The sequence below is a fragment of the Miscanthus floridulus genome, chromosome 6 (assembly GCF_019320115.1).
Source record: "Miscanthus floridulus cultivar M001 chromosome 6, ASM1932011v1, whole genome shotgun sequence".
NCBI lineage: Eukaryota > Viridiplantae > Streptophyta > Magnoliopsida > Poales > Poaceae > Miscanthus > Miscanthus floridulus.
The window spans coordinates 78631795-78703490 of NC_089585.1; the positions used below are offsets into that span (position 1 = coordinate 78631795).

At 47.1% G+C, this 71696-nt stretch overlaps 3 protein-coding genes across 3 annotated transcripts; all 3 read right to left on the reverse strand.

Annotated features, from left to right (window-relative positions):
- Nucleotides 1-5942: 5942 nt before the first annotated feature.
- LOC136456187 (uncharacterized) lies at nt 5943-7150 on the reverse strand. Its single transcript, XM_066455970.1, has 2 exons — nt 6523-7150; nt 5943-6431 (listed from the first exon to the last, which is right to left on the reverse strand). The coding sequence occupies exons 1-2, from the start codon at nt 7067-7069 to the stop codon at nt 5962-5964; spliced, it is 1017 nt and encodes a 338-aa protein (XP_066312067.1). The 5' UTR covers nt 7070-7150; the 3' UTR covers nt 5943-5961.
- Nucleotides 7151-7659: 509 nt separating this feature from the next.
- LOC136460732 (uncharacterized) lies at nt 7660-8299 on the reverse strand. The gene is made up of 2 exons (XM_066460318.1): nt 8195-8299; nt 7660-8079 (listed from the first exon to the last, which is right to left on the reverse strand). The coding sequence occupies exons 1-2, from the start codon at nt 8297-8299 to the stop codon at nt 7660-7662; spliced, it is 525 nt and encodes a 174-aa protein (XP_066316415.1).
- A 2899-nt stretch (nt 8300-11198) lies between these two features.
- Nucleotides 11199-15885, reverse strand: LOC136456186 (probable V-type proton ATPase subunit d). Its single transcript, XM_066455969.1, has 10 exons — nt 15465-15885; nt 13456-13576; nt 13209-13316; nt 13006-13108; nt 12800-12880; nt 12608-12693; nt 12448-12507; nt 12301-12349; nt 11757-11891; nt 11199-11618 (listed from the first exon to the last, which is right to left on the reverse strand). The coding sequence occupies exons 1-10, from the start codon at nt 15643-15645 to the stop codon at nt 11487-11489; spliced, it is 1056 nt and encodes a 351-aa protein (XP_066312066.1). The 5' UTR covers nt 15646-15885; the 3' UTR covers nt 11199-11486.
- Nucleotides 15886-71696: the final 55811 nt, after the last annotated feature.

Sequence of the window (71696 nt, forward strand, 5' to 3'; positions counted from 1 at the left end):
ATGTGCTTGTTGATATCAGGAGCTATAAAATCATTTGAGAATGCTTAATAAGTTAATAGTATTAGGTTAAATATTGTAGGAATTTTTGTGGCAAACTGGTGATAGCTTTAGCTTTGAAAATTTTACAGTAGCTTCATGGTATTATTATGTACTCCCTGTAATTTTTGTAGCTTTAGCATAGACTTAACATAAGGGTAGTTAAATGCTCTTTGTTTAAAATATACATCAAATCATTAGTAGAAATAAAGATATATCCTTCATTTGTTTAAAATATACATCAAATCTTTAGTAGAAATCATCAGAGCTAGCTTAGTAGTTTACCATGTGTATTCTTATTTTAAGTATTGTTGTTGCCAAAATGCTAAGTGTTGCATCATCATCGCATGCATGTAGAGAATGAGTTGGCGGAGATCATGACCATCAGAGATCACGAGTTTGAGAAGGTGATCGAGGAGTATGAGGAGGAGGTTCTCGTGCAGGAGGAGGTCCCGAAGCCACCACTAACTGACTGAGCTAACACCCCGCCTACCCAAGGCAAGCCCCGGTGCATAACCTTTATTTTGAATTATCACTGAATATATATATGTGATGCACATTTATGTTACATGCTTATTGTGAAAACTACATGCATAGATATACCTACCTATGAGTCCTACTAGCTTAGGTCAAGTAGTTGCTATGCTTAGGTTTTTCGGTAGCATGAGTAACCTGATGTTACTCATAATAGGTGATTATTATTATCACTCTCATGATAAAATGGTAACAAGAAATGGAGACTAGGCAGTGATATGGTACGAGTATTGGTGGGTGTAAGAGGTTGTGTCCTGCGGCCAATGGGGCATAGCTTGGTTACACTATTTTTCCTAACCGTGTCGGTTAAGGACCGACCATTGCATTGGATTCTAGTCAGGTCACAGACTTATTATCCTAAGCACATACTTGTTTATGGGAGCAAGGAAGGCTCGTTGCTCTCTTGTCGTGGGTTCCGACTCTTTCTGGACTGATCGATTGGAGGCGGGGATGGTGGAGGTGTAAGCACCACACTGAGTCCGGGACTCAGGTGTGGGGGCTTGGAGTCCAAGTTTGGACGGGAACCTAGACCCCTTGACAGGAGAGTGGTGGGTTGGTCCTGCTTGTGCCTAGGGTATAAGCGGGGTGTGTGTTTTAGGGTACCCAGCTAGGCTACATTAATTCGTGAATCGTCGTGTAATACGGTACGACTTGTCTATGATCTAGCATCATAGTAAGAACTGTAAGATGAAAGGGAATGAATGGATCTGATTGCTCAACTCTTGCTTGAAAGTAGAACAGATGCTTACATAGAATGGTTAGCTAATAAACTAATCATGACTGCTCATAAAATACATACATAAGGATTCACTACTAGTATTGCTTTTCGCAAAAAGGAAACCTAGCAAACCATAAAGCCTATCACATCCTTTAGAGTCAGGAAATTATTCCCACTAGTCGGGTAAGTCTTGCGAGTACACTGTGTACTCAGGGTTTGTTTACCCCTATTGCAGGTGCAGCTTGACAAGTAGCTATTATGTAGAGGATTCTTCTGGTGGGCATAGATGGATCATTGTATCTTATCGTTAGACGTTTATTGTAATTCCACTGTTTAAATTCTGCACTCTGAACTTGGTATTGTAATAATGTATTTCTAAGAACTCTTGTTGTATGAAATGGACTAAGTATTATAAACTCGTTCTCATTATTGGATCCTGGAGGAAAAACATGGATTATTTGAGTTCTCCCTTGGGGTGTGCTCGACGGAACCGTCCGATGTAGCCAGCTTTTGGGGTGCTTAGTGTCTGGTGGAAGACGAGCGCCTCTGGAAGCGTGCTATTTCGGGCGGCTCTGCCATAGTAGGCTCTACTCGCTGTTGCAGCTACTTCTACTGCTCTAGCTTCATAACTGTGGAGTCATGTAGCATATGTTGTGCAGAGAGATGGAAATGGGTACCAAAACTCAAAATCTGATGGGCTTTTACCCTATTAGGGTAAGGATATGGATCATTTTCTCTACCCATGGGTTTGTTAATGGGCAAAAAGCTAGATCTAGTGGGTTGGCGGGTATGGGTTTGGGGGTGTAATACCCAAACATGTATACCCATGAGATTTTTAAACCCAGTCCATCCTAGTACAACATCTCATATATGCTTACGGTGCCCTAAATTTCTCAACTAGATTGATCCATCTAGTGGTATATATGCATATCCCATATCAGCAAAGAAAATAACACATAAATAAAAAGAGAAAGAAAGAAGTGCCGCTCTCGCTATGCATGACCCTTCTTTGCCCCTCCTGGCCCACAGAGCTTGCATGGGCTGAAAACCGCCCTGCTTACTATACAAACAAACATAGTAAGTAGGTACACTGTAAAGGAGACCGGTGGATGCATGCATAGAAGCAACACACCAATTCGAGTATGTGCTGAAGCATGAGCCTTAGCTGCTTAACCTTTATTGAGAATGAGAATTAAAATAGAGAATTGATAAATATAAATATTTTTAAATTTAAATAAACTAAATATTTTTATTCGGATGTTGTTTCAGAATTTATTTGAATTTGTATTTTATATTGGATAGAAATTTTGCTTGGATATCTGAGGGAAGTATTAATTACTATCCTATCCTCTTTGGTTGGATGGAAAATATATTTAATGGGCGCTGCTAGAGTGTGGGCGTGCAGGATCTAGAAATTCCGCTCGCTCACCTCCTCCATAGTAGATCTTTAGTTGCAAAAACACACACACAATAGCTCTTCTTCCTTGACTCTGGTGCCCTCGCACCCGCCGCCGTCGGAGCTCCGCGGTTGCGGTTCTTCCCCTCCTCACCCCCCCGCCGCCGCTACCATGGCCGGAGCTCCCCCACCCCAACCTAGCCCGGCCGCCGCTACCGTTGCCAGCTCCCCTAAACTGCCCGTCGGCCATCCCCACCGCCTGGCCGCCTTCCTCCCCCTGACCGGCCCCTTCTATACCCGCCGGAGTTGGGGGGAGATGATAGGGAGAGCTCACCGAAACCCTAGCTTAGAGATCCAGGTGGAGGAGGAGGAGAAAAGAGAGGGGAGGAGGAGGCCTACCTGGCGTGGATCCTCCACCACCGCTGCTAGATCTGCCGGATCCACCGCCGCCGCTGCCAGATCCAACGATCCGCCGTCGCTGCTGCTAGATCCGCTGGATCCGTCGCCGCCGCTGCTAGATCCACCATGGCCGGCATAGGGAGGCGGTGGGGCGCGGGTGTAGGGAGGCGATGGGGGGAGGAGGTGGCCGATGAGGTGCTCGCCGTGAGGTTATCGGAGAGAGAGAGAGAGAGAGAGAGAGAGAGAGAGAGAGAGAGAGAGAGAGAGAGAGAGAGAGAGAGAGAGAGAGAGAGAGAGAGAGGTGGAAGACGAGGCTAGGGGCGTGCGGGCGTGAGTGGGGAGGGAGGCATGCGTCTCCCTAAAATATGGACGATGGGTGCAAGAACAGGATCAGACAGTGGGTGCGATATCAGATGACAGCGAAGGTGCGTAGCCGTGACGCTAACGCCTACATGACCGAAAACTAGCACTTGCGGTATTTAATAAAAGTGTTTAGATGGTTAGCTGGGTTGCGGGTACAAGTGATCCATTGGCTACCCGTGACCCGAGTGGGCATCAGTCCGGGTACAAAATTGGACCCATGATGGTTCATGGGTTCTTTAGCAGGTAAATTTCATATTCATGCGCACAGGTTTAGGTTGGCAAAACCCAGTGTGTTTGTGTCGTTCATCTTCTATGTGCAACTACAGCAGAAGCACAGCCCAACAGGCTCATAATACAGACTATATAGCCTGTCGACGCAGAAATATGGCGATCGCGTCCAACACGCAGTAAGCCAAGAGAAAGTACGCAGAGCAGGTCCCGAGATCTCCAGTCAATTTGACCCTGCAATTGACAATGAGAAGAAAGTGGTCGGTAATTGATGGTGGAACATGCCGGTGTTGCTCCAGACAGTTCCATATTTGTGGCCAAATAGCGATGACATAAGGCTATCGACTAAAGAGTCGATATCTAGCACGTTCATGATATAAAGTAATCAAAATGAACACTATCGGCTATTATCAGGTGTTAATTGTAAAAAATCATGAAAGCATGCAAAACATAATAAATGATTTTCATGAAAAGCATTCGCATTGACTGAATGAATGATGTACTAGCTCATTAACCAAGTACAATATATTAAAGAGCCAGTATATATATGCAATGCGCAGGCTATCGGCTAAATAGCCGATTCCAATGGATTTTGTCTTATAACGTGCAAACACTCGTCCATTGGACATAAATAGATCTACAAGCTTATCAAATCTAATCCATCACCATCAACAGTGAGGTTCGACTGGATCGATAACCGCTATGATAATGATAACAAATCTATTCATATTTCAACGGAATCGTGAAAACAAATTATACGTGTGAGAGCTCGAACTATCGGCTAAGTAGCCGAAGCGTATGAAGGTAGACTCATAACACATAGACAATTAACTGTTTAATATAAGCAAATCTATGAACTCATCAAATCTAGTCTATCATCATTAATAGTGGGGTTCGACCGGATCAATGGCAGCCGTGATAATGATAGCAGATTAAACTCTTAAAGCAAAAAAATCTACTCATATTTCAATAGCGTCATGTATACGTATTATGAATGTGAAAGCGCAGGTAATCGGCTAAATAGCCGATGCAAGCATAGCAAGTAGTCAAAGGTCATATTTGACTGCAACCAAACCTATTAATTAACGATTTTCCAATCTACAGTGCTAACAATGGGGATTGATTGGATCGAGGTAGCCATAATAGCGAACTATAGACCATATTTCGTTAACTAATAGACCTACTTGAGCTCAAACATACTTCGACCCATGCTATGCACGATCAAGATTGAGACAAAACAGTTGATTTAACCGAAACCATCGTCAAAACTAGAATTGAATGTGATATATCAATAGACGATGGATTAATATGATGTAAAACTAATCTATCTCAATCTTAACAGTATAAATGGTGATTTTGCTACAAATATTAAGAATATCGATTATAGCAAAATCGATAACTAACCTGTACCAAGATTTGTAAGAGGTCGGCCAGACCGATGCAGCCTTACAAATATTGATAAAAGTCGATAACTAACTTATACTAATATTGGTAAGAGGTCAGCCGGACCATGCAGCCTTACAAGTAGTAATATAAGTCGTGACGGTACTTATGAGCAAACCAGAGGTCGGCCGGATTGATACAGCCCTGCTTGCTGAAGAACTCGTCGAGATCTACTCTACTCATACTCTTAGGGTTGGCGTGAAGCCGAAAAGTAAATGTACGGTATTGTGTTTGATTGATTGATGTTCATTACAATAGTCGGGATTCAATATTTATACCCAAGGCTTTAATACGAGTCCTAGTCGAATAAGACTAGTTACAAGCTTAGAATAAAAGAAAACATTTTAATTTAAGATAACTTAGACTCCAATCTTTCACTTCTATAAAGTCCGACATGCTTTATTGCTCTAATTACCGCTATCTTCCGTCGGCAGAGTCCATCTTCGAGACGATGACGAGGTCACCATTATTTAGCCGATTCCGATTAGTCGATTCCAATAGTACTTTAGGGCCTGTTTGGTAGGGCTCTGGCTCCTCTGAAAATGGCTCCGGCTCTGGCTCCTCTGAAGGAGCAGCTCCTCTGGAGGAGCTGAAGCTGTTCTGGAAAACGTTTGGCAAAACGGCTCCTTCTGTTTTTATAGAATGGATGGAAGAGGGTGAATGTCCATATTGCCCTTGCTTTAACTTGGCTGTACATATGATCCTTGATGTCACTTTCTCAAACGACTGACCAAAATTAACAAGGATAACATGTAAAATAACGTTACCTACTAATAGTGTTCGTTAGACTACAATAACGTTTACAAAAGTAGGAATGATATTGGAATATCATCAAACTACATGATCATGATGATCTAGAAAGGAAAATTGCTCTTGCAATGTCATCCCGGAATCTATCCATGTTTCGATCATTGGATGCAGTAGATGATGTATCTGATGGATTTGAATGTCTTGCGTATCTAGAAGGTATGGTTGGTATGTAGTCTGGATTTCGATCACATTTATGGAAATCTCTATCTACCACATTGGTCTCACGAATGTAGTTGTGTAGACACATGGTTGCCGCAACAATCATCTTTTGCTTTTCCATTGGGTAACTCGGCATCTTGATAAGGATTCTCCACTTCATTTTCCATACAGCGAATGTACGTTCTACCGCATTGCGAATGCTTGAATGCAAATGGTTGAAGAGCTCTTGCTGGCCACTTGGAGCAGGACCCCTCCTCCAATCCGGAATATGGTACCTTTCCCCCTTGTATGGTGACAAGTAACCAAGGCGATTTGGGTATCCAGCATCAACATGATAATATTTGCCTAAGCACACAAGTGAAAAATAAGACATATTAATATATTACCATACAACAGATTGTGTCAAATTTGTCAATAGCATCCTAGGCATTCATACCTTGAGGGGGGTGTGGAAATTTGTCTTGATCCTTGGTTAAAGCATGAAAGAGCACACTTGTATCATGCATGGACCCAGGTTGTCCAATAGAGGCATAGGTGAACCGTAGGTCAAAATCAACCACAGCAAGAACATTTTGTGTTGCTTTGCCACTTCTACCAAAGTATCTAATAGCATCATGTGAAGGTGGTGTTGCGGAAATATGGGTACCATCTAGTGCACCAATGCAATCTTTAAAAAATGGCATCATTCTTCTATCATTAGAAATCCTAGGGTGTGTTGTAGAGAAGTTAGGATCTATTGGCCTTATGCAGTCCTCACACATTGCCACCATACAGTGCAATACGTCTTCAAATTTTCTACTAATTGTCTCTCCAGAATGGTTGAAGACATACTGTGTAGCACTATTGGACCATCCATGGCCACATGCCATAAGAAACATAGCAAGTGCTTCAATAGAGTTCATATGAATGGTTGATTTCAGACCATAAGTACTCACCAACAATTCATGCAAGCTGTAAAATACTGGAGTTTGCATTCTGAACATCTTATGGCTCCCATTTGGAGTTTGCAAAATTTCCAGTACCTTAGCATATCCAGTCTGTCCAGCTATTCTTGGCTCATTCTTATGAAGGTATGTCAAATAATACTTGCTGAGAAGAAGTGCAGTACAGAAAATATTGTTTTGAGCATACTGCAACACTCTCAAAGCCTTTATTTTGCAGTCATCATCATCCTCATCACTCCCACTGTCATCCATATCATTATCTGCAGTTTCAGATCTGTTTACCACACAAACACACTTCAATAAGTACCAATAAATAGAGAGAGGACCACAATTTTTATTATAATAACAGCAGCAAATAAATGGTCTCATACACACAGCCAAATAAATAGTCTCATACAACACAGCCAAATAAAATGTCTCAAACAAGAATAATAACTTAAAGTCTCACACAAAGGATACAAGGCTAAACAAGATCTACTTATTAGACACAGTCATTTCTAGTCATCCACTCATGCTTTTTCTGCAACCAATCAAATCTTTCCTCTGGAGTGTCTAATGTCATAAACATCTCCCGTTCAACCTTCTTGGTGAAGACTACAGTGGCAATAAAATGCTCATTTGAACCTGGCTTAGCACCGCAAGCCCTTCACTAATGCCATGACCTCCTGGATGGTTGAACCAGATTTGTCCTCTCCCCTAGCAATAGACTCACAAGATGCGGTTGTTCTTTCATTCATCTCAACAAGTTTGCCCATTTGTTCCTGAAACCACTGGCCACCACTAGTCTTTGTTTTCTTCCCCTTTGCATTACCTTGAGATTTACCTCTTTTGGGTCTGGCACTTGGTGTTACTTCATCAGGGTCACTGTCATCTTCATTCTTGCCCTCATTTTCATCATCATCATCCAAAGGTATAGCCTGTGATGGTGCTACACCGCTAGAGGGACCCCAATGGTCGTCACCCGTGTTACGAAGGTCTTCAAACATTATGCTTAGGTTGTCCTCATTTTGAAGGCCTTTATATCGAAAACGTCCTGATCCCTTGACAGCCTGCAATGGAAACACCACAAATATACTGGTTTCAATTACAATGGAAACGCAAAATATAGAGGTTTCAAAATATACAGCCTGCAATGGAAGTACATGCAAATTTATTTGAACTTACATTTGCCATCTTCTTCCACCATTCCTCAGGCATGTCAATATTCTTGCCACTTTCATCCCATCCAATACCGGTCTGCCTATCAACCAATTGCTTTCCAAATACCATACTCAACTTTCAATTTGTCCCATTTATTTTTAAACTGCTTTCTTGTGTACAGAATTCCTGTCCTCTGTTTGAACTTTTGGATCACATTTGTGAAACCAGCTTTGTTCAAATGAGTACTTGAACGATTTCCAATCTCCACTTGTTCGGCAAAAAGCTCACAAACTATCCTAACATTTTCATCCGTCCAGTCAGCCATGCTGAGCAAAGAACTTACAAGGTTAGCAAAGAACTATCCAATCAAAATAGGACAGTACATACACTGGAATGCATGACAATAATATATAGGTTGTCCATCATAGACCTATAAGATGGGAGCAGAACAGTCCTACAGTTGTCAAATCCAATCCAGAGTTCAGAGTTCCCTTAAGATGGGAGCATGATTGAAAGACCTATAAGAATGTCAAGAGGTACTGATTCCACATGCTCAACCATTCAACGCAACAATGCAGAAACCATCACATATATGATAGAAAATAATCAAACACCCATGCATTGCATAGCTCAAGAACTATGGATGAAATGTATGAGAAAATGACAATCATTTGGTCAAACGTCTAAAGGGAAAACACAAACGGAAACCAAGCTAACACTAGCCCGATGACCAGATTTGTAATATTGGAGATACTGAACAAGTGCACAGCCCTGTTACAAATAACAGTATTTCCTTCCAGTTAAATCACTTCACTCTTAGCATTTGAACATTATGTTTATCCTTCCCCACGCTCTATGCACGCTATGTTTAAGGCCCATGCTTGTCATCAAAACCATTCACCTTTTTAAAAGGCTATTGGACTGCTTAATTGATCAAATTATTTTTGTGGAAAATAAAGAGGAGAAAAAGATCACCAAAAGAACCTATAAGCCACTAAAATGAAAATCTTAGGTATGGTAAATTCATCATCTGGCCTTCTGGCTATATGCCTAAGGCACACCTCAACATCTCATCTTGGTAATCCAATGCAACTAGCTAGGGCTCTTCTGCTAGGAGTTGTGCACAACAATATTAGCAGTAATTCAAGGGGGGGATTTCTCAAGTGTGACTTTTCACAAGTTTCCTCTTGTCAACCTTTGATGTATAATTAGAAATTCGTACTAAAAAAATCGCTATTCATCAAGCAGTTTGCGGTCCAATTACCTATACAGCCTCGCACATTCCGCAGGCCATGCTGTTTTCCCCGTGACCCCATCCATTCATTGCTTAACATTAGGTGCTGGCGGACAAGGAATTGAGCAACGCAAAGGGAGTGGGAGTTTCAAATCAGTGGGCACCTATGGCAGCTTCCATGCCTGGCCATATTGGTGGATCCACCCCTGTTTTTAGTTCGATAATAATGCTCTGTGCAGATAAACTTAAGTATATTTGTGCATATTCAGCCATCTCAGGGTAATCAAAGAATAACAATTGGATGCTTTTAGCTTTTCAACACCGGATTAGTTTCTAATTAAATTATATGACCAGCAATAGGCAGTCTATCAAGTATCAATAGCTACATCATTAGGTCAATGAACAAGAGCACACAAACAAAATTGTGCTTCACAAGACATGTCTAGTTTCCTACAGCTGTATATGAAAGATCTAAGTAGGGGAACAACCATAGAACCCTGCATGATAATCCAGCATCACAAATCCTAACAGATCATTTTTAAGCGAGCTACTAACTGCTCAGTCAACAGCTGCAACACAGATGATAAACAACCGAAATGATCCACCGATCGAAGATAAAACAACCATACACATCTGTAGAGCTAGAAACTAGAGTCTTGTTAATCTGCGACGAAACACCAATGCAACATCGGAGGTGTAAACTAGAAGCATATCTCACAGGACAATTCATTGCATGAACAAAATCACAGTTATGCAACTGAAGCATATCTCACCTAGCCTCAGTGTCGACAGCAGGAGTGCTTGTTTGAACCGGCGGCCTTGTTCTCCTCCCAGTGCGCCCACCTCCCCTGCGGCGTGTTGACGGCAGTGGTCTGCATCGGGGCCGGAGCACTTTCCTCTTCGGCATGGGTGGCACCAATCTCAGACGACAGCCAATCCGAGCCTAGTGCGGCGGACGCCGCGCCATCGAACCAGTCCGGGAACCCATCGCCCAGGCCGCCCGACATGGAGGCGTTCCCGGCAGCGGCTAGGCTGGTGGCGGCGCCTACTGGTCCGCCAGGCCACGACGCGGCCGTCGCGCCAGCTGGAGGAGCGCCGGTGGCGGCGCTTTCCGATCCGCCGGTCCGGGCCGCAGGCCATCCTCGCGTCGCCTGCTGGAGCACTAGGGCCGCCAGATCCACTCGTGTGCGTGCTCCGCCCGCTGGCCGCCGGACGCCGCAGCTGGTTCATCGGAACCCTAGCGGCACCGCTGCCATGCGCTCGGTTTTGGGGCTCCATGTCTTTTCACCCGCGGATGGACGAGGAGCTGGGAGAAGCTCGGTTTTGAGGCTCCGTCCGCGCAGTACAAGAAATGCTCCGGCTCCCTTGCGGCTTCGACAGCGGAGCTGGTTTTCTCATCCATGTTTGGCAGGGCTTCGGCAGGAGCCGGAGCCGGAGCAGCTCGGAGAGCCCTGCCAAACTGGTTCTTAGTTAGCTGATGTCTCAAATATTTCAGCTTTCTTCAATAAATCCCGAAAACCAGGGCCCTCGTGTGTCACCCAAAATTTGGTGTTAACATAGCCAGAACTGAAACATGAACACAGACTACAGCCAGAACTGAAACATGAACGAAAAAGGTACAGAAACCTGCTTCTCACATCCACTGCAGAGACAACCAAAGCGTCAATCTATCACCCATTATTAGTTAAGAGAAATCCGACGAGAACTAGATAAACAATACTACTAGCTTCAAAAACATCCTGCCGCATTGCAACACTAAGAATACCATCCGGAGCATATATCAAAGCAGAGAGGTAACGACACAAGATTGACAACATACTGCACATTGACAATGAATGTCTGTCCCAAAATACACAAGATTTCACTTATTCTAAAGAATAGACAAGATTTTATTCTGTGTACCAGACAATCACACCTTTATTTGACTACAAAACAAATAATACGTCGACTCCAGGTCTGGCCTTTTTTTCCGGCGTCTGACAAGAGGGAATGGGCATAATAATAAGTCCCAGGTTTATAATAGGCAAGCGATTGTGCCATCATCAAAGCAGGCATTTTGTACATATATAGTGGTGGGGGTTCTCAGAAGATGAACACGACACTGTCATGGACCCGGGACTTCTGGTTCTGAGCGACACATTCAGAGATCCACATCAGGTTCCTGATCTCTTGCTCACAGAGCCTGATGTAAGCGAAGAAAACAGCGTAGTGGAACTACAAGGCCCGTACAAGACTTGTCAGAAGATAGCACCATGAATAGAGAATAGTTTTGAACTTCCAGGAGTACAACTGTGATAGCATGAAGTGATTCCTATAAGGCTATAACATAGCAAAGCAAAAATATATATATACCTGCTGCTCAAAGGACAAGCATAGCCTCTTGACTTCCTCCTCATAAAATGCCTTATCCAACATCTGGCTTTCTCCATATGAAATCCTGGAAAATATAGACTGGTATGGTGGGTACTTCTCCATTGCACCACGGACCTACATGACAAACAAGCAAAATGAAAGATATAATTACAATTTACACAGGCATTCACTGCAAATGCAGTCCATCTTGAAAGACTAGAGGCCTCCACTACAGGCATGACATCGAGAGGAATGCGCAAAGCAGAAATTTGTCATAAAGCAATGTATATATGTTACTAGCACACTGTGCCAAAGAAATACTCTTATCCAAACAGCACATAGAAAGACATTAACTTTCAAGTGAGGAAGTCTACAATGTAACATCTTAAACAAAACTACGACACGTAGTAAAGAAAAATCCATAATATGGCATCAAAAAGGAAAAGGTGACCCTAACAAGCATGAAAGATCAAAAGGCGTGAATTAAATATTATTGCAGGGTGTGTTATAATGAATAATGCATCAAACATAATTAGAGACATACCTGGTCAACATCTTCACAAACGGCCAGTTCTTCGTGACCATATGGGTACCTGAAGGACATCAAAACAAAATTGAACTCACATGAAAAAACTGGACATCTTAATTAACGAAAAAAATACCAATAGTGTTTCTTTAAAAGAAAACCCACAATAAACCAAAGTTGGAGTACAGCTTCCTGCGGTCATCTCTTGTCAGCTCAGTACCAATACTGCAAAACATAACATAGAAATTAGGACAGCATTAGGCAATTTTGCATGCAAAAAACTGGAAGATGTGAAGTTGGAAACGCAAAATCCAACAGTCTTTACCTATTTATAGTAATGTTAACAGCCCTTCTGTCAGCTTCAAATGAAAGGAGATCACACATGATCTCAGCTGTTGCACCACCTAGTTTCTGTAACAAAATAGTCATGAAATTAGAGAATAGACAAATTATCAACAGAACAATTAAGATTATTGAGAAAAAAATCATCAAAGCCACCATCTCGAGTACTACATACCTGGCAAAATTTGTAAAAGTCCTCAAGATATGCTTTGTAGAGAGTGTTCCTCATAATCTCAATATTCATGTCATCCAAATCCTACAAAAGACCAACAGTTCTCATTACGAAGGCGATGTTAGCTGTCAAGAAAAGTAAGAACAAAGATGAGTTGATATTTGTTAGAGCACAGATGTAATGCACAAATGATCAGCTGCAGTGTTTACCTCAGATGTAATGCACTCTGAGAAGTAAGGGGCCAGTGGTGTATCGACTAGAACCAGTCTATAAAGCTCACGCATGTTTTGAGCAACAGCAAGTGATGCAATGCTGTTGATCAGCAAGACATAATGATTAGTATTCAGTGTTTTTGGCACATCTCAATTGACAACAAAAAAAAAGTAAAAAAAGATTGACACAACAATAATACCTGTCAAACATGCCCAATGGGTGGCATTTCTCCAAAAGTTCATTAACATCTCTCTCATGTAGTGTCCCAGTTACAATAAGGACAACATTGTCAATCATGTGGCCATAACTGTGAAAAACAACATCCTGTTAGAATCAAACTACTGCACTAGAGCTGGAAATGCTAGTATGTGTCGATGAAATATATGAAGAACGGGTCCAGTTTTCAATAAAAAAAGAAAGGATCAAAATAACACTCCGTCACTTACGTTATATACTGCAAGAACGTAGATAGTGGTTCAGTGGCCTGGCACAGCATGTGCTTGTACTCATCGACCAGTTTAAGAGTGCACTTCTCCACAATTGTCGTTGTGTGCAAGGGTGAAGGTTCTGCGATTCATCCGAAATAAGTTTGCAGTACAGTTGTCTCACAAAAATGCATTGAGCAAGCATACAGTGCAAATACTTTCATGAAAACCTTGGTGTATGCTTTTCGCGGACAATGTAGTGCTAGTTGATGAAAGCTGAACAGGAGTGAATCAGAAACTAGAGTTATGGCGGGAGACTTTGGAGGCCAAAGGTTTTAGACTCAGTAGAACTAAAACTGAGTATATGAGATGTGACTTCGGCACTACTATTCGGGAGAAGGAAAATATTAGTTTGGAAGGTCAAGTAATGCCTAGGAAGGATACCTTTCGATATTTAGGATCTATGCTACAGAGAGACGGGGATATTGATGAAGATGTTAGCCATAGAATCAAAGCAGGGTGGATGAAGTGGCGGCAAGCATCTGGTGTCCTATGTGACAAAAGGGTACCACAGAAGCTAAAAGGCAAGTTTTATAGGACGGCGATTAGACCTGCTATGTTGTATGGTGCAGAATGTTGGCCTACGAAAAGACGACATGTTCAACAGATAAGTGTCGCGGAAATGCGTATGTTGCGTTGGATTTGCGGTCATACAAGAAGGGATCGAGTTCGGAACGATGATATACGTGATAGATTAGGGGTAGCACCAATTGAAGAAAAGCTTGTCCAACACCGGTTGAGATGGTTTGGACATGTCCAACGGAGACCTCCAGAGGCACCGGTGCGTAGTGGAATCCTAAGCCAGGATAGTAACGTGAAGTGAGGCAGAGGAAGACCGAAGTTGACTTGGGTAGAGGCAATAAAAGGAGACTTGAAAGGATGGAATATACCCAAAGACTTAGCCTTAGATAGGAGTGCTTGGAAGACAACTATTCACGTGCCTGAACCTTGATTGCTTCTGCTGGGTTTCAACTCTAGTCTACCCCAACTTGTTTGGGACTTAAAGGCTTTGTTGTTGTTGTTGTAAGTTTACTCAACACAAAACTTTGTGATTAGGCAGAATTCATTAAATTGTTGTTCAAATAAACTGTATAGAGTGCAACGTACCTTAGTATAGTACAGTAATGAAAATTTACGCATTCAGCATCACCATGGTAGAGATAAGATAAGCTATACATGTTAACATTCTAGTGTGACAGACAGACACATGATACAGATAAAGAGCCCTAAGCAAGAACGTAGCACATCCTCTACACACAGCATATGAAGCCCAGTAAAATGAATTTCTAGAAACAGATGAAAATATAATTTGCAAAATCTGTAAAACAATATGGACAGCAAGTGTGAAGGGATGAAGATTATTGAACTTTATTGCCAGGCAGGACTGAAACATAATGGCTAAAAAGGTTTTGCTGATGCAATTGACCCACAAATGTGCGTGGATTCATGAAATTAACTCCCCTAAGTGCTGAATTCCTTTAGGCAGGTCAAATAGTGTTTTACAGTCATTACAGAAGGACTAAGCTAATCTGCAGGAATTTATCTGAACTTCATATGCTCACATGTACACAACATATCAATACAGAATTCGTGAATACTTGGATATGGTATACCTAAGACTCCACAAACAATCAGTTGAATGACCGACTGCTGGTCTCGCTATACAGGTCCTAGTGTTATGTGAGTAGTTCAAAAATTCAAATAACCAGCAAGTGATCTGGATTGCTTCCCTCCCGAGATCAGCGAATTGGAGAAAAAAGGACACAACAATGCGAAACATTCTAGCTCGAGAATGAGCCATACTAGTAGCACTAGCCCGAAATCCCCAACCGGGATCACGATTCGCGCCGGCCAGACCGCGAATCGCGCACCTTAGCATATCAGCGCGGACTAAGAAGCTGCTGCACGGCACGGTAGCTTCCCCACCCCACCCCACCCGAAACGCCAAGGAGGCCTGAGGAGGATCTCACCGTTCTGGAGGTAGGGCCCGTACTCGGTGGCGGTGAGGTGCATCTTAATGTCGTCGAGGGTCTCGCACTGGCAGAGATTGTTGTAGTCGGCGGCGGTGAGGAGGCCCGAGCGGTTGCCCCGCACGATGGCCTCCAGGAACCCATCGTGTATGTTGAACGACAGCATCTCCCACCCGTACATCGTCGCCGCCGCGGGCTCCGGCTGGCTCGCCGGAGACAAGACCTCGGTGCGGGAGGCAGCAGCGGTGGCGGTGGGGGAGGCGCCGGCGCCCGGCGGGAGGAAGCGGGATCGGGAGGGAGGGAGGTCGTCGCAGATGAGATCCGGGAGGTGGGGTCGCGCTCGGTCCTGATTGGAAGGGACTCGTTGCAGAAGCAGCTTATGAGATCCGAGCGTGGTACGTCGGCAGTCTCACTCTCAACAGTTTGTTTCGACACCTTGGCCCTGTTTTGTTAAGCTTATGGGCTGATAAGTTGAGCACAATTATATAATAAGTCACGATGTAGAAAATCTGTGGTTTACGTAAGCGAGGCGTTTAGCTGACCTGATTATTTTTGGTAGGACATTTTACACTGGAAACCCTGAACTTTTCTCAAACTGTGTAGCACTATTTACTACTATTTTTGTGAGTCTATAGTCTTTCAACTGGACTCAAATAAAAGTTTCTATTTGCATCCTGGTCCTTCTTCAATCGACGCACGAGCTCGGAGGAAGCCGGCCTCTCGCCGACGGCTCGCGCGGAGGGGAGGGGCGGCGCTCCAGCGGCTCGCGTGGAGGGGAGGGGCGCCGCTGCCGACGGCTCAACCGGAGGGGAGGGCGGCGCGCCAGGCGACTCGAGCAGCGAAGGCCCGCTTGCGGCTCGCGCGGAGGGGAGGGCGGCGCGTCGGGCATCTCGCGCGGAGGCGAGGCGCGGCTCGCGCGGATGCGAGAGCACGGGAGAAGGGAGGGTGCGGTAGGAAACACGAGTGTGTTTCCAAATCGTGGCCTTGGGCTCGCGATTCGGCCAACACAGCGGGCGACCGTCCAACGCAGACGCGCGTTCGCGTTGAGCCCTCTGTCGCTAACCGTTTGGTGCGATTATTGGCTTGTGTGGGTCGCCAACGCGCTTATACGCGGAACCAAACAGGGCCTTAATCGTGTAGTTGATCTCGTGGCTCATGGTGGACGATGCAGGCGCGTGGCCAACAAATCTGAATACCAACCTTCGCCAGCCCAACAATCATGGCCCTGTTTGGAGCTATTTTTGGAGCGGCTTCTTGCCCAAAAAATATGAGGGATGAGATAAACACAAAACTTCTTAGCAGTTTCCCTAATGCCTTGTTCCGTTGGAGAGGTTTTAATTCAAGGGATGATTTAATTGGTGAACTCACTTGATCCACGTAGTATAGGGTATATTCCCTTTGACCCCCCGATAATGCTAGCGGCCCGACGCCTGGGCTCACACTTTGCCCTGTGCCACCCCGACGAGGCGTCTGCACCCAACCCGACCCCACGCGGCGTCTGCACCCCCGGCCGACCCCACGTGGCGTCTGCGCTCACCCGACCCGGCCTCGTGCCCCTCTAGCAGCTACAACAGGCAACATGTGTAAACACTCTGATCCACTTTTGAAACATCCAGATACAACAGTTGCAACATACGTTTGAAGACATATGATACACTTGAAACATGCTTCTGAAACACTTACAAAAATAACACCTGCAAAACGCTTGAACACCATTGCAAATATACGCAACATCTAGATAAAACACTTACAAACATATGTGTGAAAACATATGCAACACCCAGATAAACATACTTGCAACATACGTCTTAAAACACAAATGAAACATTGAGAACAGACGCTTACAACATGCGCGTACAACCATTATAACATATGCAACATCCCTGATCTACTTTTGCAACATTCATATGAAACACTTGCAACATACCTCTGAAACACTTGAAACATACACTTGCAACATGGAGGCTCGTCGGCGTGCCAGAGGCAGTGGTCTAGCGGCGGCGGCTCCACAACGTGGTAGAGAGGCAGCGACTGCATAACTAGGAGAGGGTAGCCGTGCGCCATGCCGTCTTGCAGTAGCATCTCGGTGGCTCTGAAGGCTCTAGTTTGGTTTTGGTGAATTGATAAAAACCCTAAGTGTTAACCTAGTTTATCTAAGTGATTATGAGATAGGTGGCACATTCCAAGTGATGAAGCAAATGGTGATGATCATGATGATGGTGTGACCATGGTGATGATCAAGTGCTTGGACTTGGAAAAGAAGAAAGAGAAAAACAAAAAGCTCAAGGCAAAGGTGATATTCATAGGAGCTTTTTGGTTTGGTGATCGAGACACTTAGTGAGTGTGATCACATTTAGGATTGATAGATGTACTATTAAGAGGGGTGAAACTCGTATCGAAATACGGTTATCAAAGTGCCACTAGATGCTCTAACTCATTGCATATGTGTTAGTGTTTCGAACCACCGGCTAGTTATTTTGTATCTGTGTGTCTGGCTCAGATGATATACTCGGAGGACATAAGGATTTATACTGGTTCAGGCGGAATGTCCCTACATCCAGTCTACTGCTGCTCGTGTTACTGGTACTAGTTTGTAGTAGGAGTTACAAATGAGCGAGAGAGGGAGAAGGTACCAAGTCTCTGGTGAAAGGATCGAACAAAGTTGAGTCTTGTTGAGCTTATTTAGCCGTGTGCTCATGTCTCTCCCCCTCCATGGGGCATTCTGCTTCCTCTTTTATAGATGAAGGGGAAGGCACAGGTTACAGAGAGAAAAAGAGAGAGAAAAGAAGAAAAGCGAGGAAGAAGAAGGCCTCTAGGGTCACGACGTCCTTTATCTCCTTTATGCGGGTCCCATCGGTCCTGTAGATGATGACGGGGATGGATCTACATCGTGGCCCTGTTCATCACTAGCGCTATACACATGCGTCGTCAGTCAGTCATGTCGCTCCACTCTATTCCGGCGGGCGGCATGGTCAACAGGTACTTCTATCAAAAGCCATACGGGGATTAGTGATGAGGACATCACTACTTCATCGCATACAAGCCAAGGAGAGGAGGAGATCCAGCATGGGCGTCCAATTCATCTTTTTCATGGTGGAGGCCCAGTCCAACTGAAGTTGGAGCCCATCTCGGGTTCCAGGACCAGTCTGCCTTAAAGTGGTCACCTAGGACGCATCCGGACTCCGTTTTCGACGATCCACATATGGATGGAAAGCTAATTTGATAAGGAAGCCAATCCAAGTGGTTTCACATCAAAAGCTGTTCGGAATCAATAGGAATCGTGGTCACAAGTCAGCTTCCAGAATCTGCCAAGGTGCTGCGACACCGTCTTTTGGTCCGTTGGATCGTGTATCGTGTTTGGGCCCATTAGGGGGCACGTCCAGGGGGTGACACCCAAGACTCTATAATTATCAGCCATCACTCTTCTTAGGATTTGAGTTTTGTTTAGTTCTTGATTTCCTCATGAAATAGACATCATTTTGCTGCAACTGTGCCGTCAAGGCTGCTTGTTGTGAACCAGGGCCCCTGTTCTTGATCTTATTCACCTGTGGCGATTAGTCCTTTAGAATAAAGACTTGAACTCTTTTTCATTATCTTAAGCCTCATATTTATTTGCAATTTCAGATTGCGTTCATCTCGTTCTTGCTTGTGTTCTCGATTCGCTTGTAGGAAAGCCTTCTCGGCGAGGTCAATCGCGTTCATGTGGTTGATAACCAACGGAGCTATGGTGTAACGGTTGCGGGGGTCCGAATTAGTCTTGGTTCAAAGCCTAGATCGTGAACATTGAGTCTCCACCAATCGATGCTAATATACCTTTCGGAAGATCAGGCCTAGTCTACATCAATTAGGCAGCACAGCGCCGGCACGCACGACATAGTTGGCGATGTGAGCCCCCAGATATGGTCCATCATGACCACGGGTCATGTCAAGACGTGCCCACTTCTCTCCCGATGTCAGAAGTTTGACCCTAGGATCATACACTTAGAACCATAGTGGCTGGAGGCGGTATGGATCCCCATCGGGCGAGACGGAACCCGTGCCCTAGGGGTCTAGCGAGACGGAGCCCACGCCTGAGGGGTCTGGCGAGATAGGGCCTGTGCCCTTGGGGTCAGGCGAGACGGAGCCCGTGCCCTTGGGTCGGACGAGACCTGAAATACGTCTTGGACCATCCGGGCGAATTAATGTTCATGGCCGTTAACTTCCTTCCTCTGGATATCCCTAATATCAATACCCAACAATATGCATTTAGGATCTAGTGGAGTGCTAACACCCTTGAAAATGTTTGTGAAAATATGCTAACACATGTGCACAAGGTGATACACTTGGTGGTTGTCACATTTGAGCAAGAGTGAAGGAGTTGGAGTTGAAAAGGAGTTAGCCACGATGGTCACAGGGTGACCGGACGTGTCCGGAATTAGGACCGAACGCATCCGGTATGTTACCCTAGCTCAGGCAAGTGCTGAAGAGGTGATCGGACACATCCGGTATTGGGACCAGAAGCGTTTGATATTCTGGATAGGCGCGGACAGTGTGGCCGGGTTGATTGGACACTGGCTTGGTTGTTACCAGCGCGTCCGGTCACCTTTTGCTATAGTGGAGCGACGACGCGACCGGATGCGTAGGGGCTACGTCAGGTCATGGTGACGTGGTGCACAGGAGTTGAGCCAGCAAGGAGTGGATGTAGGGGCGCATCCGGTCGGCCGTACTAGACGCGTCCGATCATAGTTCAGAGGCTCTAGGAGCTCTCTAGACTTGACCTGATGCTGCTTTGCCTGTGTCCGTTCGGTCTCTAGCATCACATCCGATCGGTTGTGTCAGAGTGTGACAGAGAGAGCCGTTGGGACACCAATGGCTAATTCATTTGAAGGGGACATGTGGCTCTCGCAGAGCAACCGGACGTGTTCGGTCACCACGCTGACAACCTAATAATAGAGGTAACCGCTCTATTGTTTGGGGTGCCTATAAATATTGTTTGGCCAGCTCTAGCTCACTCTCTTGGCCATTTGCATTGACATAACAACCTTGTATGCTTAGCCAAAGCCCTCCCACTCATCTCCATCATTGATTCATCATCTTTGTGAGATTGGGAGAGAATCCAAGTGCATTGCTTGAGTGATTGCATCTAGAGGCACTTGGTGTTCGTGTTTCACTGCGGGATTCTCTTGTTACTCTTGGTGGTTGCCACCACCTAGATGGCTTGGAGCAGCGAGGATCATCGAGTGGAGGAAGGTGCTTGTCTCTGGCTCTGATCGTGGTGATTGTGAGGGGTTCTTGACCTTTCTCCGGCGGAGAGCCAAAAGGTACTCTAGTGGATTGCTCATGGCTTGTGTGATCCTCATCTTGTGTTGGTTGTGCGACACCCTATTGAGGGTTTGGCGTGTGATGCCAATTAGCGCGTGAACCTCCAAGTGAGTGAATTGCCACAACGAGCACTAGCTTGCTGGCAAGCAAGTGAACATTAGTAAAAAAATCTTGTGTCATCTTGTCCCGAGGATTTCTTGTTTGATTGTGATTGATTGGCTCTATCATATTGTGATTGGCTCTATCCTTGACACGGTGGTATAAACATCATCACCTCTCTTGTATTACATTCTTAGTATAGCTAAGCTCTTTAGTGTAATTAGTTTTGAGAGCTAGCTTGTGTCGGGTCTAGTGGTTAGTGAGGCTCTTTAGTTAGCCTTTGAGAGCTCACTAACTTAGTGTAGTGACTTAGCAAATTATATGCTTAGTGATCATAGTCCGTGGTAGGTGGCTTGCTCTTTTAGTAGGCTAGCACAACACTCGCTTCGCTATTTAATTGTCTAACATATTTGCTAAGTGTTGTTGTAGAAATTTTTAATAGGCTATTCACCCCCTCCAGCCATTAGGACCTTTCAAGTGGTATCGAAGCCGTGATCACCGTGATTTGAGGCTTAACAACCTTCGGTGTCAAAATAACTTAAATCAACAATACCAATAAGCCACCCCAATTTGATGGCACAAATTATCCATATTAGAAGTCAAAGATGACCACATATATCAAGTCAATCAATAGAAAGGTGTGGAAGGTGGTAGAAACCAAAATTGAGATTGCCGATCCGAAGAATCCCACAGTGGCCGAAGAAGTGCTTCTTCAAAATAATGACATTGCTCTAAGTGTCATTCATAATGCAATTGATGAGAGAACATTTGAGCAAATTAAGAACATTGAGGTGGCTCATGAGGCTTGGAGAAAGTTGGAAGAATCATTTGAGGGCACCAAGGCAATAAAGGGTGCAAAGGCATACATTCTCAAGGAGAAATTTGCTAGCTTCAAGATGAAGGTAGATGAGAGTGTGCCTGTGGGGGTATTAACCCCTATACCCTTACAGCTAGGCTTGGGCCAACCCAGATCAAAGGGTCCGATCCATCAAAAGACGATGCGTAGCCCGGCCAACCTATTTTGAGTCCCGCGCAAGGAGTCAAGGTAGATTTGGCGATCAAGTAAGATCCTGGTCGATTAGAATAGGAATCCTTATCCGGCCACCTATGGCAATTGTAATTGGCTAGGATTAGTTTCTAGATCTGTAACCCAGCCCCCTGGACTATATAAGGTGGACAGGGGACCCCTCTAAAAAACATCTCTCATTGACATACAACAATACAATCAGACACAGGACGTAGGTATTACGCCTTCTTGGCGGCCAAACCTGGATAAAACCTCATGTCCGTCTTACGTCACCATCTTGTTTGTGGCTTGCGCATCTGTCTGCCGACAATCTACTACCTTGGGCATACCCCTAGGTAGACTGTCGACTATATTTTGTCGATAGTGGTGCGCCAGGTAGGGGGTGTGCGTACTGCTCTCCAAGCAAACAAGATGGTCATCATCTCTGGCTCCATGGCTACGCCCAATGGCCTCACGTTCACCGTCGGCTAGATCACCTGGACCACCAGGACCACTAGCTCCGACGACTTCATCGCCATGACCACGGAGGAAGCGTGGATTCAGTCTACGCCGACCACTGCTTCACCTGCATCGGCTACGGCTCTGACCACGGTGGATACAGCTTCGACCACGGTACATCTAGCTCTGACCACACCTACATCACCCTCAGCCACGCCGACCACTCGTCGCCCGCTTCCCCGCTACAAAGGGAAGTAGATCGACAACACCGACCTGCTCAACTCCATCGATCGGGTCGGCACCAAACTTGCTGAAACCCTAGCTCTGGTAAGTACAATTCAAAGTCAACCTAATGAGCAGGTAACCGCTCCCCACAACAGATCTACCCGACCAGCTCGGGCTAGTCGTCCTGCATGACTTGGTACAGATCTCGTGGTCATATCTACTCCTAAAGGGTGCTCCGCTCGTCGTCGGCCAGCCTCTGCGATGGGTCTCCGGCTCTCCAAGTATGAAGCCTCGATGGAGAACTACCAGGCCCAGCTCTATGACCTGCGAAACACTGCCTCCAACTACATGTATAACATACAACGCTGCTCGGATCTTTGTTTTGTACATCAGCCTCGGCCGAGGCCAAGCAACTTCGTCAACATGATCCGGATTGAGGATTATCAAAAAGGATTTGTCCACACGGTCCAAGAGGGTGACTCTAGCTCCTCATTTAGCATCGCATCTAATGCCTCCGTCCACACCGAGCTCTAGCATCACGATGATGAAGGCGTCGAATATGATCTGGATATCCCAGACCACGCCCCGGGGTTCCCGCAATTCCTGTCTTTCCCACCAAGGTGAGGGGATTTGATCAATGTTGTCAGCAATGACGAACCGCCAGCAGTTGGCAAAACAGAACAAGAAAGGATTGCACGTGAGGCATGCAATATTGACCGGTTTAATCGCCGGCAAATTGAAGCTGAAGTAGAAGAGGAGGCACGACGCATAAGGGTCCAGCCACGCGACCTCAACAATGCTTTCGACAGGGTGGGGGACAAACAGGTCTTTAGGACTCCAAGCACCAACGTAGCCGTCACCATGGTGACAATGCAATGGCTACCCAACACCCCCAAAACCCAGGCAGTTTGCGATGATATACAAGCTTATCTGATGGCTGCTATGGCTCAGACCGCAGAGATGGTGAATCAAGCCTAGGCTCCATCCATTTCAGTCGAATCAAGCCATAGCTGCCAATACTCAAGTCGCTCACAGCCACTCAACCAACATGGCTCGCGCAACAACGACCCATTAGACAACCGACAAGGCGGAAACGGTGGTCATGATGGTGGTCGGGACGACAACAACCATCGGGAGGACAACCGCCGCGACGTTCAGGACGACAACCACCGAGACAACCGCGATAATCGCCATGGTCGTAGGGTTAATCAGGATGGCAACCAAGATCGCCGTGATGGCAATAACGATCTCTACCGCTACCTCGGGGAACGTGATCTACGCGATCGCATCAACCAGAGAGCCAACGATCGAGCATCCTACGAAAGTTATCACCATATGGAATATGACACTACCCATGGCCCGCCGGGTTTGAAGCAGTTTACTCCACACCTTCGCCAAGTCATATGGCCCAAGAACTTCAAGCTCGAGAAACTTCAGAAATACGACGGCAAGGAGAACCCCGAATTATGGGTCATGCTCTACGAAACTGCATGCAGATCAGCCATGGCTGATGAGCACGTCATGTCTAACTACTTCCTAGTCGCTGTTGGCCATGTAGGTCACCAATGGCTGGTCAGCTTGCCAGCGAACCACTTTGATTCTTGGCAAGAGCCATCAATCTCCGACAACGAGGCAATCGAGGCTTTCATCACTGGCCTCTGCTTCCACGACACCCTGAGGGACAAGCTCCTCTGCAAGAGACCTGAATCGGTCACAGTGCTCCTAGCCACCGCTAAGAAATATGCGGATGCCGACGACGCTAAAAAGATAATTATCGAAGAAGCAGCAAGGGTTCCACGCTTCGACCACCCCCCATACCGCGACGACTACCGCGGCAACCGTGGTTGGAATGACAATTTTGACTGCCACAACCAGCGCAATGACTCCCGCGACCACCGCGACCAACGTAATCAGTGGCGTAACCGCCGCGACGATTACAGGGGCAAGCATGCTCGGGAAGACGATGGCGAGGTCAACACCGTTAAAAAAGGTGGCGGACATCGTAACTATGAAGACGACTACACCAAAGCATTGAAAGGGCCCTACCAGCTCCATCCTAAGTCAAACCACACCATGGAGAATTGCCGTGTTCTCAAGTCTATTTACACACGCCAACAGGCTCCGGACACGTCCGACAAGCCTAACGACGCAGGGGAACAGCGCAACGAGGACAACGACGATGAAGACGCAGATCCTCGTCACAAGTATGTCAAGCCAACCGATCGCATGCACACCATCATCGGAGGCAAAGTATCCATCGAGACCAAACAAGAATGCAAGCTGCTCGCCCATGCTTGCTTGAACGTGGCCAACACCAACAACCTCCTCACCGATCCGTGGCTACCTCCGTGGTCTCACAGCGAAATCTCCTTCAGCAGAAAGGACCGATGGGCCACAATACCTGAGCCAGGACATTTTCCCCTGGTCCTCGATCCTTGTATCAACAAGGTTCAATTCGATAGAGTACTAATCGATGGCGGTAGCTCCATCGATATACTGTTCAAGAACAGTCTGCCCACCCTAAAGATGGCCCAGGCGGACCTCAAGTCGTACGAGGCATAGTTCTGGGGTGTTCTCCCCGGACAGAGCTCTACACCTCTCGGGCAAATCACGCTACCTATGTAGTTTGGGACCCCAGACCACTTCCGCACTGACTACGTCAACTTCGTGGTCGCTGACTTCGACAGCACCTACCATGCTATTCTTGGTCGACCGTCACTCACCAAGTTCATGGCCATACCTCATTATAGGTATCTAGTGCTCAAGATGCCTACCGAGAAAGGAGTTCTAACCCTTCGAGGCAATGTGTACGCAGCTTATACCTGTGAGGATGACAGTTTCAAAATAGCAGAGGCTCACAACCTCTCTATTCGCATGGCTAAGACCATGCTCGACGCCAAGAAGACCTCGACCGACCACCTAGAGATCTCAGAGCTCGAGGCTCCACACAAGAACATCAAGTCCAAGGAGCATAAGGTGATCCAGTTGGTCGACGATGATCCCAGCAAAATGGCCCTTATCGGGGCCAACCTAGATCCCAAATAGGAAGACGCGCTCGTCAGGTTCTTGAGGAGCAACGTGAATGTGTTCGCATGGAAATCTGCTGACATGCCCAGTGTACCTCGGAACTTGATCAAGCACTCCTTGAATGTCAACGGCAAGGCCAAACCTATCAAGCAGAAGCTACGATGGTTCGCTCGCAACAAAAAGGAGGCAATTAGGGTAGAAGTTATGTGGCTTTTGGCAGCCGAATTTATCAAAGAAGTGTATCATCCAGAGTGGTTAGCCAACCTGGTTCTTGTATGCAAAAAGAATAATGAATGGAGAATGTGCGTTGATTACACTGATCTCAACAAACACTGCCCTAAGGACCCCTTCGACTTACCTTGCATAGACGAGGTCGTAGATTCAACCACCGGTTGCGAGCTGCTTTCCTTTCTCGATTGCTACTCTGGTTATCACCAGATCGCTCTCAAAAAGGACGACCAAATCAAGACATCTTTTATCACGCCTTTCGGCGCCTACTGCTACATGACCATGTTGTTCGGGCTCAAGAACGCCGGGGCTACCTACCAATGCGCTATACAAGCCTGCCTCAAAGACGAGATAAAAGACGACCTCGTCGAGGCTTATGTTGATGATATAGTTGTCAAAACCAAGGAAGCTCATACCCTTGTTGACAACCTAGAACGCACCTTTGCAGCCCTTAACACATTCTAGTGGAAATTAAACCCAAAAAAGTGCATCTTTGGTGTTCCTTCTAGCATACTACTTGGTAACGTTGTTAGTCATGATGGCATACGCCCTAACCTAGAGAAAGTTAAAGCTGTCTTGGACATGAAGCCACCTAAAAAGGTGAAAGATGTTTAGAAGCTCACTGGATGCATGGCTGCCCTCAGCCATTTCATATCAAGATTAGGCGAAAAAGGATTACCGTTCTTTAAACTGCTCAAAGCATCCAAAAAGTTTGAGTGGTCGGAGGAAGTAGACGCTGCCTTCACACAGCTAAAACAATACCTTACGTCACCTCTGGTCCTCACTGCTCCCAGAGAAGACGAAACACTCCTGCTTTACATCGTGGTTACTAATCGAGTGGTCTCCACGGCCATGGTGGTCGAGCGCGACGAGCCCGACCACATCTACAAGGTACAATGACCAATCTATTTCATCAGTGAGGTACTCAATGAGTCTAAGACCAGGTACCCACAGATTCAGAAGTTGATCTATGCCATACTGATAACATCCCGAAAGTTGAAACACTACTTCGACGGATATCGTGTGGTTGTCATGACTGAGTATCCTCTGCGAGACATCATTAGCAACAAGGATGCGAACGGGCACATCATCAAATGGGCAATGGAGCTATGCCCCTTCTTCTTGGAATTTGCAAGCCGTACTACAATCAAGTCCCAGGCACTCATCGATTTCATCGTCGAGTGGACAGACTTAAGCACGCCTGCCTCTCTGGGATTCGACGAGTATTGGATGATGTACTTCGATGGCTCTCTCAACATTGATGGTGCAGGAGCAGGGGTCCTTTTCATGTCACCATCCAAGGAGCAGCTCCGGTACATTCTCAGGATTTATTTCCCAGCATCTAATAACGCCACCGAGTACGAAGCATGCCTACATGGTTTGCGCATTGCGGTTGAGCTTGGCGTTAAATGTCTCTATGTCTATGGAGACTCGGCTCTGGTCATCAACCAACTCAATGAGGACTGGGACACGACCAGCAAAAAGATGGATGCATACTGCTAATCGATCAGAAAGCTAGAAAGCAGGTTCTATGGCATCGAGTACATACACATGGTCTGGGACAAGAATCAAGCAACGGATGCGCTGTCAAAGTTAGGATCATCATGAGTCAAAATCCCACATGGCGTATTCGTCCAAGACCTGCTCATGCCTTCCATCGAAGAGGAAGACTCCACGGTAGACAAGCCTCTAGACCAGCAATTGGTGGCTACGATTCCGGCATCGAGCACCACCAAGCCGCCTTCGACCACTCTAATGTGTCACTTCAAATTTTATGGTTATTCTAACTTAGCCAGTAAAAGCCGACCACCATTCCTTCTACGGTTTTCGGAGCAGGCCCTGTATCCGATTCCTCCCAACGCGTGCATGGGATCTGCTCTCTATGTTATGGGTGATCGGCAGGTCCCCCCTAGTTTGACTTGTCCGCATCTATGTGTGCATAGGTCATGCACCTCACACTTCGACCACATGGCAAACTAGGGCCGCACAAACTTTTCGGGGTGACGTGTCAAGCAAAATGGTACAACTAAACAGAACGTTAACATGTTCTCACTTAGTTACACCAACATGAGTTTCAAGCTTAAATACGTTTTATACAAAGCAAACAAGCTTATGATGATATATAGTTACGTTATTACAAGCTTGCCTGAAGAGGCCCAAGTTTACAATAACACAACTATGTCCTTCTTATATAGCTCTAAGCCTATTCCATTGGCTGGTTAGGGCACGCGGCACCTACTCTTGCTGCTTCCGATATCTTACTCGAGTCTCGGGGACTCTTGTGTTGGTCGAGCTAAAGAGGATGGCCCCATTGATGCTTGGCTGGTCGAGACCATAGGCTTCGTCGGTTGGCTTGCAACTGATGGCGTTTCCAGCTGACTTGTCGATGGCGTACCCTATATAGGTGCTGTCCCACCTCCACATAGGTTAATGTCGCCAATTATCTTTGATGACAGGTCTAGCTGGGCCATCTAAAGCTCCTCAGTGTTGTCTGGGTCTACCTCCTTCGGGTACCCAGCCTCTAGGCGCTTGAGATTGATCAGGGGGTAGTGGGCATGCACCATGCTTAGCACATGTGCACCCATGTACTCACCCACCTCCTTCATGAACTCTTGGAACCATCCCCATGCCTTTTGGCATCTCTCGACCAGTCTGAGCTGTGGCGTCCTTGGCACTTCCTCTGTGAGCGCCGGGTCAATAAGGTCGAGGATGGGCAAAATGCCAGTTGCCACTTCCTGGCACCAGTTCTTCCATGTGTCCTGATCCTCGGTGGTCTCTAGGCATCGTGCCTTCCAGCTGTCATGATCTTTAATCACATCTTCATGATGTTTCTTGGCATTGACTTTTAAAACTACAAACCATACAAGACATCAGAATGTAATAGCATGACAAGATAAGGCAGGAAATAGAATGAGCAAGGTGGTTTGGAACACTTACTTTTTAGTTCCTCCTTCATCTTAGTTGTGCGGTCCTAGAGTTGAGACTGGTCGCGCGCCAGTTTCTCATTGTCCTCCTTCAGGCGACCACACTCTGCGGTCACACGGCTATTCTCCTCTTGGAGGTGGGTTACTTCAGCTTCTAAGCCTACACTATAGCTGTCACTACCAACAACGCAACAACACGTGTCATGCACATGCTATGATAAAATGACAACTTACTTGTTTTTCCTGCTCTTTGTTACTGAGCTGGATGACCAGGTTCTAGTTTTTTGCATCTTGTTCTATCCTCTCCTGGTCGGCGACTTCAAGTTGGCGGCATAAGCGTTCCACCTCGGCCGCTAGTTCTCTATTGTTTGCCATGATTCCCTCAATCTGGTCGAAGCACCTCTTTTGGTACTTTGCGGTCTTCATCAAGTCCTGCATATAAACAAGCTAAGTTAGACAGTTTGACTAAATAGCAGGATCAAGTGGTCAAGCCAAACATACCTGGACTTCTATCACCAGACATTTTACCACTCGTTCAACTTTTAGGGTCTCTTCGACCTCTGGGATTTCCTCATGCATAACCCACTCGTCGTTCCGCCAGCGCGACACATATACATGTTGTCGTTTGTCTTAGGGATGGCCCAGGACCTCTTCTATTTTGTCCTCTTCAGCCTCTTGTTCAGGAGGCAGCGCTGGTCTAGAGTTTATAGTCTCTGCGACCACTATGGCTTTCCCACGAGCCGTAGCATCGGCAAGCGTGCTCTGTGCCACCTCCGACTGCTGTTCCTTGGCTTGGTCTTGTTCCCTTGGCACTGAAGTATCCCCCTCAGCAGGATTAGTGCTTGGAGCACTTGTACTTGGCTCAGCTCTCTTCTCGACCAGCTGCTCGAGGACTGTCATCTGGCCGCTCGACTGCTGAGGTTCCCTTTGGATTTTCTTCTACAGGTTCCTCCACAGCCGGCTGCTGGGCAGTTCTTTCCATCATTGCTGGTGAAGCCGTGCTGCACCCAGCTAGCTGGTCAGGATTTTTGGTGGACACCGTCCTAATATATCAGAGATAAGTTCAGAAGACAATAGTATTCAATACAAATTGTAAGCTTACATCAAGGTTATAAATACTTACAGCTTGGAAGCATGGAATGACGTGGTGAAGGAGCGTCTCTTCGACCGTGCTTGCTCCACATGCTCAGCGGGTTCCACTGGGTCTTTTTCCATGACCAGTACCGACGTCGGGGATTGGTGCTCGACCCCTTTGCCACTTGTCCTCTATGTTGCAGTGGTCAGTGATGCGATCCCTACTGGCACAGAGGAGCCACCCTGCTCCGTTGACTCCAGTTGTCTCCTCCTCTTTTGAGGGACGACTTGGAAGATGTCTACATCCTCTGTTTCATCATCTGACAGTGGAAAGATGGCCTGATGACGTTTGTTGGCCGCCGACCGCTTGCCAGCAGCCCTAGCCGTTGCCTCCTCCCCAACCCCAAGTACGGCCTAGTCGACGTCTTCGGCCCTAGTGCTGGTCTAGGTAGTTGGGCCGACAACTTGCGGCCAATCCACACCAGGGGGTAGAGACATGAACACTGCTGCCCTGACATGACCATTACTCTAGGAAACATAAAGGCAACAACACAGTCAATTTTTGTTACAACATAACTCTATAGGTACAAGGAAGCATAATTTACCTTTGGGGGAGGTCGGGCCAGCTTGAAGGCGTGCTCGATGTCGCTTAACCTAACATAATTGGGATCGGCTAAGTTGAATAGCTCCCCAATCCTGGCCTTGACTTCGATCTTGTCAAGCGCCTCTTTTCTGGTCCTCGTTGGATCTGCGCTCACCTGGTATTCGTAGCCAGGATGTACCCTCCTCTGGCAGGGCTGGATCCTTTGGCTGATGAAATTTCTGACCACGCTTGGACCATCCAGCTTCCCCCACAGGATCATCCTGAGTAGTTCTGCGATCTGTTCCAAGTGCTTAGGCTTCTCCGACCAGCTATTCTTCTTCTCCAGAATGAACCCCACATCGCACAGGGTGATCGTGTTCGGCTCTTCGTGGATGTAGAACCACTTCTTGTACCAGTCATCTAGCGATGTGTTCCAAGGGCAGTGCAGGTACTGGGCCTTCATCCCGTCATGCAGATTGAGGTATACGCCTCTAGCTATCTTCGAGCCGCCGCTCCCTTTCTTCCGCAGATAGAACAGATGGCGAAAGAGGTCGAAATGGGGCTGGAAGCCACCATAGGCTTCACAAAGATGGATGAAGGTGGAGACAAGAAGAATTGAGTTGGGATGTAGATTGCAAATCCCAATCTCATAATACAAACAGAGCCCCTAAAGGAAAGGGTGCACTGGAACCCCAAAACCCCGCTTGAAGAAATCCTCGAAAACCACAATCTCACCTAGTTGTGGATCAGGAAAGCTTTCTCCTTCCGGCGCATGCCATCCCGCGAGTGCCTTGTTGTGGAGCACTCCCATGGTGACAAGGTCTTTGATGGTATGCTCGTTGCTCCTTGACTTCCACCACTCCTTCGCCATGACTCTGGCTTTCTTCTGGGCGTCTCTCTTCGCCATTAATCCATCCTTGCTAAAGGGGTGGATGCGGTGGAGGGGGGATTGGTGATGATTTTGGAGGTATAGGGTTCGGCAAGAGGAAGAAGAAGGCTGCGGTGGCGAATGATAATGGGGATCGGTAAAAAGTAACTTACCAGTTCTATATTAAAAATAACCAAGAGCTCCGTCGTTTCGTCCGCCCGAGATTCTTGGGAGACATGCACATGCGCTGCAGACGGTTGTTTTCACAACCTCGAGATCTACGCCAATAAACACGCCCCTTCGTTACCAGTATATGCGCCTCTTCGTTGCTAGTGTGAGAGGGCCCACACTGACGCACCTCTTTATAGGTGCCAAGCGACTGTTTGCTAGAAAGGGCAAGAAGACAGTATGACATGCTATACCTGTCTGCTTTTTTGACCAGACATGTACGATTGGACTTGACAGAATATGAAGATAAATAAATACACCAAACAATAGGACAAGCGGCGTTCATTTTTTCGCTGCATGTCTTATGCTCAAGGATGGTCCAGACCACTGCCGTGCTCAGGGACTACTCCAACCACTACTGTGCTCGAGGACTGCTTTGACCACTACCGTGCTTGGGGACTGCCCAGACCACTACAATGCTTGAGGACTGCCCAGACCACTGTCGTGCTCAGGGACTGCCCAGACCACTGTCGTGCTCGGAGACTGCTACGACCATGCCATGCTCGGGGACTACTCCGACCGCTACTGTGCTCGGGGACTGCCCCGACCACTGCTCGAAGACCGCTCTCCTCGGCTACATGTGATTTGTACTCACATACAATTGAGAGACATTTTTTAGACCTTGCTACAAGGCTCATACTTTGCCTTCCAGCAAGCTCGGGGACTACATCGGTACGATGCACCTGCCGGTGCATCTCGTATCGCCTGTACAACGATTGGATTCTTAACTTCAGTGGAAATTCTTTTTTAGACCCTAGCACCACATGCCTATGTCACCTACTACCAGGTTCGGGGACTAAGTGGGCACACTTTACCTTGCGGCAAATGTGTTTATTTAATCGACCCCTATGCTTTGACTGATTGTAAGGATTACAATCATGCTCGGGAACTGTCTCGACCACTACTCGGAGATCGTTCTCCTTGGCTACATGTGATTTGTACTCACATACAATTGAGAGATATTTATTTAGACCTTGCTACAAGGCTCATACTTGGCCTTCCAGCAAGCATGGGAACTACATCGGTACGATGCACCTGCCGGTGCATCTTGTATCGCCTGTACGACGATTGGTTTCTCAATTTAACTGGGAATTCTTTTTAGACCCTGGCACCACGTGCCTACGTCACCTACTACTAGGCTCAGGGACTAAGTGGGCATACTTCACCTTGCGGTGAATGTGTTTGTTTTTCAACCCCTACGCCTCTAATGATCAAGGATGCTACGCTTCAAGATTCACTTACATTTTTTTTAGAAATACAAGTGGGCACACTTCACAGGATAGAAATCTTTTTCTTTTTTCTTAAGAGCACCATACATTCTTCGGACAACCTACTTCTCCGGCAACAACGGTGGTCAGAGATGTCAAGGACTCAAGCCTTACTTGTCGGAGAAGGTTAAAATGGCGTGTCGCAGCATAATACATGGTGCTTGGGGACTAGCTGTGGGGGTATTAACCCCTATACCATTACAGCTAGGCTTGGGCCGGCCTAGATCAGAGGGTCTGGTCCATCAAAAGATGACGCGTGGCCTGGCCAACCTATTTGGAGTCCCGCGCAAGGAGTCAAGGCAGATTTGGCGATCAAGCAAGATCCTGGTCGGTTAGAATAGGAATCCTTATCCGGCCACCTATGGCAATTGTAATTGGCTAGGATTAGTTTCTAGATCTGTAACCCTACCCCCAGACTATATAAGGTGGGTAGGGGACCCCTCTAAAAACATCTCTCATTGACATACAACAATACAATCAGATGTAGGACGTAGGTATTACGCCTTCTTGGTGGCCGAACCTAGATAAAACCTCATGTCCATCTTGTGTCACCATCTTGTTTGTGGCTTGCGCATCTATCTGCCGACAATCTACTACCTTGGGCATACCCCTAGGTAGACTACCGACTATATTTCATCGACAGTGCTGGACATGTTCCATCGGATGGAAGTGCTTGTCAATGATCTCAAAGCACTTGGTGAGAAGGTGGAGGACAAGGACTTCTCTCATAAGTTCTTGAGATGCTTACCCGCAAGATTTGGCATGTTGGTCACCTTGCTTGTGAGGACCGGTTTGGACATAATGACACCAAACCAAATCTTGGGAGATATCATGACCGATGATGCTTATAGAGATGATGATGAGAAGGAAGAAAAGAGGGAGAAGAAAGATGAGAAGAGGGATGTGTCGGTGCAGAAAGTGACCAACACGTAAATATTTATAGTTTTGCTATATGTTGTGATCGGATGTGGCCTAGTACTCAATGACATAGGGTTTATACTGGTTTAGGCAACATGCCCTACATCCAGTTTGAGTCGGTCGGTGACTTTATTCCTAAGCCTAGGGGCTCGAAGTTTATTGTGGGGTTACAAACGAGAGGGAGTAGGATGGGGGTGCAAGAGGTCCAGTCTGACTCTGGACCGAAGGGCCAAGAGAGATGGAAACTCCTACATGCGCTATGTATTTGAGTGTGTGCTCTATTGGAATTGTTCAAATTGTAGGTTGTTCGAATCGTTTGTGAATCAATCCTTGGGTCATAGAATCATCCATATTTTGGAGAGAGCGCATCCCCTTTTATAGATGAAGGGGATGGCTTTACAAGAGGGTGTGTGTGAGAAAAGAGAGTGTGTGTGCTATCTAGTCTTGTTGCCCACACCGTCGGGTACAAGGTGGTTTGTCGGCGCCCATAACACTATTGATGTTTAGATGCATGTGGAAGGTTCCATCATCTTCTTCTGGTATGGTAGATGTCGGTGCCTACCATACTATAGGATAAATGTCGGTGCCCACAACAATGTTCATGTTCTGACATCTCTGGATGGTTGTGGTGCATCCTTCTAACATGGCCTAACAGTACTGTCCTGCAGGTGTGCAGTGTATGGCCCTTGATATTTCGGTTTGACTAGAGCGCCCTGCCATACTTGCTCTATTTGTTTCCTGGGTCTTCACCGAGCGGGCGTCCATGGTCAGTCGTTCCCTAGTCGGCTCTGGCCTCCCAGTCGGAGAAGAGCTATATGCAAAGGTTCGTTGTACTTCCAATCGAAGAAGCGAGCTAGAGTCAGAGGCGAGCATCATTCATTCTCAGCCAGGCCTTCCGGTCGAAGAGGCGGGCTAGAGTCGGAGGCAACGAAAACGAGCACCATTCCTCCTTGGCCAACCCTTCTAGTTGGAGTCGAAGGTGAGCTGGCCAGGCCTTCCAGTCGGAGAGGCGGGCGAGAGTTAGAGGTGAGCATTGGTCCTCTTTGGCTAGGCCTTCCGGTCAGAGAGGCAGACCGGATTCAGAAGTGAGCGCTATTCTTCTTTGGCTAGGCCTTTCAATTGGAGACAGGATCATCCTTCTGGCCTGTCATTAGGGCTTTTGGGCCAGCCTAGGAGTTGCGCGTCATTTGCAACATTGTCTGCTGGGCCAAGCTTTTGTTTGGGAAGTAGGTCCATGAGGGACCCTAGGTTTATGAACCTGACAGGAGCCCCCGAGCCCCCAGGTGATTTGGGTAGAATTGTCTTGGGGATTTTTGTCTTGATGGTGGGTGTAGCCCCTGAGCCCCTGGGCGATTTAGGTAGAATCGTCTAGGGGTTTTTTGTGTCTTGGCAGTGGGGGAATTCTTTGTTTTGACAGCGGGTGCGTGTGAGCGCACCCACGGGTGTAGCCCCTGAGCCTGCATCTGACTAGTGAGTCAGTTGGTGGCTGAGCAACTTGGTACTCTTTTTCCTAGGGCCATAGACTGTCGTTCAGGGTGTTCACCCGTGTTTGTCCCACCCACGACCTGCGCGGTCGATTGATTTCTTGAGTCGATGTTAGATGACCTAAGCCCCTGAGCCCTGTTGGGGTTTGATAGGGGTTGGTCTAGTTCCATGCGTTACCCCATCCACGGTCTCCACAACTAGAGGGGCTAAGCTAACATTGCTTGCCTCGATGGCTCAAGTGACACGCTCGGTGAGCTCGCTAATGGGCATGTTCGAGTGGAATCCGGGTCCGTCATTCATGACGGGGTCGGCATAGCCCTGATGTGGCATTCCACTGCTCCTTAACCCACATCCTAGTAGATGCCTAGGTCATTCCAGAGACTGACCCAGGTGGCCCGCTGGCCTCCCCTCGATGGACATTCTGTGGGCATGGCTCAAGGTTAGGATTGAACGATAAGGTTGAGATGACCTTATCTGCTTTGGAGTAGACTGGGCGAGGGCCACTAGGGCTCATCTACATTTTCTCCCCTGGCTCTGTTTGATGCGAGGTGGCCCCGAGCCCTTCATGGGCCAGCATTTGAACCTCGGTCGATCATTGCTCATGTTGAATGAGGCAACTACCGTTTCATGATTTAACACGAAGCGTTGTGATGCATTAGCTGCATATGCGATGCTTTGGATGTATGGAATGAATGAATGATTATGTGAATGAATGCGTGAATGCGTGTATGAGAATAGATGAATGAATGACCATGCATCAGAAAAAATAAAGTAAGAGGGATTGGTAGAGTTACCTTGATGACCCAAGTGATAGGTTTGAGGAGTTTTTATTAGATGTGTCCGAATGGGATCCACGCTCGTCATTCATGATGGAGTCAGTCATGGCCAACATGGGGCATCCCTCTGCTCCTTACCTATCCCTCGACGTTTGCCTGAGCTGTCCGATCGACTTAGGAAGCCTGTTGGTCTTTCCTTGGTGGAGATCCCATTGTTGGGCCCTTCCAAGTCTTGCCTAGGAAGGCGGAGGGCCACCTACGCATGGTTGTGCCTTATTTCCCACGCGCAGCGTGCGGTAGTGGTGGGCCATGCCTAGGCCATGTCCTGTCTAACTAGGCGCTGTCTCATCGGGTAGGGCACATCCCATCAATCAGGGTGCGTCCCATCGCATCCCATCCACATTGAATGGGGGACAGGAAAGGGTTTTTTTGCCTCAATCCTTCGCCTTTCCCCAACTACTGCGCCTCCTCCTTAAATAATGCAAGGGAGAGGGCTTTTGTCCCATTTCTTCGCCTATTCCCCAACTGCCGCCTCTCCTCCTTCTCCCTTCTTGCCAAGAGCATTTGTGCTACGGTGGTTCCTAAGTGAGAGAGGGCAAGACGAGAGAGAGGAGAACTCATATATCTATTTCATGAATCTAGAGCATAATGTCGAGCTAGAGGCCATCCACTATTTATGAGTCGGTGCTATCCGCCTTCACCAGGAAGGGGCTGCTTCCACCGAAGGAGGTGGCGCACTGGAGGGCTCCTGCGGGGGAGGATTTGCCACGTCCTCGGGCCAATGAGGCCATCTCCTTCCTTGCCTTCCAAGAGCGCGGGTTAGGATACCCCACCCACTGGTTCCAGCATGGGCTCCTCAATGAGTGGGGTCTAGAGCTATAGCACCTCAATCCGACTAGGGTGCTGCACATTTCTAGATTCATCACCATGTGTGAGGCCTTCCTCAAGATGGAGCCACACATGGACTTTTTCCAGCGAATCTTCACCGAGTGAGCTTTGTCGGAGGGGAAGCCTGCCAGGACCACGCCAGTAGGGGGCTTCGCCCTACAGAAGAAGCCTAACGCATTGGGCTCCTACCCCGCGTACACCCCCTGCGACTCCAATCGGGGGTGGCATGGGGGATGGTTCTATATTAGGAACCCGGTGGAGGCGTCGTTCCCTTCATTCACCGAAAGGAGACCGGAGAGGTGAGAGAGCTGGTCGTGGGGCCCCTCTAGCCAATAGGACAAGCTGGAGATCATCGGGGTAGAGCTCTAGAAGCTATTGCAGCACAGCCTTGATGGGGTGCATGTGTTCCACACCTTCTTCCACCATTGGGTTGCCCCATTGGCAGAAAGGACGCGACTGATGTGGCTATACTCTGGCCCAACAGACCCCGACCGTGCATCGTCGATGGAGCTAGCGAAGGATGAAGTCTAGAGCCGACTCGACCGGGTGCTGCAACTGAAGGCCTAGGAGACCGTCGAAGGAAGGCTTGGACCTCTCCATGCTAGGAAGCTGCCCAATCTAGTATGTCCTCCTCTCCTTATTCCACGTCCCTTTCGATCTTGCTCTCCTGTAGTTTGACTTCAAGTCATCCGCTTTGTAGGGACTTACCGGTTATAAATCCCAGCCGCACCTCCCGAAGGGATCAGAGGGCGTGGCATGGCAGGTGGCCCTGAAGGAGGCAACGGACGGCCAGAAGAAGAAGAGAGCTCAGAAGGCTCAGAGGAGGCACCAAAAGGAGTAGGATATCACCTGGCTCATGCGGGCTAGGGAGAATAGGAGTGATGTCGAGGCGGAGCTTGAGTCGGAGGACCCCACAGAGATGGGTGACGACGTGATCTCCTCCGAGGAGGAGGGAGGCTGGGAGGTCGCAACTTTGGTGGAGCGTTGTGAGCCTATGGCCACATTTACCAGCGGTGGGTGTGAGGCATGGCGACATTCCCGCACCAAGGAAGCGCACCACAAGCTCAGACGCCGTCGGTGAGCGGGAGGCGAAGTGGACGCAGTCGTCGCGCCCTTCGAAGGCATCACCGGCCTTGTGCCCGCCTGCTCGGGGCACGATGGGGTAGGCCAGGCGGTCAAAGGAGTGGGCTCGCACCTGCACATCTTCGGGGTTGGCGTCGGCATATGACCCATAGTGGGGGAATGCCCCACTAGCTACTCCGATCGGCATGCCTCAAGCCAGTGGTCGTGGCGACTTGTGGGCCAATCGAGGGCCGGCTAGGATGACTCCCCCCCTCGATCGAGGTGAGGGGGCATGGCTTGCGACCTATGAGTGGCCCTCATCTAGTGGGCCCATTGCCAGTGGGGCAGGGCTTTAGAGCCCTACCGCTTGCGTCCTAGTATGCTTTTCTCTATTTCTTTTTTGATCTCATAGTTTGATTTTTTGGAGTGCGGTTGACCTGTATTTTTTCGATAGTGGCCAGATATTGCTGGGGTTGAGCATCGCCCCACCTCCCATAAGGGAGGAGTGGAGGCCCACTTTGCAGCATGTCGCAATGAGCAGCGGTGAGAGTAAGGTGGCAGCGGTGCGTCCTTCCCCTCCAGGGGTGGTGCCTTCCTGGCTGGTTGCAAGTATGGTGGCAGCAGAAGCAGAGGTGATGGCGGCGATCTTGGCACCGATGGTGGAGGCTAGGTTGAAGGTGACCCTCACTATTCCTTTTGCACCAGCAATGGTGGAAGAGAGGGGGAGACAGGGCTCCCTGCCTCGCCTAGCGGAGGGACGCGTGGCTCACCCTCCTGGTCAGAGCTGTCGGTGTCGAGAGGCGACACAGCCAGGCCGGAGGTGGAACAACTACCAACGGGTCATGAGGTCGAGGTGGTGGAGATCCCTTTCCCTAGTGAGGGGGCACTAGGGTGGAGCCACTAGCCATCCTACCGTCGTAGGAGCTGGCGGTGATCCAATCGTCCGCCGAGCCTTCCAGCGGGTCGGGGGCGTCCACCAACCTAGTGTGGCCCTGCCCCGGTGACCCATGGAAGGTTTGGTTCATCCTTTAGGATGAGTAGGAGGCATAGCTCTAGGTCGTTCTTAGGGGGAGAGGACTTGCCATGGAGTTCGATCTTGCCCAAACCAGGGTGAAGCTTGAGGAGGCCTTGGAGCAGGTCAAGTCTGTCCAATAGGCAGTTATGGTCGACCTGCCCAGTGTCATGGAGGTAAGTCTTCTGCATTCATCCTTGACTCCTTGGTCTTTCACCGGTTGTCTCAGCACACCTGCTTCTTGATTTGCAGGGCTTGGAGGAGATGTCAAGCCGCAAGTCCTATTTTCTCCAGGAGGAGCACGCTCGGATGGAGTGGGAGGCCATGGCATCATGGTGGGTCACCAAGCTCGAGCGCTAGCTGGAGTCCACCTAGGCAGTGGAACTACTCACGGTGGAGCGGGCATCCGTTGCTGAGCAGGGACTTAACGCGGTGAAGGTCCGCCAGGCGAAGACCAAGGTGGTGCTCTAGAAGTCCCTAGCGAGGACCGAGGTGGCACTCTAGAGTTCCCTAGAGGCCCTAGAGTCAGAGCAGAAGGCCTAGTCTGAGGTCAACTAGGAAGTGCTCGTGCTCTAGGGCCAGGTGCTTAGGACGGAGGAGTTGAACGCCCGGTTGTGCAAGCAGGTGACTCGGCAGGAGGAGGGACTCTCCACCCTCGAGAACACCCACCTCGGTATGTACTTGTTCTATCTTTGATGTCTTGGTTTTTTCCTTTAGCTTGCTTCTAAGCTTGTCATCTTTCTTCCAGAACTGGGCAAAAAGGTTGGTTCGCTTGAGTGGGACCTGGAGACGGCCATGGCGATGATCGGTCGGAGCATGGAGGCGCTGGCCAAGTACCTTGAGGAGCAATGTAATCTTGAGGGGGAGCCCGACCAGCTCTACAACATCGCCTAGGTCATCATCTCGTAGGTGTTTGGGTTGGCTCCAAGCACCAACACGCCCGCCATCCAACTGGCAGAGGTCCCGGATGAGGTTTGGGCCCTCATCTCTAATGGGATGTTCTATGGAACATCGGGGGTGCTGACTTCGGTGGTGACGCACCATGTGGACCTAGACTTCACCACCATTTGTAGCGGGTACACCGATGGCTGGAGCTCGGACGCCATCCATGCGCTCGGGGAGAGCTTGTTGCCATGTGCACAGCTAGTGATAGAGCAAGTCTCCATGCAATGGGTGATGGAGGCTCGCCGTGCGAACGTGGCTGAAGGCACGGGCCAGGAGGACGTCACCCAGGCTGTGGATGTAGTGGAGCCCAGGTCGAAAGCGAATGTCGCCCCACCTTCGACTGAGCCAAACATCGTCTCGCTAGAGACCGAGCAGCCCCTATCTTCGTCGGTCGAGCCGGTAGCTGATACCGCCGAGCAGCCGCAGTAGAAATTTAGAGTAGAAGTACTTAGCATATTTGAAGGATAAGTTCATGGGGGAGCCTCCTATGTAAACATTTTTGTGTATCCATGAATACAGTAACTTTGTTTTTGTGGTGAATCACTTTGTTCGGGGAAGCTTGTCCCATCCGTTCCTTATTTTTACCTTAGCATAACTTTGTTTTTATTCTTTCTTTTTCACACCTGCCCATTCGTCCCATAGGCTGCAACCTTAAGAGCCTGGGCGTGGCCCGCGAGGCTTGGCTGCTCGTAACCATAGGTAGTGGCGGGGTGCGATCGGTCGGATAGTTTAAAGCCAAGTCACATAAGGAACGGACTACCCTTTCATTGGGGAAAAAAGCATTTACCATATGATAGTAAAAAAGAGAGATGGTATCTGTCGACGAAATATGGTCGGCAGTCTACCTAGGGGTATACCCAGGGTAGTAGATTATCGGCAGACAGATGCACAAGCCCTCAAACAAGATGGTGACGCAAGACAGACACGAGGTTTTATCCAGGTTCGGCCGCCAAGAAGGCGTAATACCTACGTCCTGCGTCTGATTTGTATTGCTGTATGTCAATGAGAGATGATTTTTAGAGGGGTCCCCTGCCCACCTTATATAGTCCGGGGGGCAGGGTTACAGATCTAGAAACTCATCCTAGTCAGTTACAATTGCCATATGTGGCCGGACAAGGATTCCTATTCTAACCGACCAGGATCCTGCTTGGTCACCAAATCCGTATTGATTCCTTGTGCGAAACTCCGATCAGGTTAACTGGGCTACACGTCGTCTTTCGGGTAGACTGAACCCATCGATCCGGGCTAGCCCAAGCTTAGCCATAAGGGTATAGGGGTTAATACCCCCATAGCTAGTCCTCGAGCATCATGTATTATGCTACGACACGCCATTTTGACCTTCTCTGACAAGTGAGGCTTGAACCCTTGATGCCTCCGACCACCATCATCACCGGAGAAGTAGGTTGTCCGAAGAATGTATGGTGCTCTTAAGAAAAAAGAACAAGAAAAAGATTTCTTGTCCTGAGAAGTGTGCCCACTTGTATTTCTAAAAAGAAATGGAAGTGATCTTGAAGCTTAGCGTCCTTGAACATCAGAAACGTAGGGGTCAAAAAACAAACACATTCACTGCAAGGTGAAGTGTGCCCACTTAGTCTCCGAGCCTGGTAGTAGGTGACGTAGGCACGTGGTGCCAGGGTCTTAAAAAAGAATTCCTAGATTAGTTGAAAACCAAATTGCCGCACAGGCAAAACAAGATGCACCGGCAGGTGCATCGTATCGACGTAGTCCCCGAGCTTGCTGGAAGGCGAAATATGAGCCTTGTAGCAAGGTCTAAAGAAATGTCTCTTAACTGTATGCGAGTATAAATCACATATAGCCAAGGAGAACCATTATTCAAGCAGTGGTCGGGGCAGTCCCCGAGCATATTATTAATCCTTACAATTATTCAAAGCACAGGGGTCGAGTAGAGAAACACATTCACCGCAAGGTGAAGTGTGCCCACTTAGCCCCCAAGCCTAGTAGTAGGTGACGTAGGCACGCGGTGCCAGGGTCTCAAAATAAATCCCGCTGACGTAGAAAATCCAATTGCTACATAGGTAGAACAAGATGCACCGACAGGTGCATCGTACCGACGTAGTCCCCGAGCTTGCTGGAAGGCGAAATATGAGCCTTGTAGCAAGGTTTAAAGAAATGTCTCTCAACTGTATGCGAGTACCAATCACATGTAGTCGAGGAGAGCAAACTCCAAATAGTGGTTGAGAGAGTCCTCGAGCACGACAGTGGTCATAGCATTTACTGAGTATGGTAATGGTTGTAAAAGTTACCATGGTCGGGGTATTCCCCGAGCAAGGGAATGGTCCGGTCAGTCCCCGAGCACAGTAGTGGTCTAGGCAATCCCCAAGCACAGTAGTGGTCTAGGCAATCCATTATCGCGTGTGCCGCTTGCACTATTATTTGTTGTATTTATTTGTTGCTGTACTCTGTTAAGTCCAAACTGACATGTCTTGGTCAAAAAAGCAAACAGGTATAGCATGGCATTCTGCCCTCTTACTCTTTCTGTCAAATTGTCGCTTGGCACCTGTATAGAGGTGCGTCAGTGTGGGCCCTCTGACTTTATCAGCGAAGAGGCACGTACACTGTAAATGAAGGGGCGTGTACACTGTAAACGAAGGGGCGTGTTTATTGGCATAGATCTCGAGGTGGTGTGAACAACTGTCCGCTGCGTGTGCGCACATCTCCCAAGAAACTCGGGCGGACAAAATGATGGAACTCTTTGTTATTTATAATGTAGATCTGGCAAGCTACTGTCACCGTTCCCCATTGTCATTCGCTGCTGCCACCTTCGTCTTCCTCTTGCCAAACCCTAGTCCTCCGACAAACATCGCCAAATCCCCTTGCCATCGCATCCAACCCCCTAGAAAGGACAGAGTAATGGCGAGGAGAGACGCCCAGAAGAAAGGCAGAATCATGGCGAAGGAGTGGTGGAAGTCGCGCAGCAACGAGCAGACCATCGAAGACCTCATCGCCATGGGGGTGCTCCACAACAAGGCACTCGCTGGATGGCGCGCACCGGAAGGAGAAAGCTTCCCTGATCCACAACCAGGTGAAATTGTGGTTTTTGAAGATTTCTTCAAACGGGGTTTTGGGATTCCAGTGCACCCTTTCCTTCAGGGTCTCTGCTTGTACTACGAGATTGGGATTTGCAATCTGCATCCCAACTCGATTCTTCTCGTCTCCACCTTCATCCATCTCTACGAGGCGTATGGTGGCTTCCAACCCCATTTCGACCTCTTTCGCCACCTGTTTTGTCTTCGGAAGAAAGGGAGCGGTGGCTCGAAGATCGCCGGAGGCATCTACCTGAACCTGCATGACGGCATGAAAGCTCAATACCTGCACTGTCCCTGGAACACCTCATTGGACGAGTGGTACAAGAAGTGGTTCTACATCCGTGAAGAGCCGAACACCATCACTCTGTGCGACGTGGGGCTAATTCTAGAGAAGAAAAATAGCTGGTCGGAGAAGCCCGAGAACTTGGAGCAGATCGCCGAACTGCTCGGGATGATCCCGTGGGGAAGGCTTGATGGCCCAAGCGTGGTCAGCAACTTCATCAGCCGAAGAATTCAGCCCTGCCAGAAAAGGATTCATCCTGGCTTCGAGTACCAAGGAGGCGCGGATCCAATAAGGACTAGGAAAGAGCCGCTCGACAAGATGGAAATCAAGGCCAAGATTGGAGAGCTGTTCAACCTGGCTGATCCCAATTATGTCGCGCTGAACGCCATCGAGCACGCCTTCAAGCTGGCTCGACCTCCCCCAAAGGTAAATGATGCCTCCTTTTGACTGTAGAGTCATGTTGTAGCAAGAAAATAACTGCTTGCCCCCATTTTGTGTCTCAGTGCAATGGTCATGACCGGGCAGAAGTGTTCGTGTCGCCTCCCCCCGGTGTAGAATGGCTGCAAGCTATCGGCCCAGCCGCCCAGACCAGCGCCAGGACCGACGACGTTCATTGGGCGGTGCTCGAGACTGTAGAGGATGCCTCGACCAGAGCCGCTGGCAAGCGTCCAGCTGCCAGCAAACGACGCCACGCCATCTTCCCCCTGTCGGACGACGAAGCAGAGGATGCGGACATCTTCTGGCTCGTCCCCCGAAAGAGGAGAAGGCAGGTGGGATCGACGGAGCAGGGTGGCTCCTCTGGACCAGCAGTGGTCACAGTACCGACCACTGCAACACAGAGGACAGATGAAGGAAACATCGAGCATCATACCCCGACGCTTGTACCAGAGGTAGAAAGAGTCCCGTTGGAAACTGCCGAGCAAGCGGAGCAGGGGCGGTCGAGGAGACGTTCCTTCGCCACATCATTCCGCAAGTCGAAGCTGTAAGTATCTATATTTTTTATGTAAGCTTGCATTTTGCACTGGATACTATTATCTTCTGAACTTGTCTCTGATGCATTAGATCGACATCCACCGAGAGCCCCGACCAGCTAGCTGGGTGCGGCACGTCTTCGCCAACAACGGCGGGTCAAACTGCCCAGCAGCCAACCGTGGAGGAGCCCATAGCAGGGACTCTGCCTGGGCCTCAGCAGGCGGACGACCAGATGCCAGTCCCCGAGCAACTGGTCAAGAAGACAACCGAGTAGAGTACAAGTGCTCCAAGCATGAACCCTGCTAAGGCGGATACCATGGCGCCAAGGGAGGTGGATCTAGCCGAGGAGCAGCAGCCAGAAGTGGCCCAGAACGTTTTTGCCGATGAGACGGCTCGTGGAAAAGCCCTGGTGGTCGTGGAGTCTTCAAACTCCAGACCAGTGCCGCCTCTCGAACAGGAGGCTGAAGAAGAAGAAGTGGAAGAGGTCCTGGGCCGTCCCCAAGATAGGCGACAACATGTATATGTGTTGCGCTATCGGAACGACGAATGGGTCATGCACGAGGAAATCCCAGAGGTCGAAGAGACCTTAAGGGTCGAACGGGCGGCCAAGCGTCTGGTGACAGAAGTCCAGGTATATTTGGCTTGAGTCCTTGACCCTTTTGTGTAGTCGAACTATCTGACGTAGCTTGTCTGTATGCAGGACTTGATGAAAACTACAAGATACCAAAAAAGGTGCTTCGACCAGATAGAAGGAATCACGGCGACCAATAAGGAGCTAACGGCTGAAGTGGAACGCTTACGGCGCCAACTTGAAGCCGCCGACCAGGAGAGGATAGACCGAGAAGCACAGAACCAAAACCTGGTCAGCCAGCTCAATAACAAAGAGCGGGAGAGAACAAGTAAGTTTTCACCGTATCATAGTAAGTGCAAGACTTGTGTTATTGTGTTCTCGGCAGTAACAGCTGTAATGCAGGTTTAGAAGCTGAAATGACCCACCTCCAGGGGGAAAATAGCCGTGTGACCGCAGAATGTGGTTGCCTGAAGGAGGACAACGAGAAACTAGCACGTAGCCAATCTGAACTCCAAGACCGCACTACCAGAATGAAGGAGGACCTGAAAAGTAAGCATTCCAGATCACCTCTCTCATTCTATTGCCCACCTTGCCTTGTTGTGTCATCACGTTTGATGTCTTATACTGCGTTCAGTTTTGAAAGTCAATGCCAAGAGGCACCTAGAGGCCGTGATCAAGGAGCGTGACGACTGGAAGGCACGATGCCTCAAGGCCACCGAGGAGCGGGACATGTGGAACAAGCGGTGCCAAGAAATGGCAACTGGTATTGTGCCCGTCCTCGACCTTATCAATCCGGCGCTCACAGAGGAAGAGTTAAGGACGCCCCAGCTCGGACTGGTCGAGAGATGCAGACAAGCATGGGGATGGTTCCAAGAATTCGTGAAGGAGGCGGGTGAGTACACGGGTGCCCATGTGCTAAGCATGGTGCGTGCTCACTACCCCCTGATCGATCTCAAACGCCTAGAGGCTGGGTACCTAAAGGAGATAGACCCAGACAAGACGGAAGAGCTTCGGATGGCCCAGCTAGACTTGTCAAAGATAATTGGTGATATTAACCTGTGTGGAGGTGGGACAGCACCTATACAGGGTATGCCATTGATAAGCCAGCTGGAAATGCCATCATCTACAAGCCAACCAACGAAGCCTGCGGTCTTGACCAGCCAGGCACCGGCGGGGCCATCCCCTTTAGCTCGACCAGCTCAAGAGTCCCCGAGACTCGAGTAGGGTATCAGAGGCGGTGAGCAACAAATGCCATGCGCTCCAACTAGCCAATGTAATAGGCTTAGAGCTATAGAAGGAGGACATAGTTGTGTTATTGTAAACTGGAGCCTCTTCAGGCAAGCTTGTAATAACGTAACTATATATCATTATAAGCTCATTTGCTTTATACAAAACGTATTTAAGCTTGAAATTTTTTGTTGGTGTAACTAAGTGGGAACGTGTTAACGTTTTGTTTAGTTGTACCATTTTGCTCGACACGTCATCCCAAAAAGTTTGTGCGGCCCTAGTTTGGCATGTGGTCGGAGTGTGAGGTACTATGACCTGTGCACACGTGGACGTAGACAAGTCAAACCAGGGGGGACCTGCCGATCACCCGCAACGTAGAGAGCAGATCCTGTGCACGTGTTGGGAGGGACCGGAGACAGGGCCTGCTCCAAAAACCATAGAAGGAGTGGTGGTCGACTTGTACTGGCTAAGTTAGAATAGCCATAAAATTCGGAGTGACACAATAGAGTGGTCGGAGAAATCATAATTGATTTATTAAAGTAAATTGAAAATACAAGTAGAGTACATATCTCAGTAGTTAAGCATAGAAACGTCTAAGCTTGTCGATGTGCCACGAGTTTGGTACGTCCGTGCCATCCAGGTGAGCTAACCTATAAGACGTTGGACGTGTGACTTCCTTGATCATGAAGGGTCCCTCCCATGGGGTTGCGAGTTTGTGGACACCAGCCTGGTTCGTCTTCCACTTCAGGATTAAGTCCCCGACCATGAAGAAACGCTCTTTAACGTTCCTGTTGTAGTACCTATGCAAAACAGCAAGGTACTTGGCCATGCGCACACAAGAATCAAGCCTTTTCTCCTCTGCGCTGTTGACTTCTAGCTCCCGTACTTCATTGACCTTGCCCTCATCATAGTTCTCTACCCGTGCTGATCTGAAAGCTATATCTGGTGGGAGGACTGCCTCAGCGCTGTAAACCATAAAGTATGGTGAGACGCCGGTGTTACGACTGGGCTGAGTCCGGAGGCCCAGACCACGGCTGGTAACTCCTTAAGCCATCTTCCAGGAGCTTTATCATTTTCTCTGTACATCCTCTTCTTCAATGCGTCCAAGATCATGCCATTTGCCCGCTCGACTTGTCCATTAGCTCTAGGGTGCGCCACCGAGACGTATTTTACAACTATGCTCCTTTCATCGCAGAAGTCCCAAAAAGCGTTCCCGGTGAACTGAGTGCCCAGATCAGTAATGATGCTGTTGGGCACGCCAAAATGGTGGATGACCTGGTCTAGGAACGTGACAGCTTTCTCTGAGGATGCCTGTACCAGAGGCATGTATTCTATCCACTTGGAAAATTTATCAATTAGCACGAAGACGCATGTAAATTTCCCAAGAGCCGGTTTGAAAGGCCCGATCATGTCCAGTCCCCAGCATGCGAAGGGCCAAGAGGCTGGAATCGTCTGGATCTCATGTGCTGGTACATGGATTCTCTTGGAAAAGAACTAACAACCCTCACAGCGGCGGACTAGCTTTTCTGCGTCGGCTACTGCAGACGGCCAATAGAACCCTGCTCGGAAAGCCTTACCGACCAGCGTTCTTGAGGCCGTGTGGTTGCCACAGGAGCCAGAGTGGATTTGGTCCAGGAGATGCTCACCTTCCCCCTGGGTTATACACTTCATCAAGATTTCCTCCTTTGCGTTTTTGCGCCATAACTTGCCATCGACGAGCAGATACTGCTTACTGCGATGCATCAGTCGTTCATTTTCTGTTCGATCAGTGTAACCGCTACCATCTGTTAAGTATTTGATGAAAGGTGTCCTCCAGTCTGGCTCATGAGTGGTCGGAAGCGGCTCGGTTGTGCTTGTTGCTGGAACCGTAGCCACTAATTGCTGGTCTGAAGCTTTGTCAATCGTTGAATCTTCATCTTCAATGGAAGGCGTGAGCAGGTCTTGGACGAATACGCCATGTGGGATTTTGGCTCGGGATGATCCTAACTTTGACAACGCATCCGCTGCCTGGTTCTTGTCCCAGACCACGTGTATGTACTCGATGCCATAGAACCTGCCTTCCAGCTTTCTTATCGATTTGCAATATGCGTCCATCTTTTCACTGGTCATGTCCCAGTCCTTGTTGAGTTGGTTGATGACCAGAGCTGAGTCTCCGTAGACATAGAGACGTTTCACACCAAGCTCAACCGCAATGCGTAGACCATGCAGGCATGCTTCATACTCGGCGGCGTTATTAGATGCTGGGAAATAAATCCTGAGGACGTACCGTAGCTGCTCCTTGGATGGTGACACGAAAAGAACTCCTACTCCCGCACCGTCAATGTTGAGAGAACCGTCGAAGTACATCATCCAATATTCGTCGGATCCCGGAGGGGCAGGCGTGCTTAAGTCTGTCCACTCGATGATGAAATCGATGAGTGCCTGAGACTTGATTGTAGTATGGCTTGCAAATTCCAAGGAAAAGGGGCATAGTTCCATTGCCCATTTGACGATGCGTCCATTTGCATCCTTATTGCGAATGATGTCCCCCAAAGGATACTCGGTCATGACCACCACCCGATATCCGTCGAAGTAATGTCTCAACTTTCGGGATGTTATTAGTATGGCGTAGATCAGTTTCTGAATCTATGGGTACCTGGTCTTGGATTCATTGAGTACCTCACTAATGAAATAAATTGGCCACTGTACCTTGTAGGCATGGCCCGGCTCGTCGCGCTCGACCACCATTGTAGTGGAAACCATCCGATCGGTTGCCATGATGTAAAGTAGGAGAGTTTCGTCTTCTCTGGGAGCAGTAAGTACCGGGGGTGATGTGAGGTATTCTTTTAGCTGCATGAAAGCAACATCTGCTTCCTCCGACCACTCAAACTTCTCGGATGCTTTTAGCAATTTGAAGAACGGTAGCCCCTTTTCTCCTAATCTTGATATGAAACGGCTTAGAGCGGCCATGCATCCGGTAAGCTTCTGGACATCTTTCACCTTTTTTGGAGGCTTCATGTCTAATACAGCTTTGACTTTCTCCGGGTTAGGGCGTATGCCGTCGTAACTAATGACGTTGCCGAGCAGTATGCCAGAAGGAACGCCAAAGATACACTTCTTTGGGTTTAATTTCCATTGGAACGTATTGAGGGCTGCAAAGGTGCGTCCCAGGTTGTCAACAAGGGTACGTGCTTCCTTGGTTTTGACAACTACATCGTCCACATAAGCCTCGACGAGGCCGTCTTTTATCTCGTCGTTGAGGCAAGCCTGTATAGCTCGTTGGTAGGTAGCCCCGGCGTTTTTGAGCCCGAACGACATAGTCATGTAGCAGTAGGCGCCAAAAGGCGTGATGAAAGATGTCTTGATCTGGTCATCCTTTTTGAGAGCGATCTGGTGATAACCAGAGTAGCAATCGAGAAAGGAAAGCAGCTCGCAACCGGCGGTTGAATCTACGACCTCGTCTATGCGAGGTAAGCCGAAGGGGTCCTTAGGGCAGTGTTTGTTGAGATCAGTGTAATCAATGCACATTCTCCATTCATTATTCTTTTTGCGTACAAGAACTGGGTTGGCTAACCATTTTGGATGATACACTTCTTTGATAAATCCGGCTGCCAAAAGTCATGTAACTTCTACCCTAATCGCCTCCTTTTTGTCGTGAGCAAACCGTCGTAGCTTCTGCTTGATTGGTTTGGCCTTGCTGTGGACATTTAAGGAGTGCTCAATCAAGTTCCGAGGTACACCGGGCATGTCGGAAGGTTTCCATGCAAACACATCCACGTTGCCCCTCAAGAACCTGACAAGCGCGTCTTCCTATTTGGGATCTAGGTTGGCCCCGATGAGGGTTGTTTTGCTGGGATCGCCATCGACCAGCTGGATCGTCTTGTGCTCCTTGGACCTGATGTTCTTGCGTGGAGCCTCAAGCTCTGGGATCTCCAGGTGGTCGGCCGAGGTCTTCTTAGCATCGAGTATGGTCTTGGCCATGCGAATAGAGAGGTCATGGGCCTTTGCTATTTTGAAGCTGTCGTCCTCGCAGGTATAAGCTGCGTATACGTTGCCCCTAAGGGTTAAAACTCCTTTCTCAGTAGGCATCTTGAGCACCAGATACCTGTAATGAGGTATGGCCATGAACTTGGTGAGCGACAGTCGACCAAGAATAGCATGGTAGGTGCCGTCGAAGTCAGCGACCACAAAGTTGACGTAGTCGGTGTGGAAGTGGTCCGGAGTCCCAAATTGTACAGGTAGCGTGATCTGCCCAAGAGGTGTGGAGCTCTGTCCGGGGAGAATGCCCCAGAACTGTGCCTCGTATGGCTTTAGGTCCGCCTGGGCTATTTTCAGAGCGGACAGGCTATTCTTGAACAGTATGTCAATGGAGCTGCCGCCGTCGATCAGTACCCTGTTGAACTGAACCTTGTTGATACAAGGATCGAGGACCAGGGGAAAACGTCCTGGCTCGGGTATGGCGGCCCACTGGTCCTTCCTGCTGAAGTAGATTTCATGGTGAGACCACGGAGGAAGCCGCGGATCGGTGAGAAGGTTGTCGGTGTTTGCCACATTCAAGCAAGCGCGGGCGAGCAGCTTGCGTTCTCGTTTGGTCTCAATGGACACCTTGCCGCCAATGATGGTGTGCACGCGATCAGTCGGCTTGACGTATTTATGATGAGGGTCTGCATCGTCATCGTCGTTCTCCTCGTTGCGCCGTTCCCCCGCGTCGTTAGGCTTGTCGGACGTATCCGGAGCCTGTTGACGCGTGTAGATAGTCTTGAGGACACGGCAGTTCTCCATGGTGTGGTTTGACTTAGGATGGAGCTGGTAGGGCCCCTTCAATGCCTTGGCGTAGTCATCCTCATAGTTACGACGTCCGCCGCCCTTTTTCACGGTATTGACCTCGCCGTCGTCTTCCCGAGCATGCTTGCTCCTGTAATCGTCACGGCGGTTGCGCTGCTGATTACGTTGGTCACGGTGGTCGCGGGAGTCGTTGCGCTGGTTGCGGCGGTCAAAATTGTCGTTCCGACCACGATTGCCACGGTAATCGTCGCGGTGTGGAGGGTGGTCAGAGCGTGGAACCCTTGCTGCTTCTTCAACGATTATCTTTTTAGCGTCGTCAGCATCTGCGTATTTCTTAGCGGTGGCCAAAAGCGCTGTGACTGATTCAGGTCTCTTCTGGAGGAGCTTGTCTCTTAGGGCGTCGTGGAAGCGGAGGCCGGTGATAAAAGCCTCGATCGCTTCATTGTCGGAGATTGATGGGACCTTGATGCGCATCTCCAAGAAACACCGAACGTACTCGCGTAGTGGTTCGTCTTTCTGATCTCAGATCCGTTACAGATCGTACTTGTTGCCGGGTTGTTCACAAGTAGCGATGAAATTGTCGATGAAGGCCTGCTTGAGCTCCTGCCAAGAGTCAAAATAGTTCGGCGGCAAGCTAACCAGCCATTGGTGACCTGCATGACCAACAGCAACTGGGAAGTAGTTAGACATGACGTGCTCATCAGCCATGGCTGATCGGCACGCAGTTTCGTAGAGCATGACCCATAATTCGGGGTTTTCCTTGTCGTTGTACTTCTGAAGTTTCTCGAGCTTGAAATTCTTGGGCCATATGACTTGGCGAAGGTGTGGAGTGAACTGCTTCAGACCCAGCGGACTATGGGCGGTGTCATACTCCATATGGCGATAGCTTTCATGGGATGCACAATCGTTGGCTCTCTAATTAATGCGAGCATGCAGATCACGTCCACCGAGGTAATGGTGGAGATCGTTATTGCCATCGCGGCGATCTCGATTGCCATCTGGATTAGCCCTGCGACCGTGGTTATCATGGCGATCATCGCGGTTATCTTGGCAGTTGTCACCTCGAACATCGTGGCAGTTATCCTCCCGACGGCAGTTTTCGTCCTGACCACCATCATGACCACCATTTCCGCCTTGACGGTTGTCCGACGAGTTGTTGTTGTGCGAGCCACGTCGGTTGAGCGGCTGTGAGCGACTTGAGTATTGGCGGCTGTGGCTTGATTCAACTGACACGGATGGAGCCCGGGCTTGATTCATCTCTGCGGTCTGAGCCATAGCAGCCATCAGATAAGCTTGTATGTCATCACGGACTGCTTGGGTCTCGGGAGTGTTGGGCAGCCGCTGCATTGTCGCCATGGCGACGGCTATGTTGGCGCTTGGGGTCTTGAAGACTTGTTTGTCCCCCACCCTATCGAAAGCATTATTGAGGTCACGCGGTTGGACCCTTATGCGTCATGCCTCCTGGTCTGCTTCAGCTTCGATTTGCCGGTGATTAAACCGGTCAATATTGCGTGCTTCACGTGCAGTCTTTTCTTGTTCTGTTTCACCGACTGCTGGTGGCTCATCATTGCTGACAACATGGATCAAATCCCCTCGTCTTGGCGGGAAAGACGGAAATTGGGGGAAACCCGGGGCGTGGTCTGGTAGATCCAGATCATATTTGACGCCTTCGTCTTCGTGACGCTGAAGCTCGGTGTGGACAGATGCGTTGGATGCGATGCCGGATGAGGAGCTGGAGTTGCCCTCTCAGACCATGTGGATGGATCCTTCTTGATAATCTTCAATCCAGACCATGTTGACGATGTTGCATGGCTTCGGCTGAGATCGGTGTATAGGACACAGATCCGAGCGGCGTCGTAGATTGCCCGCGTAGCAGGAGGCAGCGTTTTGCAGGCCGTAGGGCTGGACCTGGTGGTTCTCCGTCGGGACTTCATACTCACAGAGTCGAAGACTCGTCGCGAAGGCTGGCTGGTGACGAGCGAAACGCCCCTTAGGAGTAGATACGACCACGAGATCTATTCCAAGTCACGCAGGACGACTGGTCCAAGCTGGTCGGATAGATCTGTTGTGGGGAGCTGTTACCTACTCATTAGGTTGGCTTTGAACCGTACTTACCAGAGCTAGGGTTTCAGTGAGTTTGATGCCGACCCGATCGATGGAGTCGAGCAGGTCGGTGTTGTCGATCTGCTTTCCTCTGTAGCGGGGAAGCGGATGACAGGTTGTCGGTGTGGCTGTAGGCGTGGTCGGAGCCAGATGTACCATGGTCAGAGCCAGATTCATCATGGTCGGAGCCGTGTTTACCATGGTCGGAGTCGTGTTCACCGTGGTCGGAGCCGTGTTCACCGTGGTCGGAGCCGTAGCCGATGCAGGTGAAGTAGTCGTCGGCGCAGGTTGGATCCACGCCTCCTCCGTGGCCTTGGTGATGGAGTCATCGGCGCCGGTAGTCCAGGTGATCTAGCCGATGGTGAACGTGAGGCCATTGGGCATAGCCATGGAGCCAGAGATGATGACCGTCTTGTTTGCCTGGAGAGCAGTACGCACACCCCCTACCTGGTGCACCACTGTCAACGAAATATGGTCGGCAGTCTACCTAGGGGTATACCCAAGGTAGTAGATTACCGGCAGACAGATGCACAAGCCCCCAAACAAGACGGTGATGCAAGACAGACACGAGGTTTTATCCAGGTTTGGCCGCCAAGAAGGCATAATACCTATGTCCTGCGTCTGATTTGTATTGCTGTATGTCAATGAGAGATGATTTTTAGAGGGGTCCCCTGCCCGCCTTATATAGTCCGGGGGGCAGGGTTATAGATCTAGAAACTCATCCTAGTCAGTTACAATTGCCATATATGGCCGGACAAGGATTCCTATTCTAACCGACCAGGATCCTGCTTGGTCACCAAATCCGTATTGATTCCTTGTGCGAAACTCCGATCAGGTTAACTGGGCCGCACGTCGTCTTTCGGGTGGACTGAACCCATCGATTTGGGCCAGCCCAAGCTTAGCCGTAAGGGTATAGGGGTTACTACCCCCATAGTATCATACCCCCATGGAGCCCCTGAGCGACCCAGGGCGAAAGTGTTCCGGCCGGGTGCTTTGTAGGAGCAAACGTTAAATGAAAGAAAATGGTAAGACCGAATTTTTAAGGGAAGAAACAATGCAACTGTTCGATGTTCCAAGTGTTGGTGAAAACGTTGCCGTTGTCATCCTTCAATCGGTAGGCACCCGGTGGGATCACTTCGGTCATTGTGTAGGGTTCTTCCCAAGGCGGAGAGAGTTTGTGTTTCTCCTTGGTTAATTGAGTCCTTCGAAGCACGAGGTCTTCGACCTCGAGGATTCTTCCTTGGATTTTTCTTTCATGGTACCTGTGGAGAGTTTGCTGGTAGCAAGCGGAGTGGATGACGGTCATATCATAGGCTTCCTCGAGCAAGTCGACTATGTCTTGCTGAGCCTCCGTGGCTCGGTCGCGGTCGAAGGCCTTTACTCTTGGGGCGTCATGGTCGAGGTCAGAGGGCAGCACTGCTTTAGCTCCGTAGGTTAGGAAGAAGGGTGTGAACCCTATGGATCAGTTCAGGTTGTTCTCAAGCTCTAGAGGATCACGAGGACCTCTGCACCCCATCGCCCGGCTGAAAGGTCCTTGTGTGGTTTTGGTAATTGAGTGACAACCCTATGTGGACTAATTGTGTTTATGTGAGATACATAGGTGATTAGTCCACAAGTACATGTGTGTGAGCAACATATGCCATGAAGGTGAAAATGGTTTGGAGATGTTGCAAAGCTCACACATGTGATGATGAAGGAGCTTATTGCACATGAGACATGACATTGAGTCATGTGATCAAGGTGGAGAAGATCAAGACATGACTTGGCTTGATGGACCGGTTGCAAGCATGAAGGGCAAGTCGGAGGCTTTGGAGTGATGGACCATGTGGCGGTGAAGCTTGAGCAAGACTTGGCGCCGATGGACGAAGGCAACAGTGAAAAGCAAGTGAAGTCAAGATCGATGAACCAATATGTTCACGTGATGATATGAAGTGGATCATATCATTGTTGATCATGTTGGTGCATGTGTTGCATAAACATTGGAGGAGATGGAATGAAATACGCAAGGCATAGGTATAACCTAGAGCATTTCATTTCACCAGTCATAGGTGTGTAGAGAAGTTGATGACCAGGTTTAGGATAGATGGCCATACTATCAAGAGGGGCAAACTTGTTTGCATATCGGTCATCTAGTGCCACTTGAGTGATCTAACTTTGCATCATCGCTAGGATCGAGTGGCGTGGCAAGTTGAGTGGCTAATCCTTTGGAAAATGTTTGTGAAAAGCTAACACACATACACATGGTGGTGCACACTTGGTGGTGTTGGCACATTTGCAAAGGAGAAGAAGTTAGAGTTGTCGTGAATCAACTTAGAGAAGAGAAAAAGTTTTTTCGGTGTACTCTGAACTATAGGATGGTCCTTGGATTGGAATACTGTTTTGATCCATTGTGATTTGGATCAAGTATGCATGTGGGATGTGTAGCCCTCTGAGTAATCTTTCCAAAATGTCCAAGATCATCGAAATCAGAGTTCGGAGCTAAGAGTTATAGCCGTTTTAGCGTTGAAAGGTCTGTGACCAGACGCTAGCGTGAAAAACAACCGGATGCAAGGGTCCAGCGTCCGGTTAGCACCTGTGAGTCCAGTCACAGCGTCTGGTCAGTGTTTTTAGCATGTCTAGAAGCGACCGGATGCTGGGAGAGTCCGGTCAGTGATGATCGGACGCGTCCGGTCGCTGAAAAATGTCGCTGGAACCTCTCTGTAAGTGTCTGGACGCTGGGTTTTAGTGTCCGATCGTTATGACCTGCGCGTCCGGTCAGTACGCGCTTTGCCCAATGAAGGGGTAACGGCTATTTTAGCCCTTGGGGCTATAAAAGGAGGGTGTGGCCGTACTTGGGCTGGTTGTAGAGCACCCTCACGCCTATGTGGCTTGTGTAGGAGTGCTTGGATGCCCTCTAACTCACTTGTGCTTGTAAGAGTGCGAATCGATTGCGAGTGAGTGTGATTCTAGTGCGTTGCATTGTGAGATTGCATCGAGTGGCACTAGGTGATCGAGTTGCAAGCTGGTGGTGCTTGTTACTCTTGGAGGTTGCCACCTCCTAGACGGCTTGGTGGTGGTCTCCATCGAAGCCCGCAAGAAGCTTGTGCATGCTCCGGAGAAGAGCTTTGTGAGGGGCATTATGCTCGCCCCGCAGGAGCCGTGAAGAGCAACTCTAGTTGAGCGTGTCATTGAGCTACCCTCACTTTCAGGGTAGGTTCTTGCGGTGCCCGACGTGTGGGCTTGGCGGGTGATGCCAATTAGCCGCCGAACCACCAAGTGAGCGGTCGACACAATGGGGACATAGCGTGTTGGCAAGCATGTGAACCTTAGGAGAAAATCACCGTGTCAACCTTGTTCTTCCCGTTGGTTTGCAATCCCCTTACACAAGCTTGTGATTACTTTTATATACATTGTGCTTGTGTAGTTGCTCTTGTGATTAGTTAGCTTGTGTAGCTCACTAGTTACCTTCTTGCTTGTGTAGCATAGAAGTAGCTCCCTTGCATGGCTAATTTGGTTTGTGTAACCTTGTTAGTCACATTGCTTAGTTTGTGTAGCTAAGTATTTGCACTCTCTAATTTGGCATTGGTTGCCTTGTTATTGAGCATTGCTAGTGAGCTTAGTTGGCTTTGTGCTTTTGCTTACTAGCATGTGTAGGGGCTCCATCATTGCTTGAAATACTAGTGGCATAGGTTTGTGTGACCTTGCTCCTAGAATTGGTTAGGTGAGATCTAGTTAGCCCGGCACCTTTGTTGCTTAATTAGGATCTTTGCAAGGTGCTCGAGAATATAGATAGAGGGGTGTAGTCTTGGCTAGACCGATAGTTTTAATTCCGCACTTGTTTTGGTTAGCCGACGTGATTAAGTTTTAGTAACGACTATTCGCCCCCCCTCTAGTCACCATCTCGATCCTACAAGTGGTATCAGAGCTAGGTCTCTCATTTGTGGTCTTCACCGACCCAAGAGGATGGCGTCTAGTGGGCTAGATGTTTGCGAGACACATATTTTTTATGGCACAAACTTTGCACTTTGGAAAAATCACATGCTTAATCATTTTCGTGCAAAGGGACCTAAGTTTTGGTGGATTGTCACTAGTGGTTTCACCCATGTATTGGATCATAGAAATCTCACCAAAGCTCAAAGAGTTCTCTATGAACTTGATGCACATGCTTGTTGTTTTCTAATGGATGCTTTGAGTTTTGATTTGATGAAACAAGTAAACATCATGGGAACTGCTCGTGAGATATGGGAGTCCATCAAGTGTACCTTCGATGATTCCTCCACATGGGATGATGGCAAGTTCAAGGAGGATGAGCCTAAGAAAGTGGCACATGAGGATGTTGAGCATGACCATAACTTGGTGATTGTGGAAGATTGCTCCACCTCATTGTCAAGTGATGATGATGATCGATCTACTACAAGTTCACTTGACAAGATTGATGATGCCCCAAGTGATGCACATGATGATCCTACCCCATGCACACTTGATGGTAATGATGGTTCATGCTTGAGCCATGATTGTGATGCTACTTCAAGCTCTCCAACTACACCACATTGCTTTATGTCACAAGGTGACACCAAGGTATCAAATGATAGTGTGGTTGATTATGTTGATTCATATAATGAGCTTGTTAGTAGACTTGCTAGCATAACCATGTCTTTAGAAAATGAGAAATCTAAAACATTGAAATTGGAAAACAAGAACTCATTTCTAAAGAACTCTTATGAAGAACATAGGAAAATACTTGATGTTCTAAAATTGGATCATGAGACACTACTTGCATCTCATGAAGAATTATTAGAACAACATGCTTCTCTCATTAAAGTGTTTACAAAGAAACTTAAAAATAATGAGAGCTCATCACATGGATCAAATGATAAATTACAAAATGTTGCTAATCCTTGTGATGTAGGCAAGAAGCATGTATCCACCTCTTGTGATGATTTATTAGATATGCCATGTTCTTCACAAATAGATGCTTGTTCTACCCCTATGTCTTGTGAGACTAACCTTTTGAAGGAGAACAATGAGCTCAAAAATGAAGTAAAGAATTTGAGCAACAAGTTAGAGAGGTGCTACAACTCAAAAGTCATCTTTGAGCACATGTTGAAGACTCAAAGAAACTATGGTGACAAGTGTGGCCTTGGCTTCAAGAAGGAGATGACAAAGGGCGAAAGAAAGAGAGAAAGAAGGATGAAGAAGTTACAACAAAAAAAGCTCTCTCATACCATGTGCTACTGGTGTCATGAAGCAAGACACCTTGCAAATGGTTGCCCTAACACTGAGAAGCTCAAGAAGATAAAAGAAGAAGAGAGGCTCAAGCATGTGAAGTGCTTCAAGTGCCGCACTTGGGGTCATCTTACCTCAATGTGCCCAACCAAGCAATTGGTGAAGCAATTAGAAGAGCCTCAACCAAAGTCACAAGTTGAGCAAAAGAAGACACCCCAAGAGCAAGTCAAGATCAACCATGAAGATAGTGGTGATTTGATGATAAAGAAGAAGAAAACTAGAAGGGGTGGAAAAGCAAAAGAAAGAGCAATGCGTCCAAGGATGAATCAAGATGCAAAGCAAGTTAGCAAGAACAAAGAAGAGAAAATAGAGAAGATTGCTCACATGAGATGCTATAGTTATGACACATTGGGCCACCTAGCTTTGGGTTGTCCAAACAAGCTTGAGAAGAAGGCTCAAGCAAACAAGGAGAAGGAAGGCAATGAGAAGCATCACATGAGAAAGGAAGAGAAGGCTCAATCAAAGAGAAAGTGTTATTCATGTCGGGAAAGGGGACACATGGCACATTCATATCTCCTAGGTAACACTCCTAAGCCTATTTCAATTGTTGATAATAATGTGCTTAGAAAGGGTGGTAATGGTACCTTTATAGTTGCTATTGAAAAATATCCCGCTATTCATACTAAGGCTATGCCTAAGTATGTTGCACCTAACTTGAGAGGACCCAAACTTGTTTGGGTACCATCAAAAAGTGGATGATTGTTTGTAGGAACCATTGGCATTGGAGACTTGATTCAATTGACCACACATTGTTCATCATATGTTGAATCAAGTTATGAAGCTTAGTACACATCCAAACCCAATGCCAAGTGAAAATTGATTGAAGTCCAAGTGCTATCAACATACAAGTGTCATATTCTAGTTGTGGTGATTTATTGGATTATTTGATGGCTTACAAATAATTGAGTTGAAGCTTGCTAGTTGGATGATCATGAGCTAACCAAGGTATATCTCTTGTTGATTATTGCATTTGGGTGCATATGAGTTGATTAAATTGGATAAATATGCAAATGTTGCTTGCTATGAGATGTTTGAATGGATAAATTGATTAGTAGTCAAGTTTGGATTGATTTATGTTGGATAAGTTCATAAGATGACATTTACTAAGTGGATTGAATGGATTTATGTCTTATGAAAGTATTCAAACAAGTTAGTTTCAAGCTTGATTCATATTTGATGAAGTATAGCTCAAGTGATTGAAATCTGTCCTATATTGCAAAATCTGAGCTAGCTGTGATTTTAGTCATGTTTGAGTGATCAAAACTTATTGGATTGGCATGAAAATTTGTGTACATGCTCTAGACTTATGGTATGAGATGCTATAGAAATTTCATGAAAATTGGATAAGAAATGCTTCGGTTTTGGAGTGGATCTTGTCAGCTATAGTGCAGCAGTTTTCAGCATGTAGCAGCGGTGGAAGAATTGAAATCTAGTAGCAATAGAAGTCAAATGAAGCTCAAATTTTTAAAGCTATTAGATAACTTAGTAATGCACACCTCCACCAAATTTTGTGGTATTTAGATTTGTACTTTGGGAAATATGCTTATTTCTTTAAAGGGTACAGAATATGCCAGAAAAGTGACAAATGTTGGATTGATCTAGAGTCACATTGATTAAAAGGTCCTCAAGTTGGAAACATATTTACAAGTGGTTGAGGTACCAAAGTTTGGTTTTGAGATGATCTAGAAGCATGACAAGCAAAGAGTACAAGGACATTTGATTGTGGAGTGTATTTTGCGCACTTTTGGTACTCAAGATAAAGATCAAGATCAAACTCAAGTTGAAGATGAAGTTTAAGTTCTAGATATGATTGGAGATCATTTGGTAGAAAGAAAAGGACTTAAACAAGTAGAAAGAAAAGGACTTAAAGAAGGAATCAAGGTTACTCATCAAGTTAAGTCCATTAGTTGGATCAATCAATCAAGCTATTTCAAGTGAGTATCAAGAATGGTTCTTTGGAGAGAGGTCACTTCTCCCTAGTGTTGGGGCTTACCGCCTATATGTAGGTAAACCAAGTGTGGTACTTAAAAGGATAACATGGAAGTGGTGATCCGAGGGACATTTGAAATGCTTAGTTGAAGCAATCAAAAGGATTGACCAAGAAAAGCAAGCAACACCCAAAAGAGAGCTAGTCATGATATTTCACATGGTATTCCAAATAGTGCTCTCATGCAAGCATTAATCAAAAGATGAAGCAAGCCAACCACAACAAGAAAGTGCACTTGATCATAAGTGGTATTCATTTCATATGGGTGAAGAATGGAATTCAAAATGGTGTCTATTGGTCTTCACCAAGCTTATAATTGGACTTCCAATTGCTATTGGAGTAATGAATTGGAATCTATGTGATTATCCTGTACTCCAACATAGCAAAGGTATCATTGTAATTCCTAGGGCGGACATACGTCCCCTAGAAATTCCTAATGAATATCCTCTTGAGGTCCACCCAGTTATGGATGCTGTCATATGGGAGGAATTCAAGCCACACTCGAAAATGTTCCCCCACGTAGATGGGGAGGTATTGAATGATGAAGTGGTAATCATCCACTCCTCTAGCTTGGTAGGTGAGCTGGAAGTCCTCGAGCCATATACTAGGGTTTGTCTTCCTAGTATACATGGAGATGTTGGTAGGTGATCGGAAGCACTGTAGGAACGGTGCTCTTTGGATGTGTCAGCCAAAGGCCTATGGTCCTAGGCCATCCGAGCTAGGACTCCGGTCATCGGGTCGGCGACCATGCCTAGGGTGCATCTCACCGGTCCCCTCGATGGTCTGGTTGAAGCCCATGCTGCCTGCTCTCACCGTCGCCCGATGGATGTCATCATCATACCTGGCCTAACACCAGTTGTTGATGACGCTATGAGGGTCTCGGTTTGACCTGAGGTGTTTGCGCATAGGCGGTCGATGTGGAGCAGGTGCTGGGTCAGGTCGTGGCATAGCTATGGCCTCCTGTTTCACTCCTGGTGGCTATAGCGGTGAGCGGATGGAGCGATGTGTCTAGTGCATCCCTGCTCCCTGGTGGGGAGAGAGGCAGCGAGTCGGTGTCACGACATGGAGCTCTCCACCTGTTGAACGGCGGCGGTCTCCACCAGCGCTCGGAGGTTCCAGTGGACCACCTGCTCCTGTGGGTCGATAGGCTCAGGAAGGCCACGCAGAAGCATCGCCGTCGTGATGATGTTCTGACTAGCCCAAGCGAACTGTGGGGGATCATTCCCCCCATCGATGATGTTGCACTGAACCTAGCAGGCATGACCCTAGGCACCGCTTGTCGGGTTACGTGCATGGGGCACATCATGATGTGCCGAGCACACTAGCGCAGGTGGTGCCTGGTTCTACTGCCTATGTCATAGCTCCTCACCATGCTCTAGGGCACATGCGAGGCCATCCGCATGAGGGTCCGGAGGGGTGTGGGTCTGAAGAGACTCCATCACCACCGACGGCTATCCTAGAGCGTTCGCCATAGCGCACTCATAGGATAGAGGGTGGCTAGGTGCCACGATGTCGCTGATGTTGGAGCCATTGCTCTCAACATCATCATCCATGAGGTCATGAAAAGAAATGGGAGCATAGCTTGCCATCCCCACAAATTTGGATGTGAGAGGGGGCGGCACCAGCATCCTTCGGAGCCCTAGGTATACATGTCCATAGGGGATGTGAGGCCATAGGGGAACCGGTCATATGGCGGTCGCGACTGGGACAATAGGGTCCCTCTGGAGAGTCAGTGGAAAATATGAAAACGCGAGTAAAGAACAGTATGTATGTTACTCACAATGGGGTTTGAGCCCAGCGTGGGCTCAGAGCGAAGCACAGGCGCCTCGTCGAAGAGGTCGCCGGGTGGGCCAAAGCGACAGAGGGCGCTCCTCCTCCGATGGGCGCTAGGATGAGTGCCTCATCACGGAGGTGAAGCACACCAAGCCAGTTAGCGATGAAGTCCAGGCTTCCAAAGAGGAAGGCCTAGGATGGCTCAAAGATAGGAGGAACCCACATCCCAATAGGTGGGAGTGTGAGAAACTCCAGCGAGCCGAAGCGAGTCGTATCGCTTGAGCCCGCCATGCCAAAGATGGCGGAAAGATGGGCCATCCGATGACCAAAAGCATGAATGTACGGCGTTCTCCCCATGAACAACGCCAACTATCAGTTCAGAAAGTGACCAACACATAAATATTTGTAGTTTTGCCGTATGTTGTGATCGAATGTGGCCTAGCACTCAATGACATATGATTTATACTAGTTTAGGCAACGTGCTCTATGTCTAGTTTGAGTTGGTCAGTGACTTTATTCCTGAGCCTAGGTGCTTGAAGTTTGCTGTGGGGTTACAAACAAGAGGGAGTAGGATGGGGGTGCAAGAGGTCCGGTCGGACTCTAGACCAAAGGGCTAAGAGAGATGGGAACTCCTATGTGCGCTAAGTATTTGAGCATGTGCTCTGTTGGAATCATTCGAATCGTAGGTTGTTCAAATCATCCATGAATCGATCCTTGGGTCATTGAATCATCCATTTTTGGAGAGAGCGCATCCCCTTTTATAGATGAAGGGGATGGCTTTACAAGAGGGAGTGTGAGAGAAAAGAGTGTGTGTGTGCTATCCAGTCTTGTTGCCCACGCCATTAGGTACAAGGTGGTTTGTCGGCGCCCATAACACTGTTGATGTTCAGATGCATGTGGTAGGTTCCATCATCTTTTTCTGGTATGGTAGATGTCGGCGCCTACCATATTGTAGGATAAATGTCTAGAAGGTTACAGTGCATCCTTCTGACACGGCCTAACAGTACTGTCCTATAGGTGTGCAGGGTATGGCCCTTGATATTTCGGTTTGACTAGAGCGCCCAGCCTTACTTGCTCTATTCATTTCCTAGGTCTTCACCAAGCAGGTGTCTCCGGTCGGTCGTTCCCCAGTTGGCTCTGGCCTCCTGGTCAGAGAAGAGCTATAAGCAGAGGTTCGATGTACTTCTGGTCGGAGAAGCGAGTCAGAGTTGGAGGCGAGCGTCGTTCCTTCTTGGCCAGGCCTTCTGGTCGGAGTGGTGGGCCAGAGTTGGAGGTGATGAAAATGAGCGCCATTCCTCCTTGGCCAAGCCTTCTGGTCGGACATGTGGGTCAAAGTCAAAAGCGAGCGCTGGAGTTAGAGGCGAGCCAAACAGGCCTTCCAGTCAGAGAGGCGGGCTAGAGTCGAAGGCGAGCATCGGTCCTCTTTAGCCAGGCCTTCTGGTCGAAGAGGTGGATTGGAGTCGGAAGCGAGTGATGTTCTTCTTTGGCCAGGCCTTTTGGTCAGAGACTGGATCGTCCATCTAGCCCATCGTTAGGTTTTTTGGGCTGGCCCAGGAGTTGCGCGTCATTCACAACATTGTCTGTTGGGCCAAGCTTTTGCTGGGAAGCAGGTCCATGAGGGACCCTAGGTTTATGAACCTGATAGGATGACAAGAAGAAGAGTGTGGCTTTCAAGGCCACATCATCCAAGGGCAAGGCAAAGCAAGAATCATCAAGTGAAGATGAAGACTTGAGCTTTGATGAAATGGATGATGAGAAGAAGGCTCTCTTTGTTAAGAGATTTGGCAAGTTCATGATAAAGATGGGCTACCATGCTAGAAGAAAGAAGTCTTCATCCAAGAACAAGAAAGAGTCAAGAAGGTGCTTCAATTGTGGAAGCAAGGATCATCTTGTTGCTCAATGGCCATACAATAGCGACAATGATGATGATAACAAGAAGAGCAAGAAGAAGGACAAGAAGGAAAAGAAAGAGAAGGACAAGATGACCATCAAGAAGAAGAAGGGTGGTTCATATGTGGTCACTAGGGATAGTGATGCTTCCTCAAGTGATGATAATGATAGTGATGATGACAAGACCACCAAGAAGGCTCTTGCAAGCATTGCTATCAATGAGAAGCCTTCTCTCTTTGATTCTCCATCATGCTTCATGGCTAAGGCCACTAAGATACAAACTTATGATGATGGATGTGATGAGGAACATGATAATGAAAGTGAAAGTGAAAATGATAATGATGATGAACCCACTAAAGATGAACTAATTGATATGTTAGAAGATGCTAAAGAACATTTTGACATTAAGAGAAGGGAATGCAAAGACTTGCGAAAGGAACTAAAAGTCCTTAAGCAAGCCTTTGATGAGCTCAATGCATCTCATGAGAGGCTAGAGGAGGCCCATGAGAAGCTTGGCAAGGCTCACAAGAAGCTTGAAAAAGCTCATTCCTCTTTACTTAATGAGCAAAATGAGAAGGAGCATGTTGTAACATGTGACAAAGGCTTAACTTGTGATATAATTGATGAATCATTCTATAAGCCTATCATTGTTGCTCCCACTAACCCTTCTTGTAGCACTTCCACTTCTACCTTATCTAGTAGTGATGGTTTCACTTGTGATGCCTCACTAATGGTTGAGAATGAGACACTCAAGAAGGAGATAAAAGAGCTCAATCACACCTTGGCTAAGGCCTATGGTGGTGATGACTGCTTGCTTATATGCTTGGGTAGCCAAAGGGCATCTCTCTACAAAGAGGGATTGGGCTATATCCCCAAGAAAGGCAAGGCCGCCTTTGCTAGTCACAAAACTAATTTTGTGAGGAACAATGGCCAGTATTGCAAAAGTTGCAAGCAAGTTGGTCATGTAGAGCAAAAATGCATGAACAAGAACAAGAATGCTAATGTATCCTCAATTAAGCTTGATTCTTTATATGTGCTTACTAAGGGTATAAATGGTGTTCATGCTAAGTTCATTGATGCACCATGGATGGGCTCAAAGAAGAAAGCTATATGGGTGCCAAAGAGCTTGGTTACTAACCTCCAAGGACCCAAACAAGTGTGGGTATCTAAAAAGAATTGATCTTCTTTTGTAGGTCAATTATAAAGCCGGAGGAAGGCATTGGGTTCTTGATAGTGGGTGTACTCAACACATGACTGGTGATGCAAGAATGTTCAACTCAATCAATACCAATGGCAATGATGGTTATGATAGTATCACATTTGGTGATAATGGCAAAGGCAAGGTCAAAGGGCTTGGTAAGATTGCAATATCCAATGACATGAGCATATCCAATGTGTTGCTAGTTGAGAGCTTGAACTTCAATTTGCTATCTATGGCTTAATTGTGTGATCTTGCATTCAAATGCATATTTGGGGTACATGATGTAGAGATCATAAGTGTAGATGGCTCTAACTTAATCTTCAAAGGCTTTAGATATGAGAATCTATACTTGGTTGATTTCAATGCTAGTGAAGCTCAATTATCAATATGCTTGTTGACTAAGTCTAGTATGGGTTGGTTATGGCATAGAAGGCTTGGTCATATTGGAATGAAACAATTTAATAGGTTGGTTAAGCATGACTTGGTTAGAGGCTTGAAAGATGTTGTGTTTGAGAAAGATAAGCTTTGTAGCTTTTGTCAAGCCGGCAAACAAGTTGAAAACACCCATCCTAAGAAAAGCATGATGAGCACTAATAAAGCATTTGAGTTATTGCACATGGATTTGTTTGGGCCAACATAATACACTAGCATCAGTGGAAACAAATATGGTTTTGTGATAGTGGATGACTACACTAGATACACATAGGTATTCTTTCTAGTGGATAAGAGTGATGCGTTTGCAATATTTAAATCATTTGTCAAGGCCATTCACAATGAGTTTGAAACAACCATTAAGAGAGTTAGAAGTGACAGTGGTAGTGAGTTCAAGAACACAAGAATTGATGAGTTGTGTGATGAATTTGGAATTAGACATTAATTCTTAGCCAAATACACTCCTCAATCAAATGTCCTTGTTGAGAGAAAGAATAGAACCTTGATTGACATGGCAAGATCAATGTTGAGTGAGTACAATGTGAGTCAATGTTTTTGGGCCAAAGCTATCAACATGGCTTGCTATTGTAGTAGCCGCTTATATTGTCACCCATTGAAAGAGAAGACACCTTATGAGCTCTTGAATGGTAGAAAGCCCAACATTGCATATTTTTAGGTCTTTGGTTGCAAATGCTATATCTTGAAGAAAGGCACTAGATTGGGCAAGTTTAAGAAGAAGTATGATGAAGGATTCCTACTTGGATACTCAACCACTAGCAAATCATATATAGTTTGGAATTTGGCAAGTGGTACTCTTGAAGAAGTTCATGATGTGGAATTTGATGAAACCAAGGGTTCCCAAGATGAGAATGAGAATCTTGATGATGTTAGAGGCATTCAACTTTTAAATGCCATGAAGAACATGGATATTGGTGAATTGAGGCCTAGGCAAGTGAATGATGATGAAGATAATCAAGTGCAAGTGCTCTCTAACTCAAATGTGCACGTTGATACTAATGAAGCAAGTACAAGTGGCTCTCATGACAATGTGCAAGATCAACAAGTGGCTAGTACATTATCTCAACCCAATGATTAAGCAAGTGTAAGCAATGTTCCTATTCTCCAACCAACCAATATTGCAAAAGATCATCCATTGGACACTATAATTGGAGATATCTCTAGAGGTGTACAAACAAGATCAAGATTGGCTTTATTTTATGAGCATTTCTCATTTGTGTCATCCATTGAACCTAAGAAGATAGATGAAGCATTGAAGGATGTTGATTGGATGAATGCAATGCATGAAGAATTAAACAACTTCACAAGAAATCAAGTATGGGAACTAGTTGAAAGACCAAAGAACCATAATGTGATTGGAACCAAATGGGTCTATAGAAACAAGCAAGATCAAGATGGGATAGTAGTGAGGAACAAAGCAAGATTAGTAGCACAAGGTTACACACAAGTTGAAGGTCTTCACTTTGGAGAAACATATGCCCTAGTTGCTAGATTGGAAGCAATTAGAATCTTGCTAGCCTATGCTTGTGCCCATAACATAAAGCTATATCAAATGGATGTCAAGAGTGCATTTCTCAATGGCTACATCAATGAAGAAGTATATATTAAGCAACCTCCTGGTTTTGAAGATGACAAGAAGCCCGACCATGTGTACAGGTTGAAGAAAGCATTGTATGGCTTGAAGCAAGCGCCTAGAGCCTGGTATGAGAGGTTGAGGGATTTCCTACTCTCTAAAGGGTTCATGATGGATAAGGTTAACACCACTCTTTTCACCAAGAAGATTGGCAAGGACTTGTTTGTGTTGCAAATATATGTTGATGATATCATATTTGGATCAACCAATCAAGAGTTTTGTGAAGAGTTTAGGAAGATGATGGCTAATGAGTTTGAGATGTCCATGATTGAAGAGTTGAGTTATTTCTTTGGTCTTCAAATCAAGCAATTGAAGAGTGGTACATTTGTGAGTCAAGGCAAGTACATTAAAGACAAGCTTAAGAAGTTTGGCATGAGTGATAGTAAAGCCATAAGTACACCAATGGAAACAAATAGAAATTTGGATAGTGATGCAAGTGACAATATGGTGAATGAAAAGTTGTATTGGTCTATGATTGGAAGCATAGTCTATGTGTCCGCATCAAGGCCGGATGTCATGTTTAGTGTATGCATGTGTGCAAGATTTCAATCCTCACCAAGAGAAAGTCATTTGAAGGCTACAAAGAGAATATTGAGGTACTTAAAGCATACACAAAATGTTGGGTTGTGGTATCCCAAAGGAGCAAAGTTTGAGCTAGTTGGTTACTCTTACTCGGATTATGCAGGATGCAAGGTTCAAAGGAAAAGCTCCTCGGGCACATGTCAAGTATTGGGAAGATCACTTATTTCATGGTCATCAAAGAAGTAAAATAGTGTTGCATTATCAACCACCGAAGCCGAATACACATCCGCCGGTAGTTGTTGTGCCTAAATACTTTGGATAAAGGCCACCTTGAATGACTTTGGAATCAAGTTCAAGAAAGTGCCATTGCTTTGTGACAATGAGAGTGCAATCAAGCTAACCAACAATCCGGTTCAACATGCAAGAACAAAGCACATTGATGTATGCCATCATTTCATAAGAGATCATCAACAAAAAGGGGACATTTGCATTGAGAGTGTGGGCATCGAAGATCAACTTGCCGATATATTCACCAAGCCATTGGATGAGAAAAGGTTTTTGCAAGCTAAGGAATGAGTTGAACATATTGGATTTCTCAAATATGTGTTGATGCACCCCCACTCATATGACATGCCTCTCCTTCGAGCAATCCAAGGTAAAAGTTGATTGGCATGCATACATTCTTTGCTAAGGACATGTTTAGTGCATTTAGTCATTCCTCACATGTTATAGGCTCATTCATGAAAATCAAATGAATTTGATGCTTGTATGGTACCACTATTGTTTCTATGCTTGATTTGATCTAGTGGTAGCATATGACATGTTTGTGGGCTTGTGAACCTAGTGTTTGATCTAGAAAATAAGCTATACGTGTTTAACTCAACATGGTACAAGATAACCCTTGAAATGAGGTGTGAAGAAGCTTGTCCTTGGATGAAACCAAGTTAAATATCTTTGGCAAGTGTTCTAGATTGGACCAAATTTGGAAAATGATCCTCACCCCATTGTTTGACATTGATAGTCTTAACCTATCTAAAATTTGAACCTTTGTGGTCATTGATGACAAAGGGGGAGAGAAACAAAGATATAAGTGATAGGGGGAGAACTTTTGACATAGGGGTAGAGATATGACAAAGTAAGGGGATCAATTAAAATTTTGAGCACACAAGTAGGGGGAGCAAGCTCATAAACTTGGTTGATGCATTTGAATGTGCATTTCATATGTTTTCTTGCATGGCACAAATTTTAAATTAAAATTTCATGCTTGTGTGGTGTATGCTAGTTGTAGGTTTGATTGATGAAATGAAAAACTAGCATATATAGGTTGAGTAACTAGACTTGTGTTTATATTGTGAAAACTAGACCCTTACTTCTAATGTTGACCTCACCAGGTAATCTAGTTTTTGTGCATGTCTAGTTACTAATGGTGCTAAGGATGGTATATTTGGTGCACTCTGATTCGTATCACACTTCAAAGGTCCATCTCTTATACCTTAGCAACATTTGGTAGACATTACTCTCCCACAACTCAAATCCATACATATGTGCAAGCTTCAATCCAAACTCTTAGTACATATATAGGGGGAGCTAATGCTACTATTTGGGGTTCATGAAACTTGTCCATATCCTTTTACACATGATAAATATGCTTGGGCAAGCAACATGGATTCAAATGAATTTCAATTCATATCTCTATGCAAGGATTGTCATCAATTACCACAAAGGGAGAGATTGAAGGCTCTAGTTTGGTTTTGGTGAATTGATGAAAACCCTAAGTGCTAACCTAGTTTATCTAAGTAATTATGAGATAGGTGTAACACCTCGGGTGTTTAAATACTAAAACATGCCATGTCATCATATGCATAACACATCATTCATGTGTTAGTGAAAATTTTGATATGCATACACTAAAACAAGTTTACCTTTATGTTATATGTGTTGACTTGTATGGCTTGAATTGAGTTAAAAATCTTTGTATTGATTTGAATTTCCGAAAAACCCTGATTTCAACATCTAATTTTACCCTGGAAAACCCATTTCAAAATCTAAGCACATTTTGGGGTTGAGTCTAAAAGAAAAAATGTAGAGCTTGTCAAGTTATACAAAGTTTGTTTTTGGAGTTTTCAAAGTTGTTATGAAAAATTTGAAGTAATTTGAAAAGGCGTAAATTCTTGAAATGGCCCCCTTTTGAATTTAAACTTGCATTTCAAAATGTAGACCGAATTAGGGAGTGGTTATAAAAGCAAAGTTGTAGAACTTTGAATTTTGAGCAACTTTTATTTTTGGAGATTTTTAAGTTGTTACATAAATTTGGGAGTAATTTGGATTTTAAAACGAATGGCATTTTGGTAAATAAGTGGAACAGTACCGACGGGTAGCTGTCACCGCCGGCGGCCCTTCTTAGGCGTTCCAGGTGTGCCCGTGGCCGTGTTTGGCTCTGCGCTGGCATGGAGAAGCTCCTGCGCATCATCTTCGTGTCCTTGGCCGCGTTATAAAGCCAGCCACCGTCGCTGTTCTCCTCCTTTTCAACTCCTCTGCTTTTCCCGTCGCCACCGCCGCTGCTCCGTCGACCTTCCGCCATCGACCTAGCGCCGTTGCTGTCTTAGCAAAGCTTGTCCTAGCTCTGCCTAGTTCTTGCGCATCCAGCAAACCTGCTCTGGTCGCTTGATTTCATCGGGAACCGCTGTTCATCGCTTTCTTCCTCGTGGCCGGTAGCGTCACCGTCGCGTTCGCCTCACCGTGGCCAGTGCTCCACGGTGCGTAACTGTCCTTGCTCGGTCTTGCTTTAGCTTCGCCATGATGCCACGGTGCTTTGTGCTTGGTTGATTGACCGTTTTGTATACCACAGTCACCGGAACACCGCCATCGACGACCGTTGCTCCGTCGTGGCTGCTGTGCACGTCAACCAGCGCCTCCATTGATCATCCGGCTCGGCCTTTGACTCCAACACGTTTGGGGTGAGCTCCTAGTGCTTCCTGGGCCATTTGTTTAAGCTCTACTGGTCTCACATCGCCAGCATAGTGCAGCCACGCCACCGTGTCCACCATGGCCATCGGCAAGCTCGTGCACCGCTGTAATTAGTCTCGATAGTACACTCAATCGATGCGGGGTGATGAGGGGAGTGTGTTGGTACTCTCGCTGTCGCCGTTGATCCCACCAGCGGCAAGAAATCACCGATCAGCGCCGTCGTTGCCGTGGTCAGCGTGGGAGGAAGGGGATGACAGGTGGGGTCAAGGTGTCAGTGACCGTGGGTTTGAAAATGAATTTTTCTATTTTGCAGATTTGAATGAATAGTGATAGTTTTTGTTATTTTTATATAGAATTAATTAGAGCTCCAAAAATTATGAAAATTTTTGTGTGACCTCTTTGTGATGTATACTATTTAAGAAAAATATGAACTGTTGATTTTCAGTAATTTTTTAATGTAATAAAAATTGCTCAATTAATTAATAAATGGGTTTCCATGATTTGTCTAGGCTTAAATAATTATCCAAAAATTATGAAAATTGTTTTGCCACTTAGTTATCATGTGATGAACATTTACAAAAAATTTGAGCTCAATTGGAACAAGTTGATTTATTTCATAATTTTTAATTAAAGAATTAATTCATAAAAGCAAATAGTAACCTTTAATGATTTAGGTTTTGTTTGAAATTTTGGATTGAGTGATGACCTTGGGTCATTAGTTGATAATGATCCTTAGCAATTGTAGTGAGTGTTATGAAAAAGGTTTAGTAGGTTTTGACTTGTAACTGTACCGCGAAGGAAAGTTGTATTCAAGTTGTTAATTTTGCATCTACCATCGAGCATCATATTTTTGTATCTCGCATCATGTTAAACATGGCATTATTACTACATGTAGTGAACGAAGGTGAACACGTGGTAGTTAATCAAGTTACAGAGGAAGTTAATCCGTCTGTTGAGGTCAGGTTTGATAATTGTGGAACGTCTCCGGAACCTAACTTTTCCGTGAACCAAGGCAAGCCCCAGATGCATTTAAACCTACCTTGTGTTTTACAAGTTTTTATCGCTTTTGCTTTTATATACTGCATTAAGTGATTAGGAGTCAAGTGGAAACCTAATTGGTGCATTACCAACCTTGTTTTTCCATATCTACCTTGTTACCAGTTTTACTTCGTAAATGCCTAGTTATGCTTAGTCATACTTA

Bases quoted from the DNA above. Each gene is read 5' to 3' on its own strand.
- LOC136456187 (XM_066455970.1), bottom strand. From the start codon at position 7,069: ATGTTCAGAATGCAAACTCCAGTATTTTACAGCTTGCATGAATTGTTG. The intron at 6,432-6,522 runs GTATGAATGCCT...TTGTGTGCTTAG, and splicing joins ATTTCCACACCCCCCTCAAG to GCAAATATTATCATGTTGAT.
- LOC136460732 (XM_066460318.1), bottom strand. From the start codon at position 8,299: ATGGTATTTGGAAAGCAATTGGTTGATAGGCAGACCGGTATTGGATGG. The intron at 8,080-8,194 runs GTAAGTTCAAAT...TTTCCATTGCAG, and splicing joins GGTGGAAGAAGATGGCAAAT to GCTGTCAAGGGATCAGGACG.
- LOC136456186 (XM_066455969.1), bottom strand. From the start codon at position 15,645: ATGTACGGGTGGGAGATGCTGTCGTTCAACATACACGATGGGTTCCTG. The intron at 12,881-13,005 runs GTAAACACTGCA...GGTCTTTTGTAG, and splicing joins CAGAGTGCATTACATCTGAG to GATTTGGATGACATGAATAT. The intron at 11,892-12,300 runs GTATGTCTCTAA...TTTGTCATGTAG, and splicing joins TTTGTGAAGATGTTGACCAG to GTCCGTGGTGCAATGGAGAA.